Source organism: Pinus tabuliformis, chromosome 2_1, assembly GCF_031772625.1.
Source record: "Pinus tabuliformis cultivar Carrire ecotype Pingquan chromosome 2_1, CPIR1, whole genome shotgun sequence".
Classification (NCBI taxonomy): domain Eukaryota; kingdom Viridiplantae; phylum Streptophyta; class Pinopsida; order Pinales; family Pinaceae; genus Pinus; species Pinus tabuliformis.
Window position 1 is genome coordinate 686232776 of NC_142299.1, and position 72089 is coordinate 686304864.

The following is a 72089-nucleotide window of genomic DNA, read 5'->3' on the forward strand; positions in this document are numbered from 1 at the left end:
TGAAATGATCAGTGCGTTGATGGAGGAATTTCAGGTATATCACCAAAAGAGCATGCCTTATCACCCACAGGCTAACAGGACAGTGGAAGAATTCAATAAGGTGCTGGAGAACGTGTTGACCAAGGTTTACAATGCTCAGTGAAGTGAGTGGGATCTATGCATACTCGCAAAACTATGGGCCTATCAGATGACATGCAAAAAGTTGGCTGGACAAACAACCTTTAGGCTTGTATATGGTGCTACAGTGATGTCCATGGAATACATTGTGCCTAGTCTATGCATAGTGGCACTAATAGGTATGATGGATCACGGAGCCCTGGAAGAGAGGCTCATGTAGCTGGCTGAGCTTGAGGAATATTTCTCGCTAGATTCCATCAACAGGTCCAAAAGCAGCGTGAAAAAGCATGGCATGATCGACACATTAAGTTGTGCACCTTTAAGGTAAATGACCTAGTTTTGTTATATGACAATAAGTTTGACAAATTTCCAGGGAAATTCAAAATGCACTGGTTAGGGCCCTATGTCATTAAGGAGATTACCGATGGTGGAGAAGTGCAGTTGATTAAATTGAATGGAGATCCCTTCCCCAGGAAAGGTGAATGGTAGTCGATTGAATCCATACACCGGTGGTCCAACCATGTGATTATATGGGGGTAGCATAGTCTTAGCGCTCCAGGCAGTTGAAAGGAGACGCGAAAACTACATTGCCAGGGTTGGGAAGCTGCGCGATTGGAGGATTGTGTGAAGCAAGGAAGTATCACAAGGCTCGTGACAATGCGAAGGGAGCTGCGCTACCCGGGGAGAAATCACACAAGTTAGCTGGAAAGTGATCGTTAAAGTCACTGTTCATGATTTGATGATGGAAATGTAGCCAAATGGAGTGGGTAGTCATAATTTAGGACATAATTTATGGGTCAGATCCTTGAAAATCTACCGCCAATCTAGCATTAATGAACCGAATGTGGGGGGAACAGTCGGATTTGAATTCAAAATGCCCTATAAGCTATAGGTGGCTGCCCAACAAAAAACACTTGGCATTTTGAGAATTGAGTTGTTGAGCTCTCAAGTGCACATGAACCATGAGAACTTCGAAGCTTTGATAGCTAGTTCAATCTTTGAGACATTGCCAAAGATGACATAGGAGTTATTGCATAACATCATGTCGTCACCTGTAGAATCTATGGACATCGAAGTAGTTACAGCTGAGGAGTTTGTGCCTGAAGTTGTTATGGAGGCAGATGAAGCTGCTTCAGAGGTTGCAGAAGTATTAGCGAAATTTCGCAAATCACCACGGACACAGAGACCAAAGCCAACCCCATCCAAGGAGAGTCCAAGGGATAAAAAAGGCAAGCAGGTTGTGATACCGGTGCGTGCATCGCCGAGAAGAAACCCACCAAAGGACGATCCCACTACAAATGAAAATGGAAAAGCCATCAATTTGGAGATGGAGGAGGAAGAAATCGAAGACATCCAGATGGATGATGAGGACTTGGGGATATATGTGGAGGAAGTTAAAGTCCAGGGTGCTGACCCTATCACTTTGTTTCCTGAGTATGTCCCTCCATGCAAGGGCAAGACTAAGGTGCCAAAAGATATCGATGAAAGCAAGGTCCCCTTGCAAACCCCTCTGCTGCCGAATGAGATTTTCTTTGAAGGACTGCGCTTGAGGTGGGTTCCTCTGTTAAAGCTCAAAGACTGGGACTTAGCTAACCATGGGAAGTTCCCGCACTTGGTGACCAAGTAGCTAATGCGCTGCATTATTGACACAACCATAAGGATGACTGCATTGGAGCCGTGGAACTGGCTCACGGGAGTAGGCAAGGCAGGTCTACTCAACCTGCTATGGGTGTCGCACTACAACCGCACCTCGATTACAGTATTGGTCATCAAGAAACTCCTATGCTTAGTGCATGATGGGTGTCTGTGGCTGGAGGAGCCAATACCCATCACCCACAAATTGATCCATAAGATCATGTGACTACCCTACACAGGTGAAGATCTGGCCATGATGTTTCGTGGAAAAGGTGGTGAGCAGGCCCTCGCAGAGCCCATGAAGGAAAATTTAAGCTTGTGAAGAAGTTGCGGGGCTATGCCATCTCAAGTATCAGTGACCCTGTAGTCAAGGTAGCCACGCAAATTTTGGTTGGAAAGGTGATGAGGAAGTGTCGCGCAGATGAGGTGTCAACACCTGTCATCGCGCTAGTAGCCCAGTGCACCAAAGGAGTCCAGTTCAACTGGGTGCACTAACTTTGTGATGAGTTCTTTGCGAACTATCGTAAGGCATAGGAGCTTAGCAAGAATTTCCACTACACATGGCTCTTGCTGTCTATTGTGCTGGTAGCATGGAAGCTACCAGAGGATAGTCAATTCCCCTCGATTGTGTCAGACCTACTAGAAGCGACGAAGTACCCTTCACTGTGGATGACCAAGGATGCACAATGCATCAAGGACAACAAGATTTTTTTGGATCTTGATGGAAATGAACATCCACATGGCCATCAATCGCAAACCGCGGTTTTCACCTACACTGTTTGCAAACTTGCAAGACTATGTGGAGTTCAAGGCAGATTTTCACCATGTGTCAATCAGGGCATGGAAGGACCCTACACAAACATGGTATGACTTGCCCTACTTGGCAACGGATGATGCCATTGACGCAGTACTTGATTGATGGCTAGCGCAATGGCGCACTACATCAAACTTGGCAGTGGGGGAAAGAAAGTCCATCACGCAACATAAGGAGGAGGAGGCCAAGCTCAATATGGTGCAAATAGCTGAGAAGAGGAAGAAGGAGGCTTCTGACAAGGCCTAGGTGGAGTGCGATGCCGCTCAGTAGATGGAGAAGTAGACAAGAGGAATAGAGCGGGGTCTTAACAAAGGCACGAGGTCGCGTTCGCCCAAAACAGAGGAAGAGATAGATGAGAAAACCGAGCAGCACAGTGTGGACCTACAGATGACATCCTCCCACATCAAGCATCCAAGAGAACAAGAAAAAGGAGGGGTGAGGAAGAAATCCAAGGCCACTAAGACATCGCTAGAACCAATCACCCTCATAGAGGGTGATTTACATGACATTGGAGACACGGTGCGAGATGTCACTGTAGAGGCCCTACAACAGTTTGAGAAGCAACAACAACTAATATTGGGGGCCATCTAGATAGGTCTGTAGGAGCTATAGACCCACGCATCACAGGCTGGCACGGTGTCCACTAGCCTTGCTATCGGCACTTCAGAAGCTGTTGAGATGCTATGCGTGAAGGTCTCTAGTGCAATAGTGTTGCCTGATGGAGCATTAACCATGGAGAATGAAGCTGACAGGGCCACTGCTATTGCCCCCAAGGGAGTGGGGTTGAACCTAACAGTGCTCCCTGGTGAGGTGCTCCACCTATTGCAAGATGGAGTGATTGCAGAGCTGAGGGCCTGTGAGCATCGCACCCTACAGGTGATCAGCGAGCAGAGTATTAACAATGAGTAGATGGCCCTACAACGAGATTTTTCCATCGCCATCATGGCCAAGGTAACTGACCAAAAAAAGCATATAATTCAGTTCATGGAGGAGGCATGCTGAATGGTCCCGGAGTTGTCCATTCCTGAGGAAGAACCATTCGAGGTGCACGTCTGCAAGCTTGCTACAGGGCTGCGCGATGCTTGCATAGAGATGGCTAGGGTTTAGTTGGATTTGAACCTACATATCATCGAATTACAGTTGAAAGCCCAGCGTTCAACTCCAGCAGAAGTAAAGGAGAAATGTGCAACCGCTGTCACACATGCAATAGTGGCAGTTGACAGTACAGTAGTAGACTACACACAACTTTTTGAACAATCATTTGAGGTCCTTACGAGCTTGCAGGAGGACACTAATGTACAACACTTGGAGACAGAAGTGCGAAAAATGCAACAGTGCTATGATGAGGTAAAAGGCGTAGTGCAAATCGTCGTGCTCACATAAAGACTGGAAAAGCTGCAAGAGGTAAAGAAGTTGAAAGAACAGGTAGATGCAGCGCAGCATAAGGAGACAGTGCTAAAGGCACAACTGAAGCCCTAGTTGGATGAGGCTTATGTAGTTACGACCTATATTGAAGGAAATATTGTGACTCTGCAAGAAACTCAACAAAAGCTTCAGGCCAAAAATTCAAGAGCAGTGATCGAGTAGATGGCTGAAGAAGCAAAGTAGGAGGTCGCACAATGCACTATTGAAGTTGCGGTCATATAGGTTGAGTTGGGAGGTCTTCATGCTAAGATATCCGCACCCGCAGAGTGATCGAGGGCGAGTCACGTTTTTTTTTTTTGGGGGGGGCTGTTGGGAATGGGGTCCCCCAAGGATAGTTTTGGGGCTAAAAGCCCATGTTTTGGGTCAATTTTGTAATAAAATTGTAAAGTCTCCACATTTTGTGGTTGCGAAGCGCGAAGGTGTCATAAGTCATAAAGGGTTATCTACCCTTATTTTGTAAAGTGTAAAGTCAGTTGTAAAGATCTACCCATGGTTTTCGGACCATGGCATTGTATAAAAAGAGCTAAGTAAGTAAGCTCTAAGTAGTCTTAAGTTTTTGGTAGTGGAAGACAAGGTTTGGAGTCTTGGTAGCGGAGTCTAAGTGTTTTTGGTCTTAGCGTAGGTAGAGGCTCAGTAGCTGAGTGCGCAAAGGCCTAGGGTAGAAGTCCACAGCTGAGTACACGGACCCCTACAGCTATGTGCACATGGCAGATAGAGTCTGTAATAATTTGGAGATATCAATAAAGAGAAGTATTCTACAAATTATGTGTCTTTAGTTCCTGTTAATGCATCTTGTTATATTGTGTATGGATTTCAATTACAATGCTTATGTGATGAGTGAATGTATGTAATTATGTTTTTTAATTGAACGCAAGTGAGAATCTTAGTTTACACGGTGCTAACTATGGTTTTTTAGTAAGATAAGTAAACACTTAGGATAACTTGGGAACCTGTACAATACGATGTCATATCAGCGCGAAAGTACTTGGCCCACAGGTTATGGCTATGCGAAGGTCAATCGTACTCCTTCATGGAGGTACTAAAGGGAAAAATAAAGGGATAAACTGACAGAGCCCTAGAACTTAATGACCTTCATGAAAGCAGGAAAAGAGGGTATAAACCGACATCACTACCATCTCAGGGTGCGAAAACTTGGTTCCAGCATCCCCCCATACTACTTTAGGTGAGACTATGGTATGCGCTCCCCAAGCTGATGCCGAAAGGGCCAATAGTGTAGGGATTTATTTGGCTAACTAATGTTGAACCTGGGTCAGGCCCCATGTAGCCAACAACATGGAAAATGATGCTTTACAAAGGGAATATAACTTGAGGAGAGCTTGGACCTCCTTTTCTCCTCAAGCAACTACTCGAACAACCCAATTTTTTTCTCCATTAAGCATTGTAGAAAGTCCAAGTTCTTTAAGCCCAAGTAGACACATAGTTACAAAACCTGAAATCGAAATGAAGGATAGGAATTCAAGAAGCCTAACTAAGGAAAGGTATAGTGGCATAATTTTTCCATGGACACAGTCTGCAAATCCTACAAGACAATTTTCTAGCAGAAAGATTGCATCAAACAAAGAACACAATTCCCCTTGAAATAAAGTAAAGATGAAGGAATTTTCTACACTAGAACATGATGAAACTAAACTAAATCCAAGATTGGATAATCCCCTGGTTTATGAGACTTCCCATCATTTAGATAGTAAAAGAAGTGTCATACCTAATTTAGATTTGGAGAAGCCATCTTCTGCAAAAATTTGAGAAGATGATAATTATGAAGTTGAAAGTGATTATCTCATAGGCAGAGATTTAGATAATTGTGAAATATCATTGGTCCCTCCAAAGATTCCTGCACAGCCAACCTGAGAATTTGTTTATGATCCATCGCTCTATAAGGAGGATTTTTCTCCACCTCCAATTGTGAAGCATTCCACCACTTTCATAAAGGAGGGGACTAGAACTCATGATGACTCTAATCTCAACAACTAGAATTAGTTGGGATTTCTCAAAAGGAAATGATTCCAGAAATGGCATCCAACAACTGAAAATAGATTCTATAAAATATTTTTTGGAACTCAATGGTCTACATTCTTAAATTGATAAGCCTAATCCCTAATATTTCTATGTTGTAGACATCCTCCTATATTTAGGAATTCTAGCATATACCAAAACATATACTATGGGACACACACCAATGCAGGAAAAATAGATGACTACAGAAACACTGAAGCACACGTTCCCTCATTTGGTGGAGGAAGTAGGGACACTTCCAACTACACAAGGACTAATTGGGAAACCAAGAAAGGCACATGAATAGGAAACATCTCATTGACTGGGAAACTAAGAAAAAATGCACTCCTTTCTTGGAAACATCTAAGACTAATAAAAGAAGGAAACATCTAAAACTAGTAAAGAAGGAAACATCTCCATGTATTTTCTTTACCTAATAACATATTTTATTTTATGCAATATATTTTGTAATTAAATTAATAAGGAGAATTTTTGCATTGCTTATAAAATTCTCATCTCTCCGTCATAATAAAAAATGGTAATTTTTTTTTAGAACTTCTATGTTATTCTCTTCTTTTGAATCTACATTTTTATATATGTGATTTTCTGGATAATTGTTTATATTTGCATGTAGATCACCCAAGGCTCCTAAAGGACTAGATAATATGATAGTTCCATCCACACCATATTATGAAGCATCACAAAATAGCTAGTTCTTAGTATCGCACTTGACGAGCTACGCAGTATACAAAAAATGACTCACACACTCACCCTCGGCCCCTTGAATGAAATGAATAGATGGAGGGGAACTTCACGTATTCATAGACTAGCACACATTCGCCCTATCCATACCAAGGAAGTTCATACTACAATGAAGGAAATTATATCACCTTTTTAAAGATTCTTTGCAAGCTAGGACTATCCTTGTAGGGAGGGGATTAACTTGGGCATTGTATTCTCTATTCGTACTTAGTTGGGAAGAGAAACAAAGATAGGGATTCATTACAACGCATGTGAAAATATAAACTTAGTTCACTCACCATGATTTTCACTCTTTACAATTTAAATTACTCAAATGAGCAACTTAAATACCTACATGTCAAGTTTAAGAGACGTTATGAAATTTTCCTCACCATCAAATATGATTAAAATGCAAATAAATTGTTTGGTGGAATATCACATTCCAATACATGGGCACACAACACCTCACACAATAAATGTTCCTCTTGTCAACTCAACACCTTATCCATCAAAGTCCTTGCACAATGAACAAAAATAGCAACCATGTTTATCCAAAAATTTTGAACAAAAATGTCAACTAAGTCTATTAAGATATTCTTAAACCATGCATAGTACTGATGGATTAAGAAAACTTAGAAAAAAACAAAGATGGAATAAGATACAAAGGACAGGGTGTTATTGCCAACCAAAGGATGCTTTTATCTTGAACATATTATTTGGGTAAATTTTAAATTTGGATAAATTCAATTATGTCCATAGTTTTAATAGCATTATGATTAAAATTTTTATTTTTGAGCTAATGTTATTTTATATTAATTAAGTTCATCAAAAAATTTAAAATAATAATACTTTTGGAGGGTAATTGAAAATTATAATAATGTAGTGTTTTTATTAAAGTAATCAATATGTTATTTTTATTTTTATTATATATATATAGTAAGGAATGGGTAATGGTATTATATTATAATCAAAATCTAGATTCAAGGCGAGAACCTTTACAAAATTCATCATGTTCCAATATAACATTGTTTTCACCAAACCAAAATATAGTAATTATATATCTGTGACATCTTTTACTAGTTATTTTAAACATATACCTACCATATAACTTATAGAAGACTCCTATAAAACAATATGTAGATGCATAACATCAAGCAAAGTCAAATTATATGGAAATTTAATACTTAGCTCCAGTAGGTTCTTCCATTTATTTGGCATCAACATCCACAAAATGTGTTGGGCAGCAGATCCCCCACAGCATGTTTTTGGAGCTTAAAGCCCGAGTTTTGGTCAATGTAATGTAAAGACTCCGCGAAGTACAGGTGCGGAGCATGAATTGTATAATCGATTCATAGGGTTGTCCACCCTAAGAATTGTAAAATAATGTATTGTAATTTCGGCCTACCCATGGTCCGCAAACCATGGGATTGTATAAATAGAGCGAGGCTCTAATATGTAAAAGGGGAAATCAGGCATGTATGATGGAAATAAGAACTCTAAGTCTATAAGTCCGAGTCTTGAGTTGTAGGAGTAAGAAAAGGCTCTGCAGCTGAGTGCGCAGAGGCCTAGTAGAGTCCGCAGCTAAGTGCACGGACCCCTGTAGTTGAGTGCGCAGGGTGGAGTTGGGATTGTACTTGAAAAGGAATACTAATAAAGATAAGTTTGATTTGGAATATTGTGCATCTATGTTTCTATTTATCTTTATGCATTTATACTATTTATGGTTACGTGCACTTACTTGAATGTTGAATGAGTAATAAGAATATTGGGCCCACAAAATTTAAGTTAAGCACTAATATAATAGTGCAGTAAGAATAGAGATCAGGGTAGTACTTTATTCACGCCCCCTACGGAGGTGTGCAAAGGTAGTGGCAAAATTCGTGAAGGATAGACAACTGTGTGGAGCAGTGCAAGTGTGCAAGTTCGGACCACAAACCCCAAAACTTCATCAAGACTCCCTAGCGTGTGGAAACCTAGTTCCAGCACCCTCCCCTAATACCTCAGGTGAGACCTCAGTCCACGCACTGCGGACTGTTGCCGAAAGGGTCAGTAGTCTTAGGATTTGTTTGGATAAATCACCTCTGAACCTAGGTGAGGCCCCACTAAGCCAACAAATGGTTTCGTTGCCAAGACCAGGATCTACATAAGGGATGTCTGATTTCATGCCACTGGAACCCAACAAAGAAGGAAATTGAAGAGTGGTTGGACAAGAAGATTCACAAGTTCGCGACACAGTAAAACAGAACTCTGCAAGTATCTAAGGAAAAGTGGTTGGAGCGTTATGTGTACACAGAAATCCATGAGATTTTCTTTTCATGCTTTCCTTCGGAGCTATATGAGTGGATTGTGAAGTTACCTGACAACTAGGGAAGGTGTAGGCTCAACAAACCAATAGTGTGGACTCCAGAATTAGTGCACAAACTAGAAGCATCAGAGGACAATATCGCACAAGCTGTGGACCATTGGCTTGACCGGATAATAGGGGGATTTATCATTGAGTTTGTGGTAGACATGATCATGAGCTACAGGGAGGCAGAACGACGCTTTCTCAAAGGATCGCAAGGTAAGTATATTAAATCTTTGAATACTTGGATTAAGATGTTATTTTGTGAAAAAAGGGTCATGAGAATACATTAATGTTTGGGTTGATGCGGAGCGGAAAGATCTACCAAAGTAGTGAGGAATTAGAAAACAGTCCCTTAATTTCAACCCCGCAAGAGAGTGAGGAAGAGTTCTCTAAGGTCTCTTTGAGAAGCACGGTTAGTTTTATAATGCAGCGCATTCCACGGTTACCACCTTCACCCATACCACCACCCACTTCACCTCCCTCACCTCCATCTCCACCCACTCCACCTGCACCACCTCCACAGTTCAGTATGGTGAACGTGATCAAAATACCAGTATTCAGATGGGTAGGGAATGAAGATCCGGACCAACTCTGGTTCATGGTAAGAGTAGTATGGGAAGCACAAGGTGTCATCGACGATAATATTAAGAATGTTACATTGGTGAGCACACTACAAGATCGTGCATTGACATGGTATATCAAGCACTCTAATGACCACCCAAACGCAGGGATAGTAGAGATTCAGGTTGCGCTGAACAGAGAATTTAGCAGGCCAAAGTTAGAGACCCAATCAATCATCAGGTTTAAAGAAATTGCGATGCTCCCAGATGAGACTCCCTGGGTTTTGGATCATCGGCTGAAGAGTATGATCTACGAAGCCAATATGATGTTGACAGATGGACAACATCACACATGGTTTGTAACATCTCTGACACCGCACTCTAGGATGGTGCTGTCACAACAGAAACTTTCCACCCAGGCCGAAGCATTGGAAATGGAAATGAGATTACATGAGACCCTGATACAAGACCCTGGGTTGGTAGTTCAACAAATCCACTATAACTACAGAATCTATGCCTGGAAATGAAAAGTTTGAAGCAAGATAGGGTACCGCGACTAGAGGCACACGATGAAGTATGGTGCATAAAATGCGAAGGCCTGGGCCACGACAAGGACCATTGTCGAGTATTCACGAACTATTTGGTAGGAGGAGGGCCAATTCCTTTGAGACCGGAGGCCCAGGTAGGGCCGAGTGTGGTACCCACTTTATGGTGTGCGAACTGTCAAATAGGAGGGAAACACGCGATGGATAATTGTCGTTTGTTGCAGAAGTATACACAAATGCCCCAACAGTTGTTTTGTAATTTTTGTAGGCCAGTAGGCTATGATGAGCGCACTTGCCACAATTACGACTTAATGATGGATTGGACCCTACCTATAGGATGCAGATCGAAACGCAAGCCCATGACCTGGCTGCGGGGATGGCGCATGCTGGATTTCAGGGGTGAGGTTGAGGACCAGGAGGGATGGGACCAGGAAGGGGTCGCAGACAGTTAATTTGTTACAATTGCAGAGGACCAAGGCACTATGCACATGATTGTACCAACTCGACGAGGATATCCTATTCGTATTGTGCTCAATTCGATTATGAAACAATAGACTATCCTACATTGATCACCCAGATGCATGAAAAAGGGGTATTCCAACCTCCTCCGACTTAGAATATACAAATGATGAGGTCTGAACTGCGCGAAGGAGACCCGAATGTGAACATGATGCTCAGAAGTGGTGAAACCATGGGAGAGGATAAGGGGAAGTAGCCAGAGGAAGATACATGGGTTCATAAGGCTCCTGCAAAGGAACCTGAGTTTGACTTAGCACACGCAAATGAGATGTTCATGGAAGCTGAGAAAAGCTTCATGGAGGCCTCCACTTTATGTAGTAAGGATCAACCAGAGCCAGGAATGGATCCTTCAATGCCCAATACCTTTTTAGAGACATGCATGAAACTACTGCATGATAGCAGGGTAGTTAAAGGACTACAGGAGCTAATCACCAGGTGTGTAGGGTCAGGAGAACCGCACGTAGTCTAGAAATTGGGGAAGCATGAATTCCATACCAGAAGGGAAATGAGGTTGACTGCACAGATTGGGGAGTATGAAATGGATTAGGTAATCCTAGATTTGGGTTCAGATGCGAATGTGTTACCGAAACAAACATGGGAACGCATGGGTAGGCCCGCGTTACAATGGTCCCCTATTCAGTTACGAATGGCGAACCAACAAAAGCTTTTGCCCATGGGGAGGTTGCAAGGAGTAACAGTTGATATTGAAGGCATGAGCACGCAAGCGGATTTCGAGGTAATAGAGATTCTCGATGATAGCAATCCTTATCCCGTGCTGTTAGGAATAGATTGGGCCACCGATATGAATGGAGTCATCAACTTGAAGAAGGGAAAAATGATCTTCGAGAAAAATTCATTAGGCATAGTAGTCCCACTGGACCTAGCCGAAGGAGCACGCTACACTAAACCTGTACGCGAAGATGATAGCGATGATGATCTAGATTGTATTTACAATATAACCACATGAGACCAGGATTGGGTGAATCCGACTGCAGATGGGAGACTCTTGTGTGAGCGTGAAAGCTCTTGCATTTCGGATTTAGATGAGGAGGTAGAACGATGGAAGAATCGGTTGGACGAAGTAACAACACTGAACTGCAACATGATGGTTAGATCAATGTGTTGCGTGACAATAGAGGAAAGAGAGTTGCAAACATATGATGGATTGATAGCAGTGGACGAATTCTTGAGAAAATTTGAAAGCGCAGTTCCCAAATAATAGCAGTTTGATGCATTGAAGTGGGCAATGAACGCAACACCCACGTGATGGTGGGGTACCTATCACGGAAATTTTGAGGACTAGCATGGATGTAGAAGGATGATGCGCCTATGGTTTGGAAGCCGCCAGCTTCGAACAAGAGTCGGTCAACAAGGATGGAGCAACTTGTGTGCCCACCTATCTCGATGGATACAGACATGCGCACAAGCACACCCCAAAGTCAGAATCGAGAATCAAAACAGGACACAGTAACAGGAAAGGCAACGCGCACTACAAACGTTCCATGCGGAAGCATTCAATAAGGCATGCGGAGTCCTAAACAGGGTTCACTAGGCATGATGAAATGATTGGGACTTGTGTGTGCCAGTAGTTCGATGGGCCCATAGGGCCATGTGCAAAAACCTCAGTGTGGAGATGATTCCAAAGCTGATGAGTAGAGTCGAGACCATAATATTGGAGGAAAGGAATCCTCGCGCAATACCTCCAACAGTTGGGGCAGTACGCGAGGATCAGGACGAAGTAATTATGCAGCTATGCGAGGGTGAACATATGCGTATTCAGGAAGCCATTCGGTGAGGGAACCTTGACTTTGGGAACTCGAAGAATATGAGGTACGATTGAGGAAGGAAAGCATGTTAATGGATGCAAAGATCAAAAAACTCGAAACTGAAATTACGTAAGCATGTCTCGTCAATAAACTAAGAATGACAAGACAAGATACGGACAGTCATACTACTGCATTAGAAGATTGTCACCAAGAATTTGCGACCCTGCTACCATGGCTGTGACCGCACCTTACCAAACAATGTAACCAGGGGAGTGCACTGCATAAGGAAGAATGCGCAGTACTTACCGTCGCAAGGGTAATTGAGGAGTGACCACGAACTAGGCTGGAATGTGAATTGCAGTCTCGCATAGGTGGTGTGACCACCTGATTAGCTGTCGAAAGCACAGTCTCAGCGCTCCAAGCAGTTGAAAGAGAGCGTGGGACTATAAAAGAGTCTGTGGGGAAGCTGCACGACAAGGAGGTTGCACGCAGGATTGGCATGTCACAAGGGTCACGACCATGTAGAGGGGGTTGCACTACCACACGGATAGGTTGGGAAGTGACCGTTGGTGTCACTGTTCATGACAAGATGTCCAATTTAAGACAAAGAGGAGTGGGCAGCGGGCAATTAAGACATGAATTAAGAGCTGGATTTGGGCCGATCTACCGCTAAGAAGGCATTAATGACTCAGAAGTGGGGGGAATGGTCAAATTCAAAAGATGCTATAAAATCCCCATGGATAGCCATGAGACAACATTGGTTGTTTGAGATCTAAGCAATTATAGAGCATTGATCGCCAAGCACGCTTACCACCTTTGAGTACGTGACAGGACATATCTTGTGTAGACATAATTACTTCTACGAGACAAGGAGTGTGATTCAATGAAGATACCGCTGGTGAGGCTGCAGAGCCCCCTATGGGCCATGAGGAGACCAGAGATGTGGCGATTGCACCATAGGTTCCAAAATCGCCATGGACACTGCAACCAAAGAAAGATAAGCAGACTATGGGCCCAGTCTGTGTATCCCCAAGAAACCCATAGTTCAGCAAATTTTCAATGGAAGAAAGAGGAAAAGTCGTCACCGTTGAATCAGATGAAGAGGAGGAAGACTTACAAGCTTTAATTACTCAAATTGAGGTGCAAGACGATGTGGAGGAGGTTGTCTCACCAATGCCTTCCGTAGCAAAGTTACCCATGTACATCCCTCCATGGAAAGGGAAAGCCAAAGTACCGAAAGACCTAGAGGCCATGAAGAGTGTGCTCTAGACCCCGCTCCTCCCCTATGGTATAATGTTTGAAGGTCTGCTTTTGGGATGAGTACCTACCATGAATTTCAAGGATTGGAACCTCGCGGACAACGAGAAGTTCCCAGACCTGGTCAGGGTGAGTTTAATGAAGTAGAATTCATAGGGGCCTGTTACCGTTTTGGAGCCACACAAATGGTTATGCGGTGTGGAGAAGGCTAGGTTACTCCATCTACGATGGATACCCCACTACCCCTGTGCACCCATAACCATTTTTGTCATCATGCAGCTGCTATGCCTAGTGCATGATGGGTATCTCTGGTTGGAGGAGCCTATTCCCATCATGACCGATCAAATTCACATAATTTCTCAACTGCCCTTCAAAGGACACAACCCCATGGCCATAGTGGGTAAAAGCAGCTACTTGGCCCTCGTAGAAGCTATGAAGGCCAAGTATAAACTAGAGAAGAAAAAGTAGGGGTACGAAATCGCAAGCATTAAAGACAAAGGGGTGCACGTAGCCACCCAACTGCTGGCCAACAAGCTGATGAGAAAATGCTACGTCGACAAAGTACCAGCATCTGTGATTGCGTTGGTAGAGCAGTGCACAGAGGGGGTCCAGTTCAACTGGGCGTAGTTCCTCTGCGAGGAGTTTCTGACAAACTGTAAGGAGGCCTAGGAGTAGGGTAAGACCTTCCACTATGCGTGTTTGCTCTTATCCATCTTATTGGTTGCAGGGGAGCTCCTGGAGGATAGCCAGTTCCCTAGTATTGAGCATGATTTGCTAGAAGCCGTGAGGTATGCCTCGCTTTGGGCTACAAAAGACGCGAAGAGTATTCATGAGTCGAAGGTGTTCTAGGTGTTCATGGAGGCAAGCATCCAGATGTGGATCAACCGAAGGCTACACTTGTCTCCCATGGTTTATAACAACTTACAGAGCTCAGCAGAGTTCAAGGCAGATATGGATAAGCTATATATCAGGGCATGGAAAGATCCAGCACAAGGATGGACAAAGCTTCCATTTATTGCTACTGATGACATCATCTTCATAGCATTGGAAATCTGGCCTCTGGAGTGGTGCACCTGAAACTTGGCAGGAATGGAGAAGGCTGCAGCCCAGCAAAGGAAGAAGGACGCCAAGCTGCGCATTGTGCAGTTGGATGAAAAGAGGTGCCAGGAACAAGCCATAGTAGAAGCAGCCGCAGAACAGAAGACGGTTGATGTAGCAGCAACAACGCATATGGAAGAAACAACAATAGCAGAGGCCGAGGGGGGCCATGAAATGTCCACAGGGCAGGAGGCTGAGGACATCGACCTAGACGAAGAGCACACAGATCCAGAAACCACCTCATAGAAGTTGAAACGGTTGTGCATCCCTGAGAAACTGGTTCCCAGAAAGAAGACTAAGGCATACAAGATGTCCATTGACCCAATCATGCTTACAAAAGGTGATCTTTTTGACATTGGCAAAACGGTTCGCGATGTCACTAAGGACGTGCTCTAAGAGGTGATGATGGAGAAAAACAATGTATTGGGTGCGATCAGAGTGTAGCTACAAGGCTTAAAGGCACAACCCCCCCAAACAAGTATAATGGATCCATATGTCGCAATGGGAACCACAGAGGCCAAATAGATGTTGCGCACCCGTATGGACAACCCTTTCCTGTTGCCCGAAGGTGCACTAGCAACAACAAGTGAGGTTGACCAGGCTGCGATGAGTAGCATGAAAGGCATGGACTTAAACTTGGTAGCCCTACCACATGATACCCTATACCAGTTGCAGGATGGGGTCATCACAGAGCTCCGTGCTAGGGAAGGCCTCATGATCCAGGTTGTGAACGATCAGAAAATCAACATGGATCAACTCAGCCTCCGACGTGATGAGTTGGTTGCACAGGCTCGCGGACTGGAGCAAGTGGTAGAGGATGTGTGTAGGAGCATCCCAGAGTTGGACGTGACGGCAGAGCTACCAGCAGCAGAGCATGTCCACCGATTGGCAGCTGGAATCCACGAGGCTAGGGAGGAAATGTCGAAGGTTTAATTGGAGCTGAACTTGCAGATCACCGAGCTACAACTGAAGGCGCAACCCTCCACGCCCCCAGAAGTCAGAGAGTAGCATGCCTGCACTATCCAAACAGGGTTGGAGGAAATTGGCCAAGTGGTACAGGACTGCATCGAGATGTTGGATCAAGCACTAACCATGCTTACATATGTCCAGGAAGATCCAAACCTACAGTGCCTAGAGACAGAGGCGCACGAGTTGCAGCAGGAGTACAACAGTGTTCAGCGGACTGTGCAGATGCTCGTCCTTACTCAACGACTCACCAAAATGTAGTAGGCAAGGGCACTGAAGGACAGGTTAGATGTCACGTGACAAAAATAAGCCTTGCTTAAAGTGTGCATCCAACCATGGATCGATGAACCTTTCACAATTGAAGCTACCATTGAAGGAAAGCTGGCACAAATGCAGGGACTTTATGCGTTTAGACAGGGATGTGACCCTACTCACGAAGGTTCAAAGGTACGTGTGCAACAAGTACAATAGACAACGGAACAGTGTGTCATGGACCTCCAAGCTGCACGAGACCTGCTAGATGGACTCCGCGCAAAGATTGCTGCACCAACGGAGTGACTCGAGGGCGAGTCACGATGTTTGTGTTGGAGGCCTGTTGGGCAGCAGATCCCCCACAGCATGTTTTTGGGGCTTAAAGCCCGAGTTTTGGTCAATGTAATGTAAAGACTTCGTGAAGTATGAGCGTGGAGTACGAATTGTATAATCGAGTCATAGGGTTTTCTACCCTAAGAATTGTAAAATAATGTATTGTAATGTTGGCCTACCCATGGTCCGCGGACCATGGGATTGTATAAATAGAGTGAGGCTCTAAGATGTAAAAGGGGAAATCAGGAAAGTATGATGTGTTATAGACATTTTTGTGCCTCACGACATGGAGCATGAAATGTCAATAATTACAGGGATCCTCAGTCCCTAAACATGTTGTTCTTACCCCTAAAAGAACAAGGTCATCAAACAACAGCACTTCCAATCAGTTCTCCACCTGAAAACACTTCAAAACAGGCTAATTTTGGATCATGTCAGCTGCTCCACTGAGCATCTGCGCTGGAATGCAACTGCTCCTCCTTGTACCTGCGCTGGAAGTCAAATCTAATGAAGGCTACCTGCGCTGGGCGAGATTGGCCAAGTGGCACAGTCATTCTGCAAGGTGTCAACTACCCAGGAAGCTTCCAAACTGACACTTGGTTCATGAGATTCGCCCTGTGATGAGTAAGAGGTACTTGATCACCATGTGTAAGCAAGGATCTCCAAGTGGACTCAAGAACTGAAGATTAACTGAAGAGGGAGAGGACACTAGTCAGCTCTATGCCAGCCTCAAGCTGACTCATCCTCTCTTCTTCTCTCCTATATATAGAGCTCTTCTATGAGGTCTAAGAGGCTGGAATTTGGTGTAAAGCAAGGAGGTGCTGTTGGTTTACAGTTAGAGCTATTGGGTGATTGTTTTACTAGAGGTGAAGAGGAGAGTTCTTGCTGCTGGGGAGGTGCTGCTGGATTGGAGCCATCAATGGTTGTAACCTTCTCAGAACCCTGTTACTTCTATCAATAAAGTTTTGCATGTTCTCCTATATACTTGTATTGCATTGATGTATTGTATTTACTGGTATATTTGATTCACTCTAATCCATGCATCAGTTATGAGTACATGTATCTTGTAGTTTCCTCTCTTGTTCTGTGCAGGATCTGTGTGTAGCTGGACCGGAAAAGAGAGCAAGGAGCTGGGAACCAGAGACAAAGAGAGAGGATAAGGATCGACTAAGCGAAAGACACCAGGTTGGTTAATCTTTTCTTCCTTCTCTCTGTACTTTCATAAAGGAAAATATCAAAGCTTTACTTTCAGTTGTTGCTAAAGACTGTCACCTTTAGAGTAGGGATAGGGTCATCCGAATCGGATACTTTTCCCCACAACAAACTGGCGACTCCGCTGGGGAGCCTAGTATCTTGTTGGTGTTTGTAGTATTTTGCTATTCATTTCTTGAAGAAAAGAGTACCAAATCGAAAAGCTTTTGACTATATCAAAAGCGAAGTAGAGGGACTGTTACTCTTGCTCATTTGCTGAGCAAATTCAAGATTTGAGGAGCTTATCTACAAAAGACTCTTTACTCTTTGTGATAGATCTTCATCCTCTTGATCATCCCTTAGCCTGTACTTGACCTATAGCTTTTTATTTCAGCAAAAACAGTGCATTTTTGAGCTTTTTATGACCCGGAAAACTTTGTAGACGCAACTCTCGTGTCCCAGAGCAGGCTGTCCACAGGCAGTCTGCATTACAGCGCAGGTGCTCCCTTCGGGAACTGCGCTGAGAGTCAAACTGACAGACCAGAGCCTGCGCTGGTCCAGTTAGCCAGTGTCTTGCTCAGTTTTCCCATTGTGTCTGAGCCCTGTTTTCACTGATTTTTTGCTGATTGCTTGCTGGTCATTGTACTTGCTGTAAACCATTCTCCTTGACATTATTCCGCCTCAGTTGTGTGATGAAACTGTGAATGTTCTTTCAGTATTTCTTGTTTCAGTTACAGTTTCCCATTGTGAAAAGCGAACCAGTATAGCTGTGACCTCTTAGATCCTGAACTGTAAAAGTGTCTTTGTGATCTTAAGAGCTAGTTTTATTACTGTTCATGGCTGTTTGAGTTTGTTTGTTTTTCATATTATGGTTTGAATTCATATATTTTTAGTGTTGAAACAAGTACCTGTAAGGTGTCTTTTCATTTTAGACGAAACTTGTTTGTTTACGCTTCAAATTGAATTCGAAAATTATACAACAATTTCCTTTTGTCTACATCAACATTAAGGGAAAAGAAAAGAAATACATGCATCTTGCATTTGCATTTTTGATAAGTTTGCGTGTCTGATCTAGGAGAAAGTGCATTAGTTTGTGCTTTGTGCTCTGTGTGGAAAGATATTGTTTTTCTCTCCCCTCAGTAGTTAGGATTTTCAAAGCTAAAAAGATTGTAAAAGCTTGCTTATCATTTTAGCTGCATTTAGGAATTTGTACCAATACATCTCGTGGTGATCCTGAAAGACAAACTGCTAAACAAGATCAACTTAAAATATATTGAATGAATCTAAAAATGCATTGTAACATAATGCTCACAATAGAGGTCTAGGTAGAGACGTGTTCCGGCGTCGTTAAACGTAGTGACTGTCGATCTCTACGAAGGTGGGTGATTCCTCCTGAGGGACGATAGCACTAATACGGACTTGAGCTCCCGCGTACCGTCGCGTATATTGGGAGACCCCTATAGGCAATTATCCTTTATCCTTAGGAAGCCGTGTCGACCGCCCTACTGATCGCGATGCAGTGAACACAGCATTCACGAAGATCGACCACCCGTACCGTAAAACGTATTCTGTGGTTTCGTGAAAGGTTTGGCACACCCTCTGCCTAGATCTCCAGAGCAGTTTCTTTTGGCCCTTTTCAAACTCTATAACTGAAAAGGTCCAACCGAGCATTTGTCACTTCGGGCTCGTTAATACATCGAAGGCGACTAGAGTCATCTTTAGCTTTTTCTCGACTCTTAAAACATGAAAAAGCAAAGTTGTGTCTAAAAGCGTCTAATAAAATTCATTCAATACGGAAACATAATTCCCCTTTTGTATTTTAGTTGATCAAGTAATCCGCAACCGTGGAGGAAAGTCAATTAAAACTCCGTCGTTCGGGGAGACTTGCGAGTCAACCGTCTTTGTCTCCGGAACCGAGAGTAGTACGGACGAAGCGAACTCGCTGGACCAGGTCAAAATCTCCTTTTAAAGTTAGAACAGAAGTTCCAACAACATCTGAGATTCTGGTCACTCCCAATATTTCTGGAATCCCTGCCTCTATTGAAGAAGTTCAACAGCAACAGAAGGACAGTTGTACTGATCCTAGTCTGAAGACAAGTACTTGCATAACTGAACCAGTTCCATCTGAAACCGGTCCACAGAGTCTTGTTGTTCAAACAACTGTCGCTGTCGAAGCAACCCCTTCTTCGGCACCAGAAATCTTTTACGGACCTGACGGTCTTCCTCTTCCTCCTGGTCTGATTGCAATAGAGGAAATCGTAGAGGACCAGCAAGCAAATACTCCAATTCACTTTGGAGTAAGTACCCCTCTTTTTCCTTCTGCATCAGAAGTTTGTCTATCGCCACCGGAAGTTCCTGAAGAATCGTTAGGAAGTTTATTGGATAGACTTAAAATGTCTGAACAACCGTCGACATCTAGGACTGTGCCAAATGACACAGCAATAGTAGAAGCTCCTGCTGTCACTCCAACGATGTTTGCCGGCATACCATCTGTCCCAACTAGTTCTCATCAACTAGAAGGAGTCCACCCAGGGACTATTATGACAACTTGGTCTGTTCCAGTTTGTTCTTCCGATATAATACCCGGTAATTCTTATGTTGAAACTAGACAAATTGATCCCTTTGGGAATCAGTTTAGGCCATCCAGTCCTCAAAGGCAATCTATACCCTTGAGCTCCGGATTGTTACCGTATGGGGGGCAATATGCCCTTTCACTTCCTCTTCCGGGAGGATACCCATACGGCAGTTTTCAACCACATTCAAGTTTAGCTGAAGTAACGACGAGTAGTTGGGTACCTATGTTACCCCAACAACCAAGAGTTGTATATTCCATGCAACAATGTGTACCTATGTCTAGTATCCCGACGACGCCAGCAATTGTAACCGTGTCGCAAGTTCAGTCAATGCCTGTTGTATGTCAACCCCAAGTTGTAATGCAACAGCCAATTTACCCTGCAACACAACCACAATCGCCAACTGCCGGGACGACACAGATACAAACAGGAACCATAACCCCGCATCTTGGTCTGTCGGTTAGTGTCGCACAACAAAACATGGCTTCACAACCATGGATGGTGCAATACCAACAACCTCAGTTTCAACAGGTGTACCAGGGATCTGAGCAACAGATCTTTGCAAATAGTGGGCAACCCTATATTCAGAATGGGTTAAACCAACCACTTTACAGTGGCCAAGCCCACCAACCATATCAGTCATATCAACATCAGTTGCATTATGCTGGTGTGCAAAGGCCTACTACTCAGACAATTCCATCGTACCCTGGGTACGCCTCGCCAAACCTGAATCAGCAATTGCCATTCGTGGCGACCCTAGAATTACCAGATTTACATCGATTAACGAACGATCCAATCGCCTATGCCCATTGGTGGCCAGTGATTCCTCACAAACTTCCTTCGGACATTCCTAAATTCAATGGAAATCCTGGCGAAGACCCGTCGAATCATGTGATGACATTCCATCTGTGGTGTTCATCGAATACCTTGAATGATGATTCGATAAGGCTTCGTCTTTTCCAGAGGACATTGACTGGTCCGGCGGCCAAATGGTATATTGAATTACCTAGAGCCTCGTTCGACAATTTTAGTTCCCTAGCCACGACTTTCTTAACACACTTTCAGTTACCTATAAGGTACGAAACTGGAACAGAGATCTTGACCAATTTCAAGCAGACAACAGCCACACATATATCAGATCATATACATGAGTGGCGCCGTCGGCGCAGAATGGTAAAAACCTATGTTCCAGATCAGCTATTAGCTGAGTGGTTTATAAAGTCGCTTCTGCCTGCTATAACAGAAGATGTGGCCAAGGGAGGCGTCGTAACAGAGGAGCAAGTTATTGCTCGTGCTCAATATTTGGACTTAGTATATACTCAGTCGGGCACGCTCTATGATAAGATACCTGACGCCCCCAGACCAGAATTTTCAATCCCTCCTCCTCCCGGATCGAATAGTGACTCTCATGCCGGTGATGGCGTGATTGGAACTGCAAACGCTAAGTCGACAAGGGATTCGAGTAAGAAAGCCCGTAAGACTTCGAATCAAAAAGCAAATCAAGAGATTCTTGCTTCGGAGGTAAACGCTGTATCTACGGATAAAGACAAAAACTCCAATCAATCAGGAAGCAAGAAGAAACAAAACAAAGGGAAGAAGAAGAAACAAGGTGGGTCATCCCCTCAAAAAACTTCTTCTAACCCTCCTGGGAAAGGGAAACAATTTTATCCATGTCAAATATGCGATGAAAATCATTTGACAAAGAACTGTCCGTTCAAAGCTGAGTTAAAGAGGTTCTTTAAAAGTTCCCAAACTTCAGCTGTGTTAACTGATCCATTTCCCGCCCCAGGTCAAAATATGGTTGATAGTGGAAATGCTTCCCCGTCTCAAGTGCTTATGTTGTCGGTTTCTAAGCAAAATGATGCTTTGATCTCGACAAGGAATAAAGATTATGGGAATCCACCGGTGTCGAACGACAAAGGGAAAGATCAACCCAATAGTTCGACAACAACTTCGGCAGAAGTTGTACCCCCCCTCACGCATGAATTAACAATAAAGCCACCTAAGGGAGTAGTACACAAGTCGACATTTAACCCTCGCGCCAGAGCGGCGCAACACTATAATATAGTGGAGGATTTGGCCCAATCGCCATCTGCTATGTCGACTCTTGAGGTACTACAAAATTGTCCATCCCAAAGACAGGCATTGTTATCAGCAATTGGTGGAGTGGATCCTAAAGATTCCAATCTTGTATCCTTTGATCACAAAGGATATGATCCTCAGTTACCAGCGCAATTAGCTTTCCTTATTCAAGTGAAAGCACTCAACAAAACTGTTCATAGAACGATTATTGATGAGGGAGCATCGACGTGTATCATGTCGATGAGTTGCTGGAAAACTCTTGGATCTCCAACCTTGTCGCGATCTTCGACGACATTGAAAGCATTTGACGGTAGGTCATACACTCCGTACGGTATCCTAAATAATTTTAAGGTTGAACTAGGAGGAAAAACAGTAGAAATTGATGTTGAAGTCATTGATGGCAATCTCGACTATAACATCCTACTGGGAAGACCATGGATATATGCCATGGCAGCTGTAGTGTCGACATATTTTAGGAAGATCGCATTCCCATTTGAAGGAGGGATTACGATCGTCGACCAACAGAATTTCCTCCCTAATGGTTCACAAGTTACTGGAAGCATTCCCCTGATCCATCGAAGCGACCATTCAATACGAGATATCGGAGTAGGCTTGCTAAAAGATCCCACAATGATGGGAACTTTCACGTTGCCACCTCCTTTCCATGAAGGGAATATCCCGTTTGTAGCAACATGCAACATGGTGTCTTCGTCAAAGGTCGCAGAAGACAAAGTCGTCATGGATTATCAAGTGGTTTTGCCACCTAGCCCTATTGAAATATTGTAGCAATCAATGTTTCAGGCATGGAAGGCGAGCCCAAATCAACGCTCGTCAAGCGTTTGGGTAGATAGGTCCGAAGAATATGGTACCCCATTAGACCCTTGGTCAAAAGTTCATGGGACTGACGAAGGAATCTTACAATCATTAATGATTGAGGGGGCACCATGGAATGATCACCACCATCGTTCCCTTCTTCCAGAATGTGAAGAAGAAACTCATCACGACCTATATCACCCTTCAGTATTTGAATTCCTAACAAATACTGTAAATACGGTGGATTCAGAGAGAAACCTATCCAATATTGAAGAGACCGTAGCCGTAAACATCTCGACAAAATCTGATGTTGTAGAGAATATTCATGTCGGCAAAAGTTGTTCCCCTTCAGAACTGGAAATATATAGCGCTCTCTTTCGCGAATTTAGAGATGTCTTTGCATGGTCATATGATGAAATGCCAGGCATTGACTCGAGCATAGTTGAACATGAGATTAAAATGTATCCTGATGTCAAACCAGTAAGACAACGGCTTCGCCAGGTTCATCCAAAGAAAGCCGCTGCCATTAAGGCAGAAGTTGAAAAACTTCTCCATGCTGGATTCATCTACCTGGTTCCTCTAACCGATTGGGTATCGAATATTGTCCCTGTTATGAAAAAACAAGGGATGATAAGAGTGTGCGTCGACTATAGGGATGTAAACCAAGCTTGTCCAAAGGACAACTACCCTACACCCTTCATCGACCAGATAATTGATGAATGCGCCGGATGTGAAATCTTTTCCTTTATGGATGGATTTTCCGGGTATAATCAAATAAATATCCGCCCACAGGACCAGTCTAAGACTACATTTATTTGTCCGTGGGGCACATTCACTTATCGAAAATTACCCTTTGGTTTAAAGAACGCAGGGGCGACGTTTCAGAGGGCAATGAATTATGCCTTCCATGACATCAAGAACATCGTTCAACCTTACCTCGACGATCTTCCGGCTCATTCGCGGAAGCGGACTGATCATCCACGGCATTTGAGAGCAATATTTCTACGTTGCCGACATTACAAGATAAGACTCAATCCGCACAAGTGTGTGTTTTGCGTCTGTTCTGGTCGTTTACTTGGCTTTGTTGTTTCTAAGGATGGGATTCGTCTCGACCCCTGTAAGGTTCAGGCAATCATTAATTTGCCTCCACCTTCAAATTTACTTCAGATTCAGAAACTCCAAGGGAAAGCAAACTTTCTGAGGATGTTCATTCCAAATTACGCAGAACTTGCCAAAGGTTATACTCGTCTTTCAAAAAAGGATGTGCCTTTTGTCTGGGACCAGGTCGCGCAAGCTTCCTTTGATGCTCTGAAAGATTCTCTAGTAAGAGCATCATTAATGTACGCCCCGGACTATCAAAGAGATTTTAACCTGTATCTAGCTGCAGCAGATACGACCATTTCGATGGTCTTAGTGCAAGAAGTCGATGGAATTGAACATCCTATTTATTATTTAAGTAAAAACTTAAATGACACAGAAAGTAAATATTCCTATGTTGAAAAACTAGCGCTTGCTGCTGCTCAAGCGATTCAAAGGTTTCGACATTATGTCCTCTTTAGGAAAACTACCATTCTGTCAGATTGCAACCCCATGACGTATATACTGTCGCGACAGTTGCTTGGGGGCAAATATTCAAAATGGATAGCCATCCTTCAAGAGTTTGATTTGGATTTTGTAAAATCCAAATCGAAGAAAGCTCTAGTTTTCGCGGAATTATTATGTGATCTCCCATCGTCGTCGAACGATGAAACATCAGAAGAGTCAATCGTGGATGAACATTTGTTTATGATATCAGTAAGTGATGAGTGGTATGGAGACATCATTGTTTATCTCCAAACCCAAAAATTTAGGCCTAATACCTCACACTCGGAACGGAAGCGTATACGATACCAATCTAAAGACTACATGATCGTCGGTGATACACTTTACTGTCATGGTGTCGATACGGTTCTGAGGAGGTGCCTTACCCATGAGGAGGCCGAAAAAGCCCTGAATGATTGTCATTCAGGCGCATGCGGGGGACATCAATCTGGATATGCAACAGCACAAAGAATCTTACGAGCAGGATATTTCTGGCCAACTATGTTTAAAGATTGCATAATAGCTGTCAGAAGTTGCCATGCATGTCAGATCTTTGATAGCAAAACCAGAAGACCGCCCGCACCCTTACAGCCGATAGTTGCTGTTGGGCCCTTCGCCAAGTGGGGCATCGATTTCATGCAATGTAACCCCACCTCGACCGGGGGGCATGGGTATATTATAGTCGCTGTTGACTATTTTACCAAATGGGCCGAGGCGATGCCTACATTGGATAACACTGGTGAAACAGCTGCCCTTTTCTTTTTTAATCATGTAGTCGCCAGGTTCGGCGTTCCGCAAGCTATAGTGATAGATCATGGATCGCATTTTCGCAATCACATGATGGTTGAATTAGCTGCCAAACTAGGGCTATCTCACGACAGCTCTACCCCATATTATCCACAAGCCAACGGACAAGTTGAGGCAATCAACAAGATCCTGAAGCGTATGTTGCAAAGGATGATCGGGGTTCACAAGAGAAGATGGCATCTAATCCTGTACTCAGCATTATGGGCTTACCGAACCTCGGTAAAAAACGCCACTGGGTTCACACCATTCCAATTGGTGTATGGCCTGGAGGCAGTATTACTGATCCAGTGCGAAATTTCGTCTCTTAAACTCGCAATTGACCTCCTCCCCGGAACCTCAGAAGAAGAGGCTCGTTTCTTGGAATTGATCCAGTTGGATGAAAACCGTCGTGACGCCGCTTTGGCGAATGAAGCCCATAAGAAACGAGTCAAGGCGCAGTTCGACAAAAATGTCAAACCTCGCATCTTCTCTGAGGGTGACTTGGTTTTGCTTTACGACCAAGAATCCGACAAATTAGGAGCAGGAAAATTTCAGTCCTTGTGGATGGGTCCCTATATTGTTAAAAGGGTGTTAGCAAAAGGAGCCTACGAGTTAATGGATTATGACGGAATACCACTGGCGCAACCCCGTAACGGGTTGTACCTCAAGCGTTACTATGCCTAAATAGTAACCTGAGTGCTTTTGTTGTATTTTGTTTTCGCTAAAATGTTTGTTTCGGTTAAGTAATCCGCCCTTCTCATTTGTTGCAGATGTCGAATTATTCTGAGACATATGTGGGATATGCTGACGGAGCGAGTCGTAGTACGCGGAATTTGTCCTCCGCAACCTGGGCCATTTTTGATCCAAGCGGCGAGTTAGTGAGTTTCAGAGGTGTGTGTATTGGGTGGTCAACGAACAATATCGCTGAATATAGCGCGTTGATTGAACTCCTCTCTGATACCATCGCTCATGGTATACGCCGACTAATTGTTAGGCTAGACTCACAACTTGTGATACTACAACTCACTGGTATATATTCAGTCCGCAATCCAGCTATTTATCGTATGTTTCTAAGGGTTAAGATTTTGGAAAGAGAGTTTGATTTAATTCAATACCAACATATTTCCAGAAACTTGAACACATTAACATATTCATTAGCAAACTATGTATTAGATAGACATTTACAACATATATAAAAAGAGATGCATCGGTGCTATGCAAGTGGATCACAAATAAACTGAAATAAACTCCGAAAATCAAAATATATAAAGCTGTTTATAGTTTGTACATAATGTGCTGTAATCAAAACAAAATTGGTCATGCGACCTAGAACTCAAAAAGATGCTAGGGGGCACCCTAGCCTAGTGGTGCTCATGAAAGTACGTCACGGTCTGTGCGATCATGCACAAGAGACGAGTCCATCGTCTAGGCACGCCAATAGTGTGCCGCTGCAACTGTAAAGGTAACTCGTCAATCTGTACATCCGGAAGACCACGAGTAAGGCTCTCAACCTGATCCTGCACAGCTGCAAGTATCTCAGTATCACCAAGGTCGCGAATAACAACTCTCCTAGCAGGCTCTGCTGCTGGGGCAGCAACTGGCGATCGTGGATGAACTACTGGACGAACAGGACCAACATCTGCATGCACCCAAGAGTTTGATCAGTTTTGAACAGTAACATCATGAATAAAAACAATAAACAGTGATATGGTCAGAGATTTTACCAATAGCGCCCCATTGCTCGCCATCCGGAAGCACCAAGTCCGGATCACCTCGGTAGTCCATACCCACATATGGATACTCAGAAAATGCCATCTCCTGACGCTCGAACCACCTAAAGAAGGACTCAGTGAAAGTGATATGAGGTTGACCAGCATGCCGGGACATATGGTCAACCCACCTCTGCATGCGTGGCTCGGTCGGAGAAGGCAAATCAAGCATGATGTACTGAGGTTGCATCAATGGGATTTTCTCCAAGATAAAGGCAGTCAGAATAGAACCAAATCCAAAGTTCTTCAGCCCCCCATCCTTTACCTTGGTCAATTGACTTTTCATCTGAACAAGTACTGCATCACACCAGTTAAACACTTTCGGTTGGAGGCACTCCAAGGCGTGCTGCATATAAGATCTGTTGGCAACATGTAAAGCTGCGCTACCGGCCATCCTACCAATGGTAAACAGAATGGACCTGAGAGACCTGTCAGTGATGTCATGGATATTGATCTTGCCGTCTTTGCTCGGCTGTGAACCTTCCCGGCAATACTGACGAATGTAGTCCCTGGTGGAATTAGTCCCTCGGACCGTACCTGACAAAGAAATGGGGGCACCCCGCCTTGACAGCCCAGTCAAGAAGTACATGTCCTCTATGGTCAAGGGGATGGTTTTCCCCCTAATCTGGAATACTTGGTTAACAGGATCCCAAGCATCAAGCATATACTGCAGTAAAGAAATCTGTGCTCTCATGCTAGAGATACGGAAGAACTTCAGCAGGCCACAGTTCCGAAGCGCGTTCACCGTGACTGGGTCATGGAGTGCAACCATGTCCTCTGCTTCATGTTCTCGTTCTCGCCATGTAAGGGACATTTTGTTCAAAGTTCCCTACAATCAAACAAGAGAAAGAGTAAGTTCCTGTTTTTGATGAAAATCTGGCGAAAAATCATCAAAAAACTCATGCGAGGTCATCTTTTCTAGGTCCAGCGCAGGCAGAGAGTATTCCCCTTGCGCTGAAAATCAGTCTGCCATAAGGCTGCCTGAAATACAGCGCAAGTTTCGAAAGGGGAACCTGCGCTGATGCCAGGGTGCCCTGATGAAACCCCTGGGGCCCAGAAACCCTGAAAAACATGCATGAAACTAAAAAAGGAAACCATGAAAGTGAAGGGCTAAGGTTTAGCTCCTACCTGGTCCAAACGGCGCCGAAAATCGTCCACAGAATCTCCCGGAATCAGCTGGTGAAAATCAAGGAAGAAGAGGCACCTCCAGAGCTCCAACAAGCAAAATGCAAATGAAATGGTAAATGAGAGGTAAAAACTCCTTTTTATGACTTTTTACACAGTTTAAAGTTAAATATTAGGGTTATAATCTCGTTTTCATGCAAATATTGTCCATTTCTAACAAAGTTTGTTGCAGCAATTGAAAATGAAGTACTACATTTGAAAAGAGAAAAGCTAGTAAAAGTAAAAAATTAAATTTGACCATGAATCGAGCAGTTTTACCTCGAATTTATGCTCGTTAAAAAATAGAAAAGTGTGAGCAAAGTTTCCAGCAGAGTCCAAGCTCATTAAAAAATGAACTTATCCCGGTAAAAAACCATTGCGATCGTAAAGTTATCAGCCTTAAAAACCTTGGTCATGTTTTCATCCGTCACCTCCACTGTCATTTGGCCGATCGTTCACCCCCATATGTGTGTTTACCCATTTTGAGGAACATCTGCGAAGAGTGATTTTCACCTAGCCATCCTTGCGACACTACCGTGATTGGAAAATTCCAATTTGTACCTGGAATCTGCTGCTATCCCTGTTTATCACTCGTTCCTCAAAAGACGAGTCTTCTTTGAGCTCTTTTCACTGACTCGTAAAAAATGAAAAGTTTGCCGAGTTCTGGCCTTCCAGCTCGTTAAACGACCGGAACGCTATCCCTCCTCTAGATTTTAATCTTTTTGGACCTGAGGGATTATTGCACAAAAAGATCGAGCACTTGCCTTGTTCGGCTCGTAAAAGTACCGAACAGCCATCCCTTCTGTATTGTTTTATACTTTTTCGGACTTAAGGGATTAGATGACGAAAAAGGAATTATGGAGTTAACTTTCTGTACCTTTTCAGACTCTCTAAAAATGAAAAGGACCGAGTTTTCCTTGTCGTTAGACTCGTTAAAATGATTAAATAGCGACAAACTTGTCTTTAGACGAGAACGAGTTTCCCTATCGCTAGGCTCGTTAAATCATAGCGATGGGCTTGCCCGAAGGGCAGGTTATAGAACAAGCATATGTTATCCTCCTCAAGCTTGACAAAAATAAAGAGGTACTGGTCAGAAATGACTGGGGAAAAATTGGGAGAACATCAAAGTTTAATGGTAGCAAGTCGCTCTTGAACATGACACTTTTCCTCCGTACCACATCGGGTTGGGTTGTTTCATTCACCGGTCTCATCGCCATGGTCCTCGCCAAACCATCCACATTTGGGGTAATGCTACCGATCCATCGCATCAGTGTCATTATATGTTCAAGAGGGGTCATTCTGAAAGTGTCAACCGTGTCCCATCCACTGCCATACATTATCCTTCATCCATTCATGATCACCACCCTGAATCATATGTCACAGTTTGTTTTCACCTCCACTAAAATCATTAGCTCCGTTCCGTGTCATTGATGTGGGATTCATTAAGGCCCTCCTTTGACGGATCGCTTCTTGTCGACTTCAGCTCATTATCCAAGAAGTTGATCTAGGGACAACTCCATCAGTACTTTGAAGCTTGCATGCCTCAATGGCAAGTTTCTCACTTCCGGCGACAGGTATACATCAATGACCTTCGACCAGAAGATTTTGCGTGGCGTTCGACGCCAAGTCCTTTATTCACGCCACGTGAATTGTACTGCAGTACCTTGAGGGTCATTATCATTATCGGTGATTCCTCTCGCGCTTGTTAACAGTTTTCATTATTGGCCGGTAATCAAGCGATGTCTTTCCATGTTCGACTTCAGCGCAATTCTCACATGGACCGACTTGTACTTAGAGTGAAGATCGAACGAGTTTGAAGACCCCGGATCTAGTTTCATCCATCCGGGCTGCGATACATATTCAGGAAATATAAAGGCATTTGTCATGTACATCATGGCAGCAGATGATCATCCTATTCAAAGGATGATAATTTCAGCAGAGAATTATCAGTCTACTATCAGACGATCGTCTGTTCTATGTACCAAAATGTATTTATAAAGCTAAGCATGGGAATGCCCGCCTCAGCTAGATCATGAAAACAGAATGAAAAATAATGTATTGTATTGTATTGTATTACAGGGCGCCTCCTCAGCACTGGAATGAACTTCGGACCCTCTAGATAAAGCATTTCACCCGATAAACGGCCTCATACTTTAGGGGGCAACTGTTATAGACATTTTTGTGCCTCACGACATGGAGCATGAAATGTCAATAATTACAGGGATCCTCAGTCCCTAAACATGTTGTTCTTACCCCTAAAAGAACAAGGTCATCAAACAACAGCACTTCCAATCAGTTCTCCACCTGAAAACACTTCAAAACAGGCTAATTTTGGATCATGTCAGCTGCTCCACTGAGCATCTGCGCTGGAATGAAACTGCTCCTCCTTGTACCTGCGCTGGAAGTCAAATCTAATGAAGGCTACTTGCGCTGGGCGAGATTGGCCAAGTGGCACTGTCATTCTGCAAGGTGTCAACTGCCCAGGAAGCTTCCAAACTGACACTTGGTTCATGAGATTCGCCCTGTGATGAGTAAGAGGTACTTGATCACCATGTGTAAGCAAGGATCTCCAAGTGGACTCAAGAACTGAAGATTAACTGAAGAGGGAGAGGACACTAGTCAGCTCTATGCCAGCCTCAAGCTGACTCATCCTCTCTTCTTCTCTCCTATATATAGAGCTCTTCTATGAGGTCTAAGAGGCTGGAATTTGGTGTAAAGCAAGGAGGTGCTGTTGGTTTACAGTTAGAGCTATTGGGTGATTGTTTTACTAGAGGTGAAGAGGAGAGTTCTTGCTGCTGGGGAGGTGCTGCTGGATTGGAGCCATCAATGGTTGTAACCTTCTCAGAACCCTGTTACTTCTATCAATAAAGTTTTGCATGTTCTCCTATATACTTGTATTGCATTGATGTATTGTATTTACTGGTATATTTGATTCACTCTAATCCATGCATCAGTTATGAGTACATGTATCTTGCAGTTTCCTCTCTTGTTCTGTGCAGGATCTGTGTGTAGCTGGACCGGCAAAGAGAGCAAGGAGCTGGGAACTAGAGACAAAGAGAGAGGATAAGGATCGACTAAGCGAAAGACACCAGGTTGGTTAATCTTTTCTTCCTTCTCTCTGTACTTTCATAAAGGAAAATATCAAAGCTTTACTTTCAGTTGTTGCTAAAGACTGTCACCTTTAGAGTAGGGATAGGGTCATCCGAATCGGATACTTTTCCCCACAACATGATGGAAAGAAGAACTCTGAGTTTGTAAGTCCGAGTCTTGAGTCGTAGGAGTAGGAAAAGGCTCTGCAGCTGAGTGCGCGGACCCCTACAGCTGAGTGCACAGGGTGGAGTTGGGATTGTACTTGAAACGGAATACTAATAAAGATAAGTTTGATTCAGAATATTGTGCATCTATGTTTCTATTTATCTTTATTCATTTATACTGTTTATGGTTATGCGCACTTACCTGAATGTTGAATGAGTAATAAGAATATTGGGCCCACACAATTTAAGTTAAGCACTAATATAATAGCACAGTAAGAATAGAGATCAGGGTAGTACTTTATTCGCGCCCCTTATAGAGGTGCGCGAAGGTAGTGGCATAGGTTGCGAAGGATAGACAACTACGCGGAGTAGCGCAAGCACGCAGGTTCGGACTGCGAACCCCTAGAAACTTCATCAAGACATCCCTAGGTTGTTGAAACCTGGTTCCAACACCCTCCCCTACTACCTCGGGTGAGACCTTAGTCCACGCATCGCGGACTGTTGCCAAAAGGGCCAGTATTCTCAGGATTTGTTTGGCTAAATCACCTCTGAACCTAGGTCAGGCCCCACTAAGCCAACAAAATGCATCCCTATATCCACTGCTTTTTTAACACTTTTCTTTAATGTTTCCTCACTGGTATCTAATTCTTTGTGGATTCCCTTTGTCCCCCTATTGATATCTTCCTCCACCTTTACCAGTCTTATGTCCATGACAACCAATTTAGACTTAAGTGAAACTTGTAGTTTCTCAAAATTTTTGAGCATTATTTCATCTTTTTTATCCAATATTTCCATATGTGTCCATATTTCCTTATCCTCTAGGTCACTTTGTTGCCCCATGGCATTCAACATATTCTCTATAGTATCCAACAATCTTTCCAAAAGGTCATTCATCTGCTTTTGTGCTTGCTCGAGAGATGTTAAATCACTATCTTCCATTGAAGCTCGTCAAGTCGGTGCTAGACATCAGACAATATCTATTGTTGCAAGTTACCTCATATCCCTATTCATCACTTGTAGTCTTAGACCAATGCGAAGACTTTTATTGATGACACCAAGAATAATTAACCACTTCCATCCTCTGGATTACCATCTGATGGAATTTAATTATGTCTCTGCCAAATCCATGGCATCAGTGCCGTGAATTACATAAATTTAATGACATGAATACAAATATATAAGGAGAAAATGAATATTTAAGGCCTCTCTATATTGAATTTCATGTCAGTTCAAAGCTACAAGAGTCCTCACCTATATCCACCACACTTCGACCAATATGTTTTTAACCTACCATCACTTAGCTATCTAAAGTTCTACAAATTTGAGCTAGATATGAATTCCATAGATCCAACCTTCGAATTCCCAATTGTGTTAACTTTTTTTAAACACTTAATTTTTGAGAGATTTGGTTTGTCCCCAATTCAATCCTTCGACATATTTCTCAGTTATGGATGTCATTTTTTATGTTAAGTTGCTTTTTGAATTTTCTAATGTTTTTGTGTGGGATTATTCAGATTTGAAAGTGTATGACAAGAACATCATTCAACATACTATTCTTATCAAGCCGGATCAAAAACCTTTTAGACAATAGTTGAGGGGAATCAATCCAAAGCTGCTGTCATCCATTGAGAAAGAGGTAAATAGATTGTTTAAAGATGGTATCATTGTTCCAATTAGATTTTCAGATTGGATTTCAAATTTGGTCCTGGGACAAAGAAGACCAGAGAGATAAGGTTGTGCATTGATTTCTGGAACCTCAATAAAGTATCCTTGAAGGATAATTACCCTCTTCCTAAGATGGACCATTTTTTGCAAAGAGTAGTTGGAGCATCACGGATGTCACTACTAGATGGCTACTTGGGTTATAATCAGATCTTGGTGCACGAAAAAGACCAAGACAAAACGGCTTTCACAACACCATGGGTTACTTTTCAATATGCCAAGATGCCATTTGGGTTGAAGAATGCTGGAACTACTTTTCATCGGGCAATGGACATAAATTTCAGTAATAAGAAGGATGTCTTCTTGGTAGTCTATTTAGATGACTTGACAGTATTTTTTGGTTCTGATGTGAGCATTTACACCACCTAAGTATTGTTTTTCAGAAATGTAGGAAGTTCGGGATTTCTTTAAATCCAAAGAAAAGTTCTTTTCCCATGGAGGAAGGTAAACTCCTCGGTCATATAATTTCCAAAGATGGTATTCACATTGATCCTTCAAGGGTGGAGGCAATCCAACAAATAGACTTTCCGCACATCAAAAAGGAGATTCAAGATTTCAACGATAAGATGAACCTCTTACGCAGATTTATACCAAATTTGGATAAGAATTTACATGAGTTAACTAATATGTTGAAGAAGGAAAACACTATGAAATGGACCGAGGATGCCATGAAATCTTTCAACTTGGTAAAGCTTGCTTTGATCACAGCCCCAGTTTTGATCAGTTCCACTTATACTCATGATTTTATTATATTTTCATTTTCATCTGAGCACACTTTGGCTGCGGTGTTGATGCAAAAGAAGGATCAAGTGGAATAACCCATTGCTTTTTTCAATCTGACTATTAGAGATGTTGCTTTGCACTACAATATCATTGAGAAACAAGCTCTAGTTCTTATAAAGGCATTGAAGGATTTACGAGTCTACATTCTACATTCACATACCATAGCATATGTTCCTAACGCAGCTATCAAATATGTTCTCATGCAAACGGATCTGGGGGGAAGAAGAGGCAAGTGGATAATAGCAATGTTAGAGTACGATCTTGAGATTAAGCCTACCAAACTTATCAAAGGTCAAGGCTCAGAAAAACTGATGGCTGAGTCGAATCTACATGCTCTAGACATAAATCTTATTGCAGCAATGTCAAATGACAAAGATGGTAACACACTCATTTAGGTACTAGAGATGTTTCTCAAATCACCTTGGTATTATGATATAGTATATGTTCTTCAGCATCTTTCGCCTCCCCCTGGAATGTCAAGAAGTAAAGGTAGACCACTAAAAATGAAGTCTACAAAGTTTTTCATTTTGGATAGTTCTCTCTATTGGAAAGACCCGGGAGGGGTTCTTCTTAATTGTTTTGTTGAAGATGAAGCTAAGCAGGTAATGAATGATTTACATAGAGGAGAATGTTGTGGTCACTTGTTTTGGAAAACAACAGCTAACAAAGTGTTGAGAGTAGGATATTATTGGCCATCGTTGTTTTCAGATTTATATAAGACAATCATGAGTTGCCACGAATGTCAAGTTTTTTAGGGAAAAAGGAAGTTGCTTCCTCTTCCTCTGAAGCCAGCTGAAGTAAATGCACCTTTCCAGCAGTGGGGACTTGATTTCATAGGAGAAATTCATCCTACATCATCAACACAACACAGATGGATTTTGATAGCTACCGATTACTTCACCAAGTGGATTGAAGCCATTCCGACAAGGCAAGCTACAGACATGGTAATTATTCAGTTTCTAGAGTCTAATAGCTTGTCTCATTTTCGTTGCCCTCATAAGATTATTACGTATAATGGAGCAACATTTAATTCAAAGAGAATGGTCGAGTTTTGCAACAAGTACAATATCACATTGGGTCATTCCACGGCATATTACCCGTAAGGCAATGGACTAGCTAAGTCGTCAAATAAATCCTTGGTGAACATTATTAAGAAAATGTTGGAAGCAAACAAAAAGAATTGGAATTGAAAGCTTGGCAATGCCTTGTGGGCCAACAGAGTGAGCAGTAAGAAATCAATAGGTATGTCACCTTTCGAGTTGGTATATGGTACTGATATAGTGTTTCCCACATCCCTTGCAGTCCTGGTCATGAGATTATTAGAGGAAGCTAACAGTGAAGAGGATTCAGCAAACAAGGGAAGAGGTTTCTCAAAACACTTTTTGACTGCAGGAGAAGATAAAGAAGATTTAGGACCGCAAAACCAAGGCATAAAAGTTTCAGCTGGAAGATGTAGTGCTGCAATGGGATGCACGAAATGAAGAAAAAGGAAAACATGGTAAGTTTGACAATCTATGGAAAGGATTGTATAAAATTTCAGCCTATCGAGGACAGAATGAATTTTTATTAAAGGAAATGGATGGTCAAGAATTCTCAAGAGGACCAGTGAATGGTAGGCTCCTAAAACACTACTACTTCTGATGTTGTTCCTTGAAGTTGCTTCACCATCATTGTATATACTGGTTTGCTTTCCTTGCAAGATTTCAAGTACAATGTCATTTGGGATTGGGGCCCAAAGAGAAGGCTATAAATCTTAAATGATTTGTGCTAAGTTTAGTTGGTTTGAGTCAGTTTAGAGTTAGTTGTGAGTCAGTTTTCAGTTTGTATTGAGTCATCATTCTTCAAATTTAAAAAAAAGAGAGGTTTTCAGTCTTTCATTTGTTTGACCGTATTGGCCTAATTAACTAGGCACTTGGTCTTCGGTGTTCTTGACACCTCCAAGGAGCTGTCATCCCCAATAATGCCAATGTTAGCATCAGTATCTGCATACTTCCATCAGGGATCAAATCTGCTCTTTGCATTTTCATTTTAGGGGTCTCATACTGAATTTTTGCATCATTTTATTAGGTCATGTCAAGTTGATCCACTGATGGTTGTCTTCTTCTTAGAAAACCAAGTTTTCCCTCATATGGTACACTTTCTGACCCATCTCTATGTTGTATTTAGTTATGGTTTCATAGTCAAAACATTTATGTTTCCATTAGGTCTTAGGGTTCATTTCCAAGGTCAAAACATAGTTTCAAAGTGTAAATAAATGGCAGAAAAGGTATGAGGATGACCAATAAACCAAGAGTGATTGCCAGTAAGTCATGGTTACTATACAAATATCTTTTTTCACTAATGTAATTTTCATCTCAAAAACATGTTTTTGAGATGAAAACAGAGTATTTTTAGTTAATTTATATTTTTATTTATGTAATTCAAGTCAAGTTATGTAATAAGTGATCCCAGCTGCACCAAGCATTTCTCCTTGCTACAAGAAAATGAAACCACTGCAACAATCAATTCAAATCGAGCATCATCCACTTGAAAAGGGACAATGAAAGAAAAGGTATTAAAATAGAGATTTGGAAAAGGTCCAAAACATTATAAAGTTGGTTTTTCTAATGAAAAATCAAAATCTATCCCTATATAAGATGTCACACTCCTTTTGCAAGCCCGTCACTCTTATTTTACAAAGAGCAAGACAAGCATTGAAGGAGAGAGGAGAACTGAAGCAAATTCATGGATAATGAGAAGAGGCGTTGTGCACAAGGCAGTTGGAGGTGGCACTGTGCACGGAGGCTGGAGCACTGTGCATAGGAAGGGGGCATTGTGCATAGGGCAATTTCCCCTAGTGTAAAACTGAACAGTGTTGCGCATAGGAGGAGGCACTATGCACCTGTAGGTGGTGTTGCGCATAGGGCCAGCAAGGGCCAAAACACTCTCTTGCCACCCAAAAGCATTGTGTTTTCCTTCTTTGGCCCTCAAGCAAGTAAGTGTTACCCCTAAGCTTCACTCTTGGCATTCAATTCATTTACTTGAGGTTAATTTGCTATGCCAAAATTAAAACCCTAAAATTCTTCCATTTATTCCTTAAAAACCCTAACCCTTTCTATACCTCCTTTCACTTATTCCTAAAAACCCTAATCCCTCCCATATCTCCTTTCACCTATTTTCAAAACCCTAACCCCTCCTACATATCCCTCCATATCCCTTATTCCTTCATCCCCAAAGCAACATCCTAAAACCCTAGTCCCTCTCTCTCATTTTCATAGTTTATACCCTCCTTCTCATTAGTCCACCAATACCACATAAGATCATTTCCCCTTCCCTTATTCCTAATCACCCATACTCACTCCTTCCATACCTTCTCTAGGGGTACACAACTTCAAAACTTAGCAAACATGGACAAAGAAGACAAAGATTATGAGGAGGAGGAAAATAGTGGCAGTGATAGTTCAGGAGGTGAACCTCGGCATCAGAGAAAACCACACAAGGGGGGCAAGATTATTTGGGAAGAACCATCAAACCTTAGAGAGTTGCAGGGCTCTCATTTAGATGCCACTTGTTTTAGGTAGCTAGGGTGTTATAAGTTCTGTGAGCAGGTGGAGAGAGTTCAAGACCATCCTAAGCTCACCAGGCTTTTTGTAGCCAATCTTCGTGATAACAAGGTGACTCTTGCTGGGGTTACATTTATAGTTTCATCCTCCATCATTGCGGATGCAACAAGGATTCCAAATGTGGGAGAGAAATGGTATAAGGCATAAGATTTAGATGAACACTATTATGAGCCCTACATCAAATATAGGTACAGAAATGAAAAGAAGAGGACCTTTCCTTTCAGGTTCCTTGAAGACAAGTATGCCCCTATGATGAAGATCATTATGAAATATTTCACATGTGAGGGTAGATTTTCGAGATTGTACACCTATCACATTAGGATTCTTATGCATTTTACAAGGGTGAGGATGTTGAACATTCTTTATTTCTTATTCAAGAACATCGAGAAGATGGTTTACATTGTACAGAAAAAGCCATACCCCCAACAGATGAATAGTCTCTATCACTATTCCCTGATCAAGATGATTGTGCTACATCATCTTAATCTCCTTAACATCTCCTAGGAGACATTCATTGCCAATGACATTTTTAGGTGTCCTTAAATTCCCCCATCAGTGTCTCAAGAATCAGGAAGACCTTCCAGCAGTGCTCAGGTAAAGAAAGAAGAGAAGGTCAAAGAAACTAAAGCCATTGAGGTTCCTGAGACCTACAAGACATAACAGAGGGGGGCAAGAAAATTGTTTACATCAAATAGGCAAGTGTTTGCTCCACTTGGTGTGGAAGGAACTTGCCTTCTTCATCAACTCATAGGAAAATGCTTGCTCCACAAGGTGTGGAATGGTCTTTGCCTTCTTCATCAACACAACCGGTACAGGTGTAGTAGTTGCATAAAGGGAAGGAAAATATGCAGGAGGAAAGTTTTGATGATGAGGAGGAGAGGGATTTTGATTTGATGGAACATGATGAACTAGAACAGCCTCATATTCATCATGTCATAGAGATAGTTGACCTAGAGGCTCAAGATGAGGCAACAAAGGAAAACATAATCATATAGGAGAAAGAAGCACAGATCCAATCGTTGATGGACAACTTGGTGAGAGCTAAGTATGTCATTACATATCTTAAACAAGAGAACAAAAAGCTGAGTGATAAGCAGGTCCTCATGGAATTGGAACTTCTCAAGGTGAAGAGACAAAGTGACAAGGGCAAATCAACAATGCAAAAGGAAGAAGCACCGGTCACCTTGACTACAGTTGAGAAGGAAATTAAGGGGGATAGAGAAACTTGGCTTGAAAGGGTCAATTTTCACTTAGAGAAGCTACTACAAAGGGCCAATAGGGACACCCAGTGGAAAAATGGTTTACATTTTTGGATTTAGAGTGATGATTACATGCACCTTATGCATTTTTTAAGCTTCTGGAGCATAACTAGTCTACCAAAAGCTCAAAAAACACTCCAAAAATGACCTTTCTACCCCTTTTTGGACACATAGTAGCAGTCTTGGGAGAATCCGCTTTTGAGGGGTCAAATGAGCTTCAAATGACAAAATTCAAGATGTTTTGGAAAGAAGACTTGAATAGATTTCCAATGAGCTATCATGAGCTCAATTTGGATACCGGGAAGGCCTCCAAAATGGACCTGCAAAAAGTGTTGTGCATAGGACAAAAATTGCACTGAATTGCCATTTCACTATGCTTTGACTGTAATTTTGGATTTTCTCTCATGGAGGGTGTTTTACTAATGTAAATGATGACTAGGCTTGTAAATATGATGGGTAATAAGTATTATAAGGTATATTCATTAGATTAAAATTCATTTTGAGCACAAATGAATCAGTTTCCTCACTTTTAGAGGCAAGTTGTTAGGATGCCTAGATTCTAGTTTCTTGTTCAGTGTTGGTTAAATTAGCTCCTCATCTTAGGGATTCGACCCCTGAGTATGGGAGGAGGTTGAATTAGTGTCTATATCTTCTTCTTTCTCGTTGTAAAGGGTTGGACTCAGCTGGATGCTTATGCTTTGATTGGACATCATTTTGTATCAGTTTAGCAAGAGATTAATAAAAAATTGCAGCTATTTCTTTGGGATCCATGTGGTATGTTGTTTAGTTCAATTTCCTCTTTTGTGATAATATGTTAAAGTGTTTTTTGTACTTCATAAATCATTTCATTTCTTCCAAGTGGAAGTTTTCAAGTTGATAGGCAAAACCCATAACATTAATGCTCTGCTTTGGGAAAATATTCACAGTTTATGTTTTCTTCAGTTTAGGAAGGATCCATGGTGATCACATGCTCTTCCTAGCTCCTCACTTGTCTTGAATCACCTCACCCATAAAACCCTAGAGTGCTGAGCCTTGTGCCTACCTTGCCCCATCGACACCCTACAATTTTGACCTAATTTCCTTGCCCAAACTGTCTGGCTCCTCCTTATCCAGTAAAACCCCTTCAAAATCAAATCAAACCTTGTGCTAATATACCTAGCCTAATATCATTTTCTTGATCTAGTAATCTTGGCTGGGATCCTTATGGAGAGAGCCCTCTCCTGGTCTAGTAGGGCTAGCTAATTGGCTAAGCGTGGTTTGTGGTTACCCTGGCATTGCCTTCCTTCAGCCTGAGGTTCAATCCAGGTGATAACACTAGACATCAGACAATATCTATTGTTGCAAGTTGCCTCATATCCCTACTCATCACTTGTAATATTAGACCAATGTGAAGACTTATATTGATGACACCAAGAATAATTAACCCCCTCCATCCTCTAGATCGCCATCCGATGGAATTTAATTATGTCTCTACCAAATCCATGCAATCAGTGCCATGAATTACATAAATTTAATGACATGAATACAATATATAAGGAGAAAATGAATATTTAAGGCCTATCTGTAGTGAATTTCATGTCAGTTCAAAGCTACAAGATTCCTCACCTATATCCATGTTGGTCATGGGATCCCCCGCAACAGGTTTTGGGGCTCAAAGCCCAAGTTTTGGTCAAAGATGGTGTAGAACTCCGTGAAGTACGGGCATGGAGCGCGAATTGTATAATCGAGTCAGAGGGTTGTTCGCCCTAAGAATTGTAGTTTAATATAAAGTTGTGTTGGCCTACCCATGGTCTACAAACCATTGGATTGTATAAATAGAGCGAGGCTCTAAGTGTAAGGAGGTAGCTAAGTAATAGATAGAAATATGAAGGCATGGTTAGAGCGTAGAGTTGGATTTGAAGTGTACTGGGTCATAGTAATAGTAGGAGGCTCTATAGCTGAGTGCGCAGAGGCCTAGTAGAGTCCGCAGCTGAGTGCGCGTACCCCTACAGTTGAGTGTGCAGGGTGGATTCGGGTCTGTAATTGGGATTGTACTTGGAAAAGACTTCTAATAAAGATACGTTTAATTTGGAATATTATGCATCTATGTTTTTGTTTATCTTTATGCATTTAACAATGTAGACTCTGAAATGGGAACCCATATTGTTACCCATTTTGTAGAGATAGCAAAAAAGTGACCCGATTTCGAAAAGGGTTATGCAGAACACACGTGTTTTTTAAAGCTTAGTTTTTGGTAGTATAAATTTTTTTATGTACATTGCATTTTCTAATGGTAGTCTTTTTTATGCTGATTTAAAAACATGGTAATTTTGCACTAAGCCCTTTTTTTAAAAGGTTTTTTTTTTAACTTTTAAAATTTTCTAATGTATGAAATGTAAATAATTATTTTGTAAACTTAATAATTTTTGAAGGGTCTTTTTCTTCATATTTTCTTGTTTTTATTTTAATTTTATTTTTTTTGTAGTGAGGTTTTTATTGTTTCGCATATTTAAAGAAGAAGGTTGATATTTTGAATTTTCGATATTCTACATATTTATACATCATTAATTAATTTTTCAATCCACAAGAAATAATTGTTTCAAAAAAACAATATTTTTTAACAATTAACATAAAAGTAGCCATTTTTAACATAAATATGATTAAAAAACTACACATTTTGGTAATTTTTTGCTACAATTGACATGTGAAAATCACAATTTTTATACGAAAATTTTAACTAAAAATAGTTAAATAATAGTTTTTTTTTATGAATTTCATGTCAAAAAAATAATAATAATCACTTTTCTTTTCAAAAAATAATGGTTAACTTAAAAATTAATGCGAAAATCACATATTTCAAATATTGAACGCATAACAACCTTAATTGAGTGTATATTCTTCTCATAAAATGTCAAAGTCAGAACATTGCAAAACTACATAATAGTTACAAAAAATGAGCTTGATTTTCAAGCATAACTTAAACTTAATCAACAATGTCACATAATCCAAACTCTTCATTCTCTAGAGTTTCATCATTGTTTTCTTCCTCAATATTTTCTGCTTCCTTTTGCTCATTTTCGTCTTCTAATGGATCTTTCATGTCTGCCAATCTCCCAATGTATGTCTTTCCAAACATCCCATGTAATGGTGGTTGAGGTTCCTTTGCCTTTTTTGCCACACGTGATTCACTAAAGTCCCCTTTCTTCAACCCAATTTCTTGCATTGCATCTGGAAGAAATTGAAGAGCATTAATTCTTTCTTGAATGAAATTGCATTGTAATGGATCTTTTTCAATTGCAATGCAATTTCTTCCTTTTTGAAGGCAACATGCTAGTGTTGTACCTAATTATCAATCACAAAAGAAATAATGAAGTAAATTAGTACAATGACATATTAATTAAAAAAATAACATATTGAAATTCAATTTTATATCATAAAACTTACCTGATCCAGAAAATAAATCCAGAACCCAATCTCCCTCATTTGAACATATGTCTATAAGATAGTTAATCAATAATTGTGGTTTTTGATAAATATTAACTATCTCTCCTTTTGCTTCTTTGTCTTCATATGTTAGTTTTCTCACAATAGCATCATAACTCAGTATTTGGCTATGACTCTTTCCATCCACCCGATTAAAAATCATAGACATATAGCTATCATCTTTTGCCCAACTATCAATATGAATGAAGTCACAATCATTTATAAATACTTGATCGTCACGGTTAAGAAAATTTGACTTTTGCCTGTAACATGAAATAGTAAAAGTTCAATCAACTTGTACATAAATGAATTTTTCAACATTAATCAACTATACATTTTAAATGCCTTACCATGTAAGTTGCATCCTTGAATTTGTTTTCCGTTTGAAGCTTGAAAATATCATTGCCAATTGTATGTCTGAATGAAATGTCACAAATCTCCATAATGGTGATGACGTGACTTCTACAAATCCCGCAACCACTTTACTAAGAGCTTGATAAGAATAAGGGTCACTATCATAGTCAATATTTGGAATATTGAAACCATGGTGAATATCTGCAATAACTAGGACATACTCCCTTTTAGGTATCAAGTTCAAAATTCTTAACACGTTGCTTCCTCAGTCTTTCGGTCTTTATTTTTTCAATAAAGGTTCTAAAGCTAGTTGGCACTCCATTATCATCCTTCTTCATCTTTTATAAAATAAACAAATATATGTGTAAGTTATAAATTAAAAAGAGTACGCAGATGAATAAAAATGAATGTGTAAATCAAGATACCTTTTTAAATGCAAGATAAAAAGCTTTTAATGTTGATGTAGAAGTTGAATCTGGATAGTTGCGTACAACATCATCCCAACTATCTTCATTCAACAATCTAACCATTTGTTCTTGAATTTTCATGTAAACTTTATGACTGCATAGATAAAGTAACAAAAAGTCAATATAATGATATGTATAACAAATACTACCAAGAACAACATGTTTTATTTAAAAGAAAATTATAATCTAGAAATTAATAAAAATAATTCAACAAACTTACTTTTGAAATTCCTCGGACATTTCCTCCATTGATAATTCCATTGATTTCACACGAGATAATATTATTTTGACAATTTTTTCATCTTTCACTCCTTGCATTGCTCTCCAACGTGTGATAATCATATCTTCTGGAAGCTACTTCAAGTCAGGACCTGATTCACTGCCGCCACATATCAATGGCTTAGACTTTTTGACCTTATGGTTTTTAATGCCAATGTTTTCCCACATGCTAAAAATTTCATCAATCAAGTTCCAAACATCTCTAGTTCTAAATTCCAATTGGAAAATGTTATCAAAACCTCTGTATATATCACTAGGAAGGTTGCATTTTCCACCTTTTGAATTGGGTTTCTCTTCAATTTGATAGCCTATTTCCATGCAACATTCCCTTCAGAAATCTGCAGTAACATTTATCCTATCCTCACCACATTTTTCTTGAACTTCACTATGAATAAATCTAACCCTTTGGATGAAAGTCATAGACATCCTATATTCATTATATGAATTATGATCCCATGCTACTAACTTTTCTTCTGTATCCAATAAACCAGCATAAATGATACATTTCATTGTTTCAAAATGTGGGTTATTGGGATATTCCTCCATCAATTGTCTTTGAGCTTCTACAGAATGGTTCCCCCCAAGCACATAATAATTGTATTCAAAAGATTTTGACTTATCAAATGCTTCTTTCTTGGGAACTTGAACTGGATCAATAAGAAGCACATAATTAACCACATGAGCATATGGATTATACCTCATCAATGTCTTCAAGTTGTGAACATGCAGATGGTGTGGCTTTTGACTTGATATTGACATTGTCCTTCACTTGCCTTATAGGTTTGTCTAAAATTAAACTGAAATGTACGACCACCATCAATTAAGTTTTTCTTTGTCAAATTCTGTCAAATGGAATTTTGTTTTGTTTTGATAATGCCATCCTCTAAATCAGCTCCTAGTGTAATGATTTCTCTGCTTTCTTTTGAAGTTTCACTAGGTTCTTGACTGCTGGTAATGACTACTTCAAAATCTTCAACTTTACTTTTCTTCGTCATAACATTCTCAACAGATTTATTTTTGGGCATTGTTATTTTTGGTCTTTTACGACTCTTCTCAGTTCCAATGTCATCTTCCGTAACAACAACATATGCTTCACTGTCAGTTTCAACTTCATCGCCCTCAAAAGTAACTTGTTTACCCTTGCTAGATTTATCCACTAGAGGCCTTTTTTCTGATCCTTTGGATGTAGTTTTGTAGCATCATCAATTACTACATTTTTCTTGTTTTCCATATCTTCTTCTGACACTGAGTAAAAAATGCTGACAACTTTCATGATATCATGCTCTATGAAATGAATGTCTCCCAACCTGAACAAATTTCAACAAAATTCTGCCAAACAAAATATCATATGTCAATAAAAACAAAATTAAAAAAAATATAGCGAGACACTTTCAAGAAAGCAAAATACAAATATAAATAACAATACTTACAATGTTTTGTTTCATCTCATTTACGATTTGTTTACACAACTTTCTAGATACCTCTCTCGTGTCATACAATGAATATTTTAGTCGATATTTAATCCTTTCATGTGACTTGGGAGCTTTCGTAAGTATGTAAACAACTTCAATGTCCGGTACCAAACACATATCTATGACTCTTCCCATCAGCTCAAAAAATCTGTTTTCATTCGGTATATCAATATATAGATATATGTTCACATTTTGGCTTTCTCTTTCTTTCACATACCAGCTTCTTGATGGGAATTTCACCTCTTTTGAATTCTTCCAGTTTGAAATCATCTTCCTATCATTTGAGGCACTTGAAAGATTTGTAGCCATGAGCTCAGGTGGAGTTCGTTCACCAATGTTTTTTGAAGATGCACCTTTAAGTGTCTTTGGTCCAGACATATTCACAGAAATCTTTTTTGATGCCATTTTATTGAAAAATAGAAACACATAAATTAGTAAACAATGAAAACAAATTAACTTAAATCCACAACGAAAATATATCCTAAATTTTTAATTTGTATAATCAATAATTGAAATTAAAAAAATATTAACACTAAGAAATGGAAGAGGCCCACTGACACCACCCCGTCCATCCGCGGAGTGGCGGTCAATTTCCCCACCCCTTACCCTGCACGCCCCCTACCCCTCTTCCCCCTCAACCGACCACCGCCACCCCACCCCGCCATCGGACAGCCATCTAACCTCACCCTTATCCCCCTTCCACACCTCCCCCTTACCCTACACCACCCCACCCCCCAACCACTTCCCCTCCACGCTCCCCTCCACCCCCTACCCCCCGGCCCACAACCCCCACGCCACTCCACCCCCTTTCCCCCCTCCCTAACCCCCAATAGCCTACCCCCTTCCCCCCCAACTAAGCCACCCCCCACGCAATCGGACAGCTACCCCAGCCCACCCTTACCCCCCTTCCACCTATTCCCCCTACTCCCCTCACCCTCGTTCCCAACCGAACCACCCCTTCCCGCAATCGGATGACCACCTGTTGTGGTCACCAACAACCCCCCTCTTTGTTTGGTATTAGCAATAACACCAAGCAAAGGGGGACCCTTAACAAAAAATCCAAAAAAAAAACATTTTTATCAAAAAAAATTTATTTTAACTCCCTAAAGCTGTATCGCATCGCGAAGAGAGAGCGAAGCGTTTCCTATGCGCATAAATAAGCTGCGAAGAAGCGACGCGAAATTCATCGCATCACATATATTGAAAGCGCTCTTAAATGAAGATATTAAGGAATCGCCGACGGCCGATATGCGACGTCGCATATCGCAACATCGCATAAGCAGCACACAGTGATTGAATGATAAAACATGATCTGCGATCTGCGATCTTACAATCTGCGATCCTGCGATTTGCGATCTGCGATGAATGAGACTATCAATTCCTGCGATGACACTTCTTGACATCGCAATCCTCGATACTGCGATGCGAATCGCAGAAACCACTCATCGCAAAATTTCCTCGACATAGTGTTCGAGGAAAGCTGTCTGTAAACCCAAAATTGAGCGCACACCTTAAGGGAAATTAATGATTGTACGCCAAAGTATCCAAGAACGATTGTGTTGCGTTTTTCGAAGAGTCAAGTCATTATGAGTGTCATGATTATGCATTCATTAGAACTTAAAGCTTTCATGTCAATCTTTTCGTCATTTCTCTTTTCCTTTGCGTAAACTGTAAGGCAGCAACTAATATAAATCAATGTGCAGGAAACATCTAAGGAAAAGGGGAAAGCGCCAATACTCGAAGAACAGAGAGGGGATGCCTTCGCAAATGAATGCTGCATGCAGCAGGACCGCGGATTCCAGAGTATCACTCAACAGATACTGATGGAAATAGACTATCCAAGACTCAGAGTCAAAGGCGCACAAAAGCGGCATGTTTACAAAAGATCCTGAAGCTCAGACTGGGTAAAGAAAAAAGAAAAAAGCTAAAGAGGGAAGACGCTCCAGAAAAGCCTGGAACAAAGAATGAAAGCAATTTTCAATACAAAATATTGTTCAGACAGCGAAATCCCTAACTCATTGAGTCATTCGCACGGCCGGAAACCGAAATAGCAACAGCACAATCAGTTTGAAAGAAATATGGTTTATACCAAGTATACACACAGCGAATACACTAAGCCAAAGGAAGATTTTCGAAAATATCTTCTAGTTTGTCAGAAAGCGGTGCCATCTCTTGTTATTTCTACTTTTATCGCTCGAACGAAAGGAGAAGACAACCAGCCGACTCTTCCCAGGCGAACGTTACATTGCTTACAGCACTAAGGAGCAAATACAGAAACGGTTAGAAATTAGATTCAGTTTTTAGAAATAAATTTGTTTTAGTAGAAGGGCGGTCATTTGAAGCCGTTTCCTAAATTTGTGTAATTAATATTAATTAGTTAGTAGTATTTAACCCTTCTCATGGCATTTGGAGAAGGGTCTGGAAATTTGTCAAAAAACTTGTCCTCAGAACATGCACTTTTGTGCCCTCGGAGGGGGTTTTTGATGAATGGATGGATCGAGATTTATCAATGTTTGTATTTAATGTCTACTACTGATGTTGCACTTCTGTACTCTTAGTAGATGTTAGAACAAGTAGAGATAAATCGTTATTGCTTGAAGTTTGTGAGTGAAATCAGTCATAAATGGTACTTTTATCTCTTGACCAATTTCTGCTTATATTCTTAGAGTGATATACAGTTTTAGTTGTTTATATGTTAATGTATGAATGTGTGGGTTACCATTTGGCACTTCTATATGGTGAAGTCATTTATTTGTGCTTGACATATGAATAACTTATTATGCGATATGTTGTTCACAACTGTTTTGCCTAAATTTTTATGCAGAATGGTTTATCTTAATTGATATCTATTCTTATGATAGTTGAATGATCTTTATTACTAGTTATTGTTCGAAATATTTTTAGATCGCATAATAGAAGAAATATACCCCGGGTTAGCGTAGATTAGATGTGTTTTTTTTATTAGATTAAAATAGCATAGAGTCAGTTTAGGAGTTAGAATTAAATTAGCTTAAAATACTTCTAGATCAGCATCATCAAGCTCTACACACACACACACACCCCTTAGATTGGGAAACTAGTCCCATTATCCCCAGTCGGACCTGCTATACCAAACGGACAAGGAGTTGTCAATAAAGTTCCGGACCGGGTGGTTATCCCCCTTGTTGTTGACTCGATTTCCAGGCCCTCAACATATTTTGCGCTAGAAGGAGGGCACGAACTATGAATGGCACCTAAATCAAAATCTAAATACCATTCTGAGAGTAAATCACCCTCATCAACTCCCTCGACTTCTCCAGTACGGTTAAACCCGGAGTTAGAAGTCGCTCTAGTATCCACCGCTGCTACATACCCTAATATATCAGACCAACTTATCATTGAACCCCCTGAAATTCAAACTCTGATTCTTAAACGCCAGGGATTCTCTATTTTTACCTAGAGGTCTGATAAATCTCAAAGCAGCGTGACTTCGCAGTACAACCCTGCTCATCCCCTGACCAGATTGAAGAGTGAAAAATTTGGCATCCAACCAAGTGAACTCCCTCTCCCCACCAGGAAAAGAGCAAGGAAAACACCACCAGAGTCTGACAGTGAGACTCTTTCATCTACTTCGTCCATTTCAACTCCCTCACCGCGAAGTCAGCCACCCACATCTTCATCCCAAATCACTCATCCATCTTCCACAACCCTTCCTCTTCAATCATCAAAGATCATAATATCTTCATCTTCTCAGCATCAGGGATCATCCTCTGCACTTTCATTAACTAGCAGCTCAACAATGGCCCAGTCTCCATGGAACAATCCTAGGGCGGTTTTAATGCCTCCACCCCTGAGCCCGATACTGGCCCATCCTGAGAAATCGCTACCTAAATTCAATCCAGAAATAGGCATTCTAGTTGAAGAGAATATTAATAATTTCATGCTTTCTGTTAATCTCAATGGAGTTACCAACGAGGATGCTGTCATCCGGCTTTTTCCCTATACAATGCAAGGAATACCTGGATCATGGTACTTTTCATTACCTTCCGGGTCTATCACAAGTTGGGACATTTTTCAAAGTCAATTCCTTACCAAGTTTGGTGATTACAGATCAACGGCGACGTTGATCAATGACCTATCCAATCTCAAAGCTGAGGCTAGAGAACCCATTAAAGATTTCAATTTACGGTTCAATAGGATCCTCAACAAAATTCCCGCTGCTTCCCAACCCAGCGAGGAAGTAAGATGTGAATGGTATATCACGGCCTTATCATCAAACTTGGCTATCTTCGTAGATAGGGCAAACAAGACGACCTTAGTTGAAAACTTGACAGAGGCGTTAGCAGTAGAAAAACGCGTAGTAGCCCTAGAAAAGAGATCTGCAATAGAGGAACGCAAATCTAAGAAAATCTCTTTCAAAGAAGACACCAAGAAGAAACAAACGAAAGATCCTTTTGATTTGGAAGGATTAAAAAAAGTATTAAAGGCCATGTCCAATGAGATGATTGACATAAAAAACAAGTAGCAGAAACTTCTTCAAAAAATCCCTACAGAGCTTTTAAAAGAAATCCTCCCATGGATGTGAAATCACCCAATGCTGTCTCAAACGTTGAATCCGAAGAAGAAGAAGAAGAAGAAGAAGAGAATACCACTGAAGGGAAGACCGATGATGAAGAAGTTGTGGAACTACAAGGAATGTGGGATTTCATCTTCCCACAAGAAGAAGATCAAGAAGCATTTCCGGTTAGCACACGAAGCAAAAATCAACTTGATCCTCCCCAAACTACCCCTAAACAGAAGGGCACAAGCCCTGCAACAAAAGATAAGGTCGCAACAAAGAAAACAACCACTAGAGCGGCCCAATTTAGCCCAGTCCAATCAGATCAAACACCTCCATCAAGAACACTGATAGTGTCGGATGAAATGGAGTATAACATTATCGATGACATGAAAAAGACTAGGGCTAATATCACTCTTTACGAGTTGAGAAAATTGAAACATCAACAGAAAATAATGATGAAAGAATTACATGCCGTGCCTACTACATCTTTACCTACAGCTGTAGCTTCCCACAACATGGGAAGACCTCCAACCAACACAATCAATAAGATTGACCCAAATGACATCGCCTTGATTGGAGGAAGATCAAGATCTCATACTCCCCCTTTTCTTCTCACTTATGAAATTTTCAATAAAAACGTGCACAATTGCTTGGTTGATTCTGGTGCTTCAACGAATATTTTACCCAGATCAATATGTGCCAAATTGAATGTTCAACCACAAAAATCCGCAGTGCGCATAGTTCAACTTGATCGATCTCAAGTCGAAGTGATTGGTGAACTTAATCAAGTGACCATAAGATTGTCGTCTAACCCGAAGGTATGTCAGGTTATCGACATTCTAGTAGCTGATATCCCTGAATTCTATGGTTTGATTCTTAGCAGGGATTGGTTTGAAAAACTCCACGGATATTTCTCAACCGACTGGTCGCACATGTGGTTACCCTACAATGGTAAACCGAATCAAATAAAGGTTGAACGAGAGTTACACCAAAAGTACATAGTGACGGAATTGGAAGGAGAAAATGAAGCAATAACATACAACAGCATTATCATAGGAAATTACTCGGTAGATTCTTTCCTCGGCAATTTCAATGCTCATACCTCACCTTACTTAGAAAATTCAGTTTTGTCCCAAGTTGAAATTTTTTCCCAAACTGATAATTCAATGTGTGTTAATTTTTTAGATAACCCTGTAAATACATCTTTGTTTTGGAAATTATATTTTGATGGCTCTAAATCTAACGAGGAAGCAGGAGCAGGATGCGTTCTGATTAGCCCAGACGGAAATAAGATCATGCTTACGTGCAGACTTGAATTCGATTGCACAAACAATACAGCGGAATATGAGGCCTTGGTGCAAGGCCTATACAAAGCAATCGGGTTGAACGTTAAGTACCTTAAAGTCTTTGGAGACTCTGAGATTGTCGTCAAATAGGTACGTAACACCATACATTGCCTATCAGGTCATTCAAAGCACTATCAATCTTTAGTACAAGATCTGACTGTACATTTCATAGCATTCAATATTTCGTCAATCCCAAGACTCCAAAATGCGAGCACAGACCTGTTAGCTAACGTAGCCTCTAGACTTATTCCCTCCAAAGATTTTAGTCCAGATAGATTCTCAATAGAATTAATCTTTAGACCATCCATCCCTGACAACATCACCAACTGGAGAGTATTCAACGATGATCCTGACATTGTAAATTTCCTCACTTCTGAAGGATCCTACTCAAACCAAATAATTGACGAAGACCATCATGATCACCAAATACAACAAAATAGCACTGATAATGTTATACCTAAATCGGTGGTTAAGTTAGAAGACTTATATGATTTGAAAAGTCGGTTTAAAAGGTCTACCAATTCTAAACTCTACAGTTCGACTCTGAACTACGAATTAGTGAACCTAGGAACCGATGAGAAGCAACAAAACGTTAATCTAGGCCACGGCCTAGCCCCTGAAGAAAAATTAGCATATATCCATCTTCTGAGACAATACAAAAACGTTTTTGCCTGGAATTACGATGAGCTGAAGACATACGACACCTCTATCATTCAACACACTATCCCTATGATTGACAATGAAAAACCTGTCCAGCAGAATCTCAGAAAAATCCACCCCAATTTAGAAAATCAGATAAAGACTGAGCTAAATAAGTTGTTGAGAGCCTGAATAATTTTCCCCGTCAGACATTCCAAATGGGTATCCAATATGGTGCCCGTTAGAAAGAAAAACGGAGATATTAGAATCTGTATCGATTTTTGGAATCTCAACAAAGCCTGTCAAAAAGACATTTTTCCCCTCCCACCTATGGAGCAAATATTACAGGCAGTAGTAGGCTCAGAATTAATGTCTTTTCTGGATGGATTTTCAGGATACAATCAAGTGCTAGTACACCCCGATGATCAGTTAAAAACGACATTCCGAACTAAATGGGGCACATACGCATATCGGAAGATGCCATTTTGTCTGATCAATGCCGGTGCTACCTTTCAGAGAGACATGGACATCGCATTTAAAGGTTTAGTCAATAAATCTGTAGTGATTTACCTGGATGATATAACAGTGTACTCCAAGAAGCGAAGCGACCATCTCAAAGACTTGAAACAAAATTTTCAACGATGTTTAAGGTATGGGATTTCACTTAACCCAAAGAAATCTTTTTTCGCATTAAGTGAAGGGAAATTGCTAGGATTCATAGTATCAAAATCTGGTATTCACATTGAACCTGACAGAATCAAAGAAATTTCCGAAATATCCATGCCTCATAACAAAAAAGCCATGCAATCTTTCCTTGGTCAAATCAATTTTGTAAAGAGATTTGTCCTATATTTTTCACGTATTATTTCTCCTTTACCAAATATGATAAAAAAAGAATTCAAATTTAAATGGGGTCAAGATGAGAATGAAGCATTCAACTTGACCAAACAAGCTATCATTAATGCTCCATCTTTAGCGACCCCAAATTTTTTAGAATCTTTTATCTTATACACATTTGCCTCAGAGAAATCTTATGCCGCGATTCTAACTCAAGCAAATCAAGTAAAGGCGAAAGCTCCAATCGCATTTTTTAGCTCGAACTTACAAGGTGCTGAACTCAATTATTCAGACGTGGAGAAAGAGGCATATGTTGTTTTCAAAGCGATCAAGTATTTCAGACCTTTCTTACTTAAAGCCCATACCAAAGTCATAGTACCATTTCCAGCGGTAAGGAACCTTCTAATACAGAAGGATGTGGGCGAAAAGAGAGCAAATTGGATCACCGCTTTACAAGAATAAGATCTTGAGATCAAGCCAGCAAACATCGTAAGAGGTCAAGGCTTCTGCAAGATGTTAGCTGGAGCATCGCAAATTCCTGAGAACTCATCTGAAGAGGTACATACGTATGTGGTAAGCCTAAACGACGCAGAATCATTATATGCTGACACCATTTATTATCTTAAGAACGGGTATGTTCCATCACACCTGGACCACACCAAGAAAAGAGCTCTGAGATTGAAAGCTAAACAATACCAGCTCATAAATGATGTTCTGTTTAAAAGGAATTACGATTCTGTTCTCCTTAGGTGTCTTGAGAAAACTGAAGCCGAAAAGGTTTTGCAGGAACTCCACGATGGACCAACAGGAGGACACTATGCTGGAGACGCTACTGCACATAAAATCTTACGTGCAGGATATTATTGGCCCACGCTGTTCAAAGACTCATACAATTACGTAAGGAAATGCCAAGTCTGCCAGACTACTTCAGGGAAACAAAAGAAATCGTCCATGCCACTACAGCCGATTAACATCGAGCAACCATTCAGTCAATGGGGCTTGGACATAATAGGTGAGATCGTTCCTCACTCTTCTAAGCAGCATAGGTATATCCTCATGGCAACAGATTATTTTACTAAATGGGTAGAAGCAGTTCCTCTCAAGACAGCTAATTCTGAAAACATTATTGAATTCATAGATCAATTTATAATCACTAGGTTTGGATTGCATACGGCCTTAATGTTTGATAATGCCTCATACTTTTCTGGAAATACAATGACTGAGTTTGCACTTAAAAGAGGGTTCAAACTGAACTATTCTGCCAACTACTATCCGCAAGGTAATGGATTGGCTGAATCAACAAACAAGAACCTAATCATGATTATTAAAAGAAAAGTCAACCAAAACCAAAAGAATTGGCACAAAGCGCTGGTAAATGCTTTATGGGCAGATAGAATTACGAAGAAAGCTTCAATCGGCACTTCTCCCTTTAATTCAGTTTATGGGAAGGAAGTGGTTCTTCCAACTCACTTAGTCATTCCCTCTTTGTCTTTAGTGCAATACATCGATGAAGTATCTACTTCCTCCTTACAATTGAGACAAATGGAAATAATCAAACTAGAAGAACGACAAGAACAAGCTAAGAAAACCCATGCTCACCACCAAGCGCTAATAAAATCCTCTTTTGACTCAAGCATAATGACCAGAAAAAACTTTCAGATGGGAGATTTAGTTTTGAAATGGGATAAGGCTCATGAAGAAAAGGGCAAACATACGAAATTTCAGAAGCTGTGGCTTGGTCCTTTTCAGATTGTAGAAGTCATAGGCCCATCGATGTTTGTGTTGCAGGATTTGGCAGGCATAAGAGATTCTTTGCCTGTGAATGGAAAGATTCTTAAAATGTATTTTCCATAGAAGATCATTCTTCTATTTTTGTAGGATAGTTTTAGTTTTTATTCGTTTTTCTCTTTCTTATAAATAAAACCAGTTTTAAATGATCATTAAAAAAGATTCATGAAAGAGCACACCAATTCTCTATCAGATTTTGATTTCACTTGTACAAGTAGCAAAACTTTTCGAAAAATCTTATTTTTATTATTGACAAATAGAGTTAACTTTACCCTAAATATGATGTTAGTTTCAACCTCAAAAAACTTTGATGAAAGCAACCTTTGGTAAAAAATTGTTTTATATCAGCACAATGAAAGGTATCATCAATAATAAAATAAATATTCTCTGTAAAGCTGCTGTTTTCAAACTCTATTATTGTCGTCCAGAGCTTTCTTAAGGAAAAACAATGACTTCCTCCCTGCTAAAAGGAAATCGCAGCATTCAGAGGAACAATCCGAGAAAACACTATATCTCAAAGAATAAGAGGTCTCATCACGAGCCGACTTATCATGATCACAAATATTATAACTTGCTGACTTTGCCAAAACTGTCTACCAAAACAGGGCAACGAGTCAAGATTGTTGCAATCAAAAGACAAGGGGTCTCATCACGAGCCAGCTTGTTCAGCAAAAGTGTAAATCAAGTGAATGACTGTGTCATAATTTGGCCACCAAACCAAGACATTGTTCTTTAGAGAATAAAAAGGAAAAAGTGTCAAAAAAGGATTTTTCTCTGAAATGTTGTAAATAACCTCAAGAAGGAAAAAGGATCATTGCCGGATAACAGGTAACCCTGTCGAGGCTATGGACGCTTTCGGGCAGCAGAGGCTCTACCTACGACAGATGAGCATATTTTAAAAAGCCAGTACGCAGAGAAGACCTTATTTTAACTTTAAAAAGACCGAGTAATGTCTGGTGTGAATGCAAGAACTAAGCCTGAGGAAGCAGACAATTGGAATATAAAAAGGTTGAGACAAAGTATCATTAATAGGATAAGGAGTAATGTACTCTATCTGTCCATAACAAAATTTAGACATATGAAAATTTTTCTATTTCGGAAGTGGAAATTCAATAGAAAAGCAGAGATAACTGGTTCTTCACAGTGAATCGCCATTGTTGTGGTCACCAACAACCCCACTCTTTGTTTGGTATTAGCAATAACACCAAGCAAAGGGGGACCCTTAACAAAAAATCCAAAAAAAAAACATTTTTATCAAAATTTTTGTATTTTAACTCCCTAAAGCTGTATCGCATCGCGAAGAGAGAGTGAAGCGTTTCCTATGCGCATAAATAAGCTGCGAAGAGGCGATGTGAAATTCATCGCATCGCATATATTGAAAGCGCTCTTAAATGAAGATCTTAAGGAATCGCCGATGGCCGATATGCGACGCCGCATATCGCAACATCGCATAAGCAGCACACAGTGATTGAATGATAAAACGCGATCTGCGATCTGCGATCTTACAATCTGCAATCCTACGATTTGCGATCTGGGATGAATGAGACTATCAATTCCTGCGATGACACTTCTTGACATCGCAATCCTCAATACTATGATGCGAATTGCAGAAACCACTCATCGCAAAATTTCCTTGACATAGTGTTCGAGGAAAGCTGTCTGTAAACCCAAAATTGAGCGCACACCTTAAGGGAAATTAATGATTGTACGCCAAAGTATCCAAGAACAATTGTGTTGCGTTTTTCGAAGAGTCAAGTCATTATGAGTGTCATGATTATTCATTCATTAGAGCTTAAAGCTTTCATGTCAATCTTTTCGTCATTTCTCTTTTCCTTTGCGTAAACTGTAAGGCAGCAACTAATATAAATCAATGTGCAAGAAACATCTAAGGAAAAGGGGAAAGCACCAATACTCGGAGAACAGAGAGGAGATGCCTTCGCAAATGAATGCCGCATGCAGCAGGACCGCGGATTCCAGAGTATCACTCAACAGATACTGATGGAAATAGACTATCCAAGACTCAGAGTCAAAGGCGCACAAAAGCGGCATGTTTACAAAAGATCCTGAAGCTCAGACTGGGGAAAGAAAAAAGAAAAACGCTAAAGAGGGAAGATGCTCCAGAAAATCTTGGAACAAAGAATGGAAGAAATTTTCAATACAGAAGATTGTTCAGACAACGAAATCCCTAACTCATTGAGTCATTCGCACGGTCGGAAACCGAAATAGCAACAGCACAATCAGTTTGAAAGAAATCTGGGTTATACCAAGTATACACACAGCGAATACACTAAGCCAGAGGAAGATTTTCGAAAATATCTTCTAGTTTGTCAGAAAGCGGTGCCAGCTCTTGTTATTTCTATTTTTATTGCTCAAACGAAAGGAGAAGACAACCAGCTGACTCTTCCCAGGCGAATGTTGAATTGCTTATAGCACTAAGGAGCAGATACAGAAACGGTTAGAAATTAGATTCAATTTTTAGAAATAAATTTGTTTTAGTAGAAGGGCGGTCATTTGAAGCCGTTTCCTAAATTTGTGTAATTAAGATTAATTAGTTAGTAGTATTTAACCCTTCTCATGGCATTTGGAGAAGGGTCCAGAAATTTGTCAAAAAACTTGTCCTCAGAACATGCACTTTTGCGCCCTCGGAGGGGGTTTTTGATGAATGGATGGATCGAGATTTATCAATGTTTGCATTTAATGTCTGCTACTGATGTTGCACTTCTGTACTCTTAGTAGATGTTAGAACAAGTAGAGATAAATCGTTATTGCTTGAAGTTTGTGAGTGAAATCAGTCATAAATGGTACTTTTATCTCTTGACCAATTTCTGCTTATATTCTTAGAGTGATATACAGTTTTAGTTGTTTATATGTTAATGTATGAATGTGTGGGTTACCATTTGGCACTTTTGTACGGTGGAGTCATTTATTTGTGCTTGACATATGAATAACTTATTATGCGATATGCTGTTCACAACTGTTTTGCCTAACTTTTTATGCAGAATGGTTTATCTTAATTGATTTCTATTCTTATGATAGTTGAATGATATTTATTACCAGTTATTGTTCGAAATCTTTTTAGATCGCATAATAGAAGAAATATACCCCAGGTTAGCGTAGATTAGATGTGTTGTTTTTATTATATTACAATAGCATAGAGTCAGTTTAGGAGTTAGAATTAAATTAGCTTAAAATACTTCTAGATCAGCATCATCAAGCTCTACACACACACACACACCCCTTAGATTGGGAAACTGGTCCCATTATCCCCAATCGGACCCGCTATACCAAATGGACAAGGAGCTGCCAACCAAGTTCCGGACCAGGTGGGTATCCCCCTTGTTGTCGACACGATTTACGGGCCCTCAACACCACCCCAGCCCACCCTTACCCCCCTTCCCCCTACCCCCTAACCCCCCCCAACCCGCCCCTCCCTTCCTGCCCACCCCACTCTCCCCCTCTCCCTCGGCCCTCCCTCCTACCTCCCTTCCCTACGCCCCCCCACCCCTCCCTTCCCCCCCAACCCCCTACCCCCCATAGCCCCCTCGGCCCCTCCACTCAACCCCCCTATGCCCCCCTCATCTTATCCCCACCCCTTCTCCCCTGCCCTCCCCCACTCCACCGCCTAACACCCTTCCAGCCCCCTCCCCAAACTTAGCCACTCCTTTCCCTTTCACCCCTCCCGCCCCTCAACCCCTATCCCACCCCACCTCCCTACCCCCCACGGCCCCCATGCCCCCCTACCCGATTCCCCTCTCCACAACTATACCCAGCCCTCCCCCTCACCCTTTGTTTCCCCCCCGCCACCCCCCTGCCCCCTTGTTCCCCCCCCATCCCCCCGCCCCCTCGTTCCCCCTCCCCCTCATTCCCCACCCTTCCCTCCCGCCCCATCACCCCCTCGTTCCCCCTTCCCCCACCCTACCTCTCACCCTCACCCCTCATTCCCCATCCCCACACCCTACCCCTCCCCCTCACCCTCTCCTCCCACTCTACCCCTCGTTCCCCCCTCTCTCCACCCTACCCCTCCCCCCTCACCCCTTGTTCCCCCCTCCCCTCACCCTACCCCTCCCCCTCACCCCTCGTTCCCCCCTCCCCCACCCTACCCCTCTTCCTCACCCCTTGTTCCCCCCTACCCCTCCCCCTCACCCCTCGTGCTCCACCTCCCTGCCCCCTCACCCTCACCCTCACCCTCACCCGCCCCTCCTTCCTCCCCTTCCTGTCCCTCCCCCCTCCCCCTCCCCCCTCTACCCCCGTCCCACTGGCCCCCTTCCTCTCCCCTCCTCCCTCATCCGCCCCTCCCCCTCCCCCCTGCCCCCCACCTCCCCGCCCTCCCCCACCCCCGCCTCCCCCTCCTTCCCCCTCCCCCTCCCTCGCCTCCCCCTCCCCCTCCTCCTCCCTCACCTCTTTCCTCCCGACCTCCTTCCCCTCGGACGGCCACCTGGGTGCGCCGGCAGGTTGCTGGGGTGGTGCAGGGTGGTCGGCCGCACCCCACCCCGTGCCACCCACACCTCCCGACTCCCCCTCCTTCCCCCCTCCCTCCCTTGCCTCCCACCTCCCCCTCCCTCCCCCTCCCTCACCTCCCGCCTCCTGACCTCCTCCCCCTCAGATGGCGACCTAGGCGCGCAAACGGGTCGCCGGGGTGGCATGGGGTGGGCGGTCGTGCCCCACCCCGCTCCACCCCGTCGGCCCGCCCGGGGTGGTCATCCGATTCCCAAAGTCGGACGGCCACCCTGGGCGGGCTGGCGGGCTGCTGGGGTGGCGCAGGGTGGGCAGCTGCGCCCCACCCCGCGCCATCCCGGCGGCTTGCCCGGGGTGGCTGTCCTATTCCAGGAATTAGATGGCCACCTCGGGCGCGCTGGCGGGTAGCCGGGGTGGCGCGGGGTAGGATGCGGAATCGGACAGCCACCTCGGGCGGGCCGGCGCGCCGCTAGGGTGGGTGGCCCTGTCCCACCTAGCGCCACCCTGCGCCACCTCGGGGACCCGCTGGCATGCCTGGGTGGCCGTCCAAGGGGGCAAAGGTCGGGAGGCGGGAGGCGGGGGATGGAGGGGGGTCGTGGGGGGCTGGGAGGCGGGAGGGAGGGGGAGGGAGGGGGAGGGGGAGGGGGGAGGCGGGGGAGGGATGAGGGGGGAGGGAGGGGGGCCAAGGGGGAGGGGGAGGGATGGATGGGGGAGGGAAAGGGAGGAAGGAGGGGCGGGTGCGGGTACGGGTGAGGGTGAGGGGGGAGGGGGAGGGTATGGTGGGGAACGAGGGAGGGAGGACGAGGGGTGGGGGAGGTAGGGAGAAGGGAGGGGGAGGGCAAGGGGGAGGGAAGGGTGTGGAATGAGGGGGGAGGTAGGGAAGGAGGGAGGGGTGAAGGAGTGGGGGAGGGAGAGAGGAATGAGGGGTGAGGGGGAGGGGTAGTGGGCGAGGGGGGAACAAGGGGTTTGGTGGGGGGGGGGGGGGTAGTGAGGGCGAGGGGGACGAGGGGTGAGGGGGAGGGAATGAGGGGTGAGGGGGTAGGAAGGGGGAGGGAATGAGGGGTGGGTTAGGGGGGTGAGGTAGGGGGCCGGGTAGGGGTGAGGGGGCCGTGGGGGGTTGGGAGGTGGGGCGGGGATAGGGGTTGAGGGGCGAGAGGGGGGTTGAGGGGTGAGGGGGAAAGGGGTGGCTGAGTTTGGGGAGGGGGCTGAAAGGGTGTGCGGAGGGAGTGGGTGGCCGGCCGATTGCAGGATGGGGTTGCCCTGGGCCCACCATGCTCACAGCGGAAATATTTGTTAATTTGGTTGACAAAAAATTTTAAGTTTAGAAAAAAAAATCTGGTGGCCAGCCGATTGCAGGATGGGGTTGCCCTGGGCCTACCATGCTCATGTTGGAAATATTTGTTAATTTCGTTGACAAAAGATTTTAAGTTTAGAAAAAAAAATCTACTTCGTTAAACTAATTTAATATGAGAAATTTCAAGGAAAAAAATTTAACTGACCTTTCAATTACAAGAATTCTTCGTTGAATATGTTGTTGATCCCAATGTAGCTGCTCCACAAATTCGCTCCAAGTCTTTCAACGAACCTCAGAAAACCTTGATGTAACGTGAGTAATAGTGATAATGGAATATATAGGTGAAATTACGGAGATGTTTTACCGTACGGTGAATGCGGGATTAATTAGTTTTAATAAATTTTAACATGTTAATTTTTTTATGGCGATGAATGAAAATATGATAAAGCAAACAGTATGGAATTTATAAAAATAAAAAAAAAAACATTCAATTGTTTAGTAAATATTATATACTTTGACTATTAAAATAATTTAGGTAGAAGTTGTAGTTTACAATTTTAACTTTAATGATTTATTTCATAAAAAAATTTAGTTTACATTTTTCATTAAATTTCAAAATAAAATAGTGAAATGAAATAAATCTCACAAACTTTTAGGAGGGAAATTTTTTTGTGAAATTTTTTTTTTTTGGGGGGGGGGGGGGGTGGAATTTTTGAAGGGAAAATTTCATTCTCTAAGCTATATAATATCTTTAGGAGACTCTCCATTTGTATCATTCAACATCTTCTATTTGAAAGGGATGGATTGCCGTGATAGTGAAGTTTCGATTTATACAGCATCAACATCTTCATCGTGTAACAACTCTATTCACATGGATGAATATAGCGGGAATTCTTCCACTATGAATAGAAAGTCAATTCTTCCACTTAGTCCTGATCCTAAGGACTATGAGAGTAGCACTGATGAAATAGGGGATGGAGAATTTCAAATAAATAAAGAGTCACAGATTCCACTTAGTCCGAATTTGAAGGACTACGAAAGCAGTAGTGATGATGAGCTTGATGACAAATTTCAAAAGAATGGAGTCTCACGGTGTCCACTTAGTCCTAATTCTATGGACAATGAAAGCAGCAGTGATGAAGAGAATGATGGTGAAGTTCAAAAGAGTGGAGTGTCATGGTGTCCACTTAGTCCTAATTCTAAGGACTATGATAGAAACAGTGTTGAATATCATGATGACGAATTTCAAAAGAATGGATTGTCATGGTGTCCACTTAGTCCTAATTCTAAGGACTATGAGAGCAGCAGTGATGAAAAGTGCGATAACGAATTTGAAAAGAATGGAGTGTCAAACTGTCCACTTAGTCCTAATTCTAAGGACTATGAGAGCAGCAACGATGAAGTGCATGATGATGAATTTCAAAAGTATGGAGTTTCACGGTGTCCAGTTACTCCTAATTCTAAGGACTATGAGAGCAGCTTTAACGAAGAGCGGGATGATGAATTTCAAAAGTATGGAGTGCCACAGTGTCCAGTTGGTCCTAATTCTAAGGACTATGACAACAGCAGTGATGAAGAGCGAGATGATGAATTTCAAAAGAATGGAGTGTCACGGTGTCCACTTAGTCCTAATTCTAAGGAGTATGAGAGCGACAGTGATGAAGAGCGCGATGATGAATTTCAAAAGAATGGAGTGTCACAATGTCCTCTTAGTCTTGATTCTAAGGACTATGAGAGCAGCAGTGATGAAGGATAGGATGATGCACTTAATTCTAATTCTAATGAGTATAAAGGTAGCAGTGATGAAGGACAGGATGATACACTTAGTCCTAATTCTATGGATTGTGAGAGCAGCACTGAAAATGCACGAGGAAGAATATCCAATAAACATCGAGTCAAATTTTCCATTGAGTCCGAATTATATGGACTATGATAGTAGCACTGAAGAAGGGGAAGATGAAGAATATCCTCCAAGTCAGTATTTGAAAAGCACAGTTGATCATAGTGTAGATAATATTCCTCTTAATGATGATGAAAATCCTTATACAAATGATGATCTAATGATGGAGATGTTGCCAAGAAATATTGTATCGAGGAGTAGGAGCAGACCTTTTCGTATCAATGCAAGATGTTCTAGTTATACAAGGGGTAGAGCAGAATATCTGATGAGAAGAAGTTCTATCAGTGCACTCATTTCAAGTGAATGTTTCCAAAAAGATTACTTGAAACATAAGGATTTCAAATTTGCATTAGAGAGCAGGAAGAGATATTTTTTAATGAATAAAAGCATGAAAAATTCATATTTAGTTCGGTGCATGCAATCTACATTGTCAGGTTATGATTATCATATTAAGACTTTATTTATCTGTAGAAAAGCTTTCAAAATGTTTCATTCGATTGAGAATTTTCGTCTCTCGAGAATTCAAGAAAAATTGGAAAAGGATCCCACATTTTATTCTGAAGTACGTCATAAAAGACAATTTGGGCCATTATCAAACACTACAATGTCATGGATGAAAGATTTCTTTCCAAAGCATGGAGAGTGTATGCCAAATAGAGAGACAATACATATTCTAGATAATTTTTTGAGACGCGAAATCTACATCTTATACAAGGAATATGCAGAAGGTACTGAGGGACATGGCCGGTTTATTACATATCAATATTTTGTGAAGATATGGAAGAAAGAATTCAAGAATGTCTATATTCCTAAGAAGAAAAGGATGGGGATTTGCAGTACATGTGCTTCTCTTAAATAAAAAAGGGACAAATGTGAAGGGTCAGAAATAGGTAGGCATTCATAACTTTAAATTTTAAAATTGTATATTCGTCAAATATGAAAACATATTTCTTAATGGCTTTCTTTTATGTTGTGTAGATTCAATTGTTAAAGAACTTCAGGAGCATTGTGAAAAACAAACAAATGAATGGAAAACGTTGTACAAGCATCGAAAGAAGTGTTATGATAATGTGAATAAATATTTGGGTTTGATAGTTGATGGTATGGACCAGAAGAAAACACTTTTACCACATTTTGTTCGCACACCCAAAAATTTACAGGAGGAAAATTTTATTCAGTATCACTTGGTCGATTGTATGGTCTTCAATGGGAAAATGTTGCCAAAGGTGTGTGATGCAAATCTGACCATAACCATAATTCATGATGTGCTTTCTCATTGGTCTGGTAATCTTCCTGAAGTTTTGTATCTACAATTGGACAACACTTGCTGTGAAAACAAAAATCAGGTTGTTTTTGGATATCTAAACATGCTTGTTGAATTGAGAATTTTTCAGAAGGTAAAGGTTGGTTTCCTTCTTGTTGGGCATACTCATGACCATATTGATCAGATCTTCAGTCATTTTTCAGTCACATTGAGGAGGAAGGAAGCTGGGAGCTTGCCATCATTAATTGAATGTATTAAGAAATCATACATGCCAGAGCCTACTTTTGATGTCTTGGAAGAAACTATTGACATGCGAAGGTTTATCATGGGATCATATGGTGAGGGGAAATGCATTGAACAGGGAAAATTTTAAGAACCCCCCCTAAATTTATAAATATAATAAATGGGCGAATCTCCATGGTATATAGGAAAAATGGAAGGCGATTTTATCAATAATATAATATGTATATATAATTTTTTGGCGAATCTGTCACCAAGCCTGGGGAATATTTTACTCAATTATAAAATCTTGTAAGATCTTGGTGAGTCTTTCACTAAATAATAAAACTTTGTAAAGTCCTAGTGAATCTTAGCATAGGCTACATGCTGATTTAATTCCCCCATTTAAATAGGCTACATTCCAGGTGAATACCATCGGTCAATACCATGTGCCATTTTTATTTTTATTAATTCTAATATTAGGGTTAATAATGGTTTTTTCCATGGTATTAATAACAATCTAGTCCATGGTATTTGTCCCATAGTATTTTGGCCATAGGTTTCACCTAAATATAACCCATTTTTTTAGTGTTCTTAAATATAAGGTGACTTATGGAGTAAATATAAAAAAATGTTTTATTTGTTTACCATACCTCTTGTTTATTTATATTTTTATTAATTTACCATACCTCTTTTACAAATATGGTATTTGGCCCATAGGATTCACTTAAATAAAACCTCTTTCTTGAGCCTTCATAAATAGAATGAGGGTTATGGACTAAATATAAAAAGAGGTTTTATTTATTTACGATACGTCTAGTTTATTTATATTTTTATTTATTTACCATACCTTTTGAGTAAGTATAAAAAGACGTTTTATTTATTTACCATACCTCCACTTTACTTATATTTTTATTTGTTTACACCCTTACATGTATATAAGGTGACTTATGTAGTAAATATAAAAAATATTTTATTTATTTACCATACCTCTCATTTATTTATATTTTTATTAATTTACCATACCTCTTTTATAAATATGGTATTTGGCCCATAAGATTCACTTAAATAAAACCTATTCTTGAAAATGGGCGAATGGAAGGTTGTAAGTCCTAATTTCAAGGGCTAAATTTACCTTTTTTACCCTCTCCCTTAAAATAAGGTGGGCTATTTGAGGTGATTTGTAAAAATGTACTATGATACACAATATTCGCCCACTAAAATTTAAAACCCCTTAATTTCGCCAAAGGGCGAACATTCGCCCCTAAAATTATCCTTGGCATTGAACAACTTAATGACATTAGCTTCCAACATCAATTTCGTATCAAAAAAATTGATGGGAAAACACTAATATGGGGCAAGAAGTATTCAACTACTACAAAATGGGCACCGTCATCAGGTTTGCAATTTTTGAAGTTCATTCCAGATCATCCAATATTTGCATCAAAAATATTGTTATTACAATCAGTTGGTGAAGTTCATAATGCACGCAAACAAAACCGAGATATAAATTATTCTGATTGCCTAGAAGAAATTAAAAAATGTATTAGATATACACATGAGTACTTTGAAACTGCTGATTCAGTTTGGTGGGAGTCATTTTTCAATAATCAAAGTGATATCATTTCAACAAGAACAAATGAAGAGATACCTTTGAAAAATCCATTTATTTGGCCACAAAATATGTCGAATGCACATGAGGAAATAAAAATTGTTAAACAGCAACAATCTCAAGGTATCATTAATTCTTCATAGGCAAAGAAAAGAGAGATGTATATTGGTTCCAGAAGATCTCGTGCACAACTTGAAGCCATGGAAGACCTTTACAGGGGTTCAGTATATGATATTAAGGAGGGTTGCATGATCGCAGTGCTAGCAGATGGAGATCTCAATTGCTATCCATTCTGGGTTGCTAAAGTTATAAAGGTCTTTACAGAAAATGAGGATGTTACAAGTGTTGAAGTACATTGGTATGCCACAAATACACACCCATTCAATGGTGTGTATAAGCCAGAGATGGTAGTTGAAAAAAAAAATGGCAGAAAGAGGAAAAGAAGGGGTACGAATATAAATCGTCACCGCACAGACATATTGAAATTGGAGGATGTTGACATACTTGTTTATGACTTCAATTTAACAAAGAGGGGAACTCTTTGCTTCAAGATGATAGAGATTCTGAAAAGGTTGTTACCAGAAGGAACAATGTTGAGATGGGAGTCTGCTGAAACCAGTGGTAGATCTAGAAGAATTTTGAAACTTGAAATGATGGGCATGCATGTGGACTCATATGGGGCACTAGTTGATGAAAGAGAAGAATATGGAACATCTTTGTCATTATCTAGTCACTCATCTGAAGATGTGAATTCTGATGGTGTGCAAGAAAATATGAGTGATTTTGAATAATTGTTTAAGACAGTTTATCTAACTGATGTATGCATCGTATCTTGAAACAAAATTTTTGATTTCCATATCGTGTTAAATGAGAAGTTATGAGTCATTTTTATGTTGTTGGATCATTTTACTAGTATTTTTTTTAAATTTTGAAGATTGACCCTAAAAAAAAAATCATCGTTCCAGTATAATCACTTTTTTGTTTTCAAGCTATATTTTGCACGAATTTTTTTTTTCACTGCCCTTTTTAAAACATGTTAAAAATTGTCCCTAAACAAAAAAAAAACCATCGTTCCAGTATACACACTTTTCGTTTTTAGCACTGTTTTTGATGTTTTTTTGGCGTTTTTTGGCCAGAGTTCCCATTTTGAGTTTATAGTTCCCGTTTCAAAGTTTACATTGTTATTTATATTGTTTATGGTTATGTGCACTTATCTGAATATTGAATAAGTAATAAGAAGATTGGGCCCACATGATTTAAGTTAAGCACTAATATAATAGTGCAGTAAGAATAGAGATCAGGGTAGTACTTTATTTGCGCCCCTTACAAAGGTGCGCGAAGGCAATGACACAGGTCGCGAAGGATAGACAAATGCGCAAATAAACGCGGACGTGCAGGGTCAAACTGCGAACTTCCATAAACTTCATCAAGACATCCCTAGGGTGCAGAAACCTAGTTCCAGCACCCTCCCATACTACTTCAGGTGAGACCTTAGTTCGCGCTCTGTGGACTGTTGCCGAAAGGGCCAGTAGTACTGGGATTTGTTTGGCTAAAACACCTTTGAACCTGGGTTAGGCCCCATGTAGCCAACAAATGGTTCCGTTGCTGGGACTAGGATCTGCCTAAGAGATGTCTGATGACATGCCATTGGAACCCAACAAAGACGAAAATTGAAGAGTGGTTGGACAAGACAATTCACGAGTTCGTGAAGTAGGAAAATAGGACTCCGTAAGTATCTAAGGAAAAGTGGTTGGAGCACTACGTGTACATAGAAATACATGAGATTTTCTTTGCATCCTTTCCTTCAGAGCTGTATGAGTGCATCGCGAAGTTAGCTGACAGCCAGGGTAGATGTAGGCTTGACAAATCAATAGTGTGGACTCTGGAGTTAGTACGCAGACTAGAGCCATCAGAAGATAAGATTATGCAGGCTGTGGACCATTGGCTCAACCGGATAATAGGAGGGTTTATCATTGAATTTGCGATAGACATGACCGTGAGCTACAACGAGGCAGAACGACACTTTCTCAAAGGGTCACGAGGTAAGTACATTAGATCTTTGAATACTTGGATTAAGATGCTATTGTGTGAAAAAAGGGTCATGAGAATACATTAATGTTTGGGACTATGCGAAGTGGAAAGATATACAAAAAATAGCGAGGAACTAGAAAACAGTCCCTTAATTTCACCTTCGCAAGAGAGCGAGGAGGAGTGCGGTCAATTTGATAAGGCAACGCATTCTGTGGTTACCACCTCCACCCACGCCACCACCTGCTTCACCTCCCTCACCTCCATCTCCACCCACTCCACCTCCACCACCTCCACAGTTCAATATGGCGAGTGCAATCAAACTACTAGTATTCAAAGGAGTAGGAAATGAAGATCCGGACCAATTCTTGTTCGTGGTGAGAGCAGTATGGGAAGCACAAGGGGTCACGGATGAAAATATTAATAAGGCTACATTGGTGAGCATGCTATAGGATTGCGCATTAACATGGTATATCAAGCACTCTAACAACCACCCAAATGCAGGGATAGCAGAGATCCAAACCACGCTGAATAGAGAATCTACCAGGCCAAAATCAGAAACACAATCGATCATCGAGTTTAAAGAAATCGTGATGCTCTCGGGCAAGACTCCCTGGGATCTGGATCAACGGTTGAAAGGTATGATTCGCAAAGCCAATATGACATTGATGGATGGACACCATTGTGCATGGTTTGTAGCATCTCTAACATTGCACTTGAGGATGACACTGTCACAAGAGAAACTTTCCACCCAGGCCGAAGCATTGGAAATGGTGATGAGGTTACATGAGACCCCAATACAAGACCTTGGGTTTGGAGTTCAACAAATCCACGTGCAACTACAAAATCTGTGTTTGGAAATGCAAAGTTTGAAGAAGGATAAAGCACCACGGCCAGAGGCACGCGAGGAAGTATGGTGCATAAAATGCAAAGGCCAGGGCGATGACAAGGATCACTGTCCAGTGTTTGTGAACTACTTGGCAGGAGGAGGGCCAATGTTGTTAAGACCGGAGACACAGGTAGGGCCGAATGCAGCACGCGCTTTATGGTGCGTGATCTGTCAGATAGGAGGGAAACACATGAGGGATAATTTTCATGTGTTGCAAAAGTATGCACAAACACCCCAGCAACTATTTTGTAATTTCTGCAGGTCGGTAGGCCATGATGAGTGCACTTGCCACAGCTACGAGCTAATGATGGATCGGACCCCAGCCTCTAGGATGCAGACAGAAATGCGAGCCCTCAACCCAACTGCGGGGATGGCGCACACTAGATTTTAGGGGCAAGGTCGAGGACAAGGAGGAATGGGACCAGGAAGGAGCCGTGGAAAATTAATTTGTTACAATTGCAGAGGGCTAGTGCACTATGCACGCGATTGTACCAACTCGATGAGGATATCCTGTTTGTATTGTGCTCATTTTGATCATGAAATAATAGACTGTCCTATGTTGATCACCTAGATGCATGAAAAAGGGGTATTCCAGCCTCCTTCGACTTAGAATATACAAATGATGAGGTCTGAGCTGTGCGAAGAAGACCCAAATGTGAACATGATGCTCAGAGGCGGTGTGACCATGGGAGAGGATAAGGGGAAGCAGCCAGAGGAAGATGCATGGGTTCGCAAGGCTCCTACAAAGGAACCCAAGTTTAGCTTGGAATGCACAAATGAGACATTATGGAAGCTAAGAAGAGCTTCACAGAGGCCTCCATTTCAGATAGTAAGAATCAACCAGAGCCAGGAATGGATCCTTTAATGCTCACTACCTTTCTGGAGACATGCATCAAACTGCTGCGTGACAACACGGCAATTAAGGGACTAGAAGAGCTGATCACCTAGTGCACGGGGTTAAGAGAACCGCGAATAGTCCGGAAATTAGGGAAGCATGCATTGCGCACCAGAAGGGAAATGAAGATGACTGTGCAGAGTGGTGAGTATGAAATGGACTAGGTAATCCTAGATTTGGATTCGGACATGAATGTATTACCGAAGAAAACATGGGAACACATGGGCAGGCCTATGTTACAATGGTTCCCTATTCAATTATGAATGGCAAACCAATAGAAGATTTTGCCCATGGGGAGGTTGCAAGGGGCAACAGTTGATATTGAGGGCACGAGCGCATAGGTGGATTTTGAAGTAATAGAGATTTTCAATGACAACAATCTCTATCCCGCGCTATTAGGAATAGACTGGGCCACTGATATGAATGGAGTCATCAACCTGAAAAATGCAAGATGATCTTCGAGAAAAAGTCGCTACGCGTAGTAGTCCGACTAGACCCAGCCGAAGGAGCGCGCTACACTGAACTAGTGTGCGACGATGAGCTGGATTGTATTTACAAGATAACTGCACAAGACCAGGATTAGGTAAATCTGACTGCAGATGTGAGAATCTCATGGGAGTGCGAAAGCTCCTACACTTTGAATTCAGACGAAGAAGTAGAGTGATGGAAGAATTGGTTGCACAAAGTGACAACACTGAACTGCAACATGATGGTTAGATCACTGCGTTGCATGAAAACGAAGGCAAGAGAGCTACCGAAATATGATGGATTGACAGTGGTAGATGAATTCCTGAGCAAATTCGAAAGCACGGTACCCGAACAGCAGTGGTTCGATACGTTGAAGTGGGCACTGCGCGTAACACCCACGCGATGGTGGGGTACACATCAAGGAAATTTTAAGGACTTGTGCGATGTAGAAGGATGATACGGCTATAGTTTGGAAGCCCCCATCCTCGAACAAGAGTCGGTCATCCAGGATGGAGAAACTTGCGCGCCCACCTGTCTCAATGGGTACAGACATGTGTTGTGCAGCCCACACAAGCACACCCTAAACTTAGGATCAAAAATCGGAACAGGATGCAGTAACAGGAAAGGTGACACGCACCACAAACTTTGCACGCAAAAGCATTCAATAGGGTATGTGGAGTACTAAACAGTTTTCACCAGGCAAGACGAACTGATTGGGACCTACGCGTATTAGTGGTGCAATGGGCCTATAGAGCCATGTGCAAAAACCTGAGTGCAGAGATGATTCTGATGCTGAAGAGCTGAGTTGAGACCATAATTTTGGAGGAAAGGAATCGTCACACAGTTAGGGCAGTACGTGAGGACTTGGACGAAGGAATTATACAGTTATAGGAAGACATTCGGTGAGGGAACCTTAAGCTTCATGAACTCGAAGAAGATCGGGTACGATTGAGGAAGAAAAGCATGTTAATGGACGCAAATATCAAAAACCTGGAAAACAAAATTGCGCAAGCATGTCACATCGATAGACTCAGCGTGACTAGACAAAATACGAACAACTAGACTCTGGAATTAGAAGATTGTCATCAAGGATTTGTGATTCTACAACCATGGCTGTGACTGCACCTTACCAAACAAAGTAACCAGAGGAGTGCACCAGAGAAGGAAGAACGCACAGCGCTGACTATGGCAAGGATAATTGAGAAGTGCCCACGGGCTAGGCTACAAGGTGAATTGCAGTCCTGCACAGGTGGTGCAACCACTTGACTAGTCATCGGAAGCATAGTCGCAGTGCTCCAAGCAGTTGAAAGAGAGTGCAGGACTATAAAACAGGTTGTGTGGGAACCACGCGATAAGGAGGTTGCGCGTAGGATCAGTATGTCACAAGGGTCGCGCTCATGCATAAGGGGCTGTGCTGCCACACAGGTAGGCTGGGAGGTGATCGTTGGTGTCACTATTCATGACAAGATGTCCAATTTAAGGCAAAGAGGAGCGGGTGGTGGGCAATTAAGACACGAAGTCAGAACTAGATTTGGGACAATCTACCACCAATCTAGCATTAATGGGCCAAATGTGGGGGGAATGGTTGAATTTGAATTCAAAAAGGCCTATAAATCACAGGTGGCTATCTAGCGAACAACCCTTGGTGTTTTGAGAATTCAGTGGTTGTGCTATCAAGTGGGTATGGACCTTATGAATTTGGAGGCTTTGAGAGAAAGTTGCGTGTTTGAGACATTTCTGAAGGAGACATAGGACCTCCTAAATAGAATGATGTCGACAACCAAGGAAGCTATGCAGAGCCCTACGCTGGAGGTGGGGGATGCACCAGAAATTCCAAAATTGCCCCAGACGCTGAGGCCCAAAACAGATCCACAGGCAGCAAGACTAGTCTGCATGTCTCCGCAACATCTGCGGTTTGGTAAACTTTCTATGGAAGACAAGGGCAAGATTGTTAATCTTGAGATGGATGATGAGGAAGAGGACCTCTAGGCTTTTGTAGAAGAGATCGAGGTGGATGAAGAAATGGAGGAAGACATTCAGCCGGTACACGCTGCAGAAAAAATGCCCAAGTATGTCCCTCCATGGAAAGGGAAAGAAAAAATACCCAAGGATTTGAATGCTGTTAAGAGCTCACTCCAAACCACGCTCCTCCTAGATGGCATTCTATTTGAAGGTTAGGCCCTGGGCCACATGCCCACGATGAAATTTGAAAATTGGGAACTCACGGACAGTGAAAAGTTCCCACATTTGGAGACTAGCAACCTCATGAAACAGAGCAAGGATGGGTCAGTTACAGCGCTAGAGCCACGAAAATGGTTGCGCGGTGTGGAGGAGGCCAGGCTACTCCACCTACTATGGATTCCATACTTTCACTGGGCACCGATCACGATCTTTGTCATCATGCAACTGCTTTTCCTAGTGCACGATCGGTACTTGTGTCTGGAGGAGCCTATTCCCATCATGGCAGAGCTTATTCATAGGATTTCTCGGCTTCCCTGTACGGGAAGGAATCCCACGGAAAGAGCTGGCAAAAGTGGAGATTTTGCGCTCACAGAGGCCATGAAGAAGAAATACAAGTTGGAAAATAAGCAGAGAGGCTACGTAATTAGTAGCATTCACGACAAAGGGGTGGGCGTAGCCACCTAGTTGCTAGCCAAGAAGGTGATGAGAAAATGTTGTGGCAACAAGGTACTAGCGACGATCATCTCATTAGCTAAACAATGCGCGGAGGGGGTCCAATTCAACTGGGCCGAATTCCTCTGTGAATAATTCCTAGCCAACTACAAAGAAGCTCAGGAGTAGGGCAAGACATTCCACTACGTGTGGTTGCTCTTGTCTATCTTATTGGTAACTAGGGAATTGCCTAAGGACAGCCAGTACCCTCCTCTTGAACAGGACTTGCCAGAGGTGGCAA